The sequence below is a fragment of the Platalea leucorodia genome (assembly GCF_965183815.1).
Source record: "Platalea leucorodia genome assembly, chromosome: 3".
NCBI classification, from domain to species: domain Eukaryota; kingdom Metazoa; phylum Chordata; class Aves; order Pelecaniformes; family Threskiornithidae; genus Platalea; species Platalea leucorodia.
The window spans coordinates 41,052,580-41,113,527 of record NC_138825.1 but is presented as its reverse complement, the minus strand read 5'-3'; the positions used below and the strand labels follow the sequence as shown (position 1 = coordinate 41,113,527).

At 45.6% G+C, this 60,948-nt stretch overlaps 1 protein-coding gene across 1 annotated transcript; it reads left to right on the top strand.

Moving 5' to 3' along the window:
* The first annotated feature begins 22,671 nt into the window (after positions 1–22,671).
* On the top strand, positions 22,672–30,202 carry ZBTB18 (zinc finger and BTB domain containing 18). Its single transcript, XM_082305795.1, has 2 exons — positions 22,672–22,758; positions 26,396–30,202. The coding sequence occupies exon 2, from the start codon at positions 26,410–26,412 to the stop codon at positions 27,976–27,978; it is 1,569 nt and encodes a 522-aa protein (XP_082161921.1). The 5' UTR covers positions 22,672–22,758; positions 26,396–26,409; the 3' UTR covers positions 27,979–30,202.
* Positions 30,203–60,948: the final 30,746 nt, after the last annotated feature.

Sequence of the window (60,948 nt, the reverse complement as noted above, 5' to 3'; positions counted from 1 at the left end):
GATTGTTCAAGTCGCCTTACATTCTGCATCTGCTTTGCGACGATGATAACATAGGTGCATGCAGTACAAATGCCAGCTTTTTACATTTAGTAGGACAATTTATTTAAAAGATAGCATTGAACAGATAATGCTGCAGTTTAAATTTCTCAGGGCTGCTTTTAGGTAATATTGTAAAGTAAAATAAATACTAATGCTAATAAGTTGCGTAAACTAATTGCCATTTCATTAGTCAAGAGTGATCTTCTCTGAGGCACATCCACGTTCCATTTGGCAACAAGTACCCACTGGGTATAGCTAAATGAAAGCAGCGCTTTGCAAAGATTGCATTCTCGCTTGAATGGGGGAAGGAGGAGAGCAAACATCTCAAATCTATTGCTTCAAACCATGGAAATGAAATCATCGACTCGCTTATTCAACTTCAGTTCCAGATAACACATGGCGGTGGAAGGTCACTAGGAATGTAATCTATTTTTAAGAAAACACTAGTATTTCAGTATCTTGGTCCCCACTCCATCTGTAATGCCCCCAAGTGTGATAAGAAAGCATTAAGCTTTAAAGCCACTTTAAAGACAAAATTTTAAATTCAGTCATTGTGCTGCTCTCCTTATTAATTTTAGTTGAATTTTAGTGAGTTGAAAAAGCGGTACAAGAGGATGGGGTCCGAGATGTCATGACGATATTCATATATGCAATGAAAGATAGGGTCAGCCCAAATTAACTTTCAGGAGAAGTCATCCATAAAGATTTTCTTGCCTCCCAACCAGCTACACCTTCACTCAGGATACTAACCAAGCACACAGACATCCCGGCATCGTCCCAGTATGCGTGTCTCCCCCCAGCCTTCCTCATGGGTGGAAGCAGTGCCGTGAGCCCAGTGTATGTGCGTGAACACAAGGGCACCATACTCACGCTCACCCTCTTAATCATCATTTTCAGGGAAAGCAACCGTTCTTCCCTGATCAATTGAAGCCTTTGGGAGGGTGAGCGTCATCTGCAAGAAATTTTCCAGTCTAGCTCCCTTACAGAAGAAGCCAGGAGGCTTCTTCCATCATGTTTTGGGGGAAGAAAGGGTTTCCCGGCACAGCTCATAGACCATGTCTCTTCCCATCAGGCTTTCTACAGCTGTGATGGGAAAATAGGGCAAATGCAAAACATGAGGTTTTGCTTTTTCTAGTAAATATTGGAGGAATGTCATCAGCCCAAGAGAACCACCTGCAGGGATTGAGACAGGTATTCCAACCACCTTTCCCTGGGAGAGCCACAGGCTAGAAGTACCACATCTACTAAAGCCTAATCATTTTCCTGGTCCCCTGTTTACTTCTGCTTAAGCATTTCTATTCATCTATCTACTCTAGATCTTCTTGAATAAAACAATTTAATTTTCATCTAACTTGTAAATTCATGCACATTGTATCAGGAATGACAAAGTAGACCAGGACTCTTCTGCCTGGAAAAGAAGGGGAGATTACAAGAGTCTATAAAAAAATGAGCGGTGTAAAGAGGGTGAATAGGGATGGATTACTTATTGTATCTTCTGATACAAGAACTACACTGTCAGATGGCAGGTCCAAAATACGTGCAAGAAGATTTACCACCTTGATACACAGCATGTGGTTTAGCCAGAGATGGTCTGCCACAAGAGGCTGAAAGTTTATACAGGCTTAAGAAGCAACCAAACAAATTCATAGAAAAAGAAAATCCACCGAGGACAGTTAAACACCAAGATACCACCCCTGGCTCAGAAGGTCACGGAGCTGCAAATCGCTGGAGGCTGGGGGAGTGTTATGGGGGATGTTTCACTACATGCTTCTCTTGCTCTTATACTCTTCCCACAACATATTTTCGTCACTGCTCAGTGCAGAATATTTGACTAGATGGACACTTGATCTGACACAGCGTGGCTCTTCTCATGTCCTTCATACCCTCTGTCAACCATTGAACTTCCACTACTGAACTTCAGCTACTGAACTTCAAACATTTACTGCACATAGTGACTTCTGTCTCACCTCTAGGGAAAATGTTTTAGGCATAAAAAGCAGGCATTGTTTTGAACACACTTTGAAGAGGATTCACACTAGCCTATTCCAAATACTTCTATTAGATACATTGCTCAGCAGTTATTCTCTGCTACGTGTCCCTTATGGCAATGGAGAGAGGGGCGGTCCTGTGCTGGACCCCAAGTCGGGCAGGGCTCTGGAGCCCTCATGACGAGACCTCAGGGGAGCACCTCCCTCTTCACTGATTAGAAAGAGAGTCTTGGGAGACTTTTCTTATCAAATTACAGTTAATATTCATGTATAGCCCTCTGTCTTATATTCAGAACAGTTTTAAATGCCTAGATCTTGCAGACTTTCATGAGCAGGGCTATCAACATGCCTAATCTCTGTGGGTTTAGGCTCTGCAGTCACGCACATGCAAATCTTATATGTATGTTTGAAATAAAAAAGGAAGTCGGAATAATATTAAAAATAAAATTAAATATAGTAGTATGCTTAAACAGTAGACATTTTTCTGCTTATTTTGTAAAAGCACAGTAGGCTCCTAAATTTAATTAAGCCAGTCTGAGGACATGATGAAAGGGTTCTTTAGCATAAAAGTCTTTGAAGTTTCTAGAAAAGAGTGAGGTATATAACTCTGAATAAGGGAATCCCACAAGATTTATCTGTGCTGAAATTAAAGTGAAAGCTCTTACCTCAAGGATGCTATTTCCATCATCTCCAGAGTATTATCAGCTTTTGCAGCACGTGCCGCTATGGGTTACACTGCATTGCCCACACAGGCCAAAAGGACAGAGAAAGAGAGAGGATCCAAATAATCCGTAGGAATATATTGAAGTACAGGCTGGGGGTATGTGCATCATGGTCTCTGTCTACCCATGCACTGGAGGACATTTTTACTGTGCGCTCTCACCTCCTACCTTAAACACAAGCCAGCTATTCTTTCCTTCATTTCACAATTTACACCCGGTCAGCTCTAGCAGAGGCGGGAGTCGAATCCTGGTTTCTCACATGGCACATTTAGCTGCTTTTTCTAGCTCTGAGACTCCAGCAGCTGCTTTCCTTTAATCAAGAAGAGACTCAGGAGTCTGGTTCTCCAGTACGTTATTGATGCGTTGCCAAATACTTGCGGAATCTATCACTTAAATCTCTATCAGATCCTCTTCAGTAGCTGGCCTACCTAAAATACATTAGTTGCTTCCCTAAGTAGTATTTATCTGATAAGGTAACTGAAAGTTTGTAGTTTAAATCTGCATGATGACATGTGCTCTTGTCTTCTTTTCAGTTTTACTTTTTTTAAACCCTTCTGCTTACATAATAAAATAGCATCCTTCACACAATTTTTGCCACTAACCCCATGCGAATCTATGAGTTTGGCTAGTTGGGGAGGAGAACTGAAGCCGGTTGTGGTTTGGTCCCTTGTCGCATGTTTTGATTGCTGATGTCACACCTTGACAAACCTGAAAGGTGAGAAGCAGATTCCTTCCTGCTACACGGGGCACACTTATGCTCGGAGTCTCCTGTCATTGATCCTGACTCGCTTTATGTAAAACATACCAATTTCTGGAGGATTATCCTAGCTCAATAAATCTCCTTGAGACCTAATTATTGTAACGGCATTGGGGTGCTTTCACCGGCTCCCTGGAAAAATCCAGTTATTACCATCAAGCAGCGACAGCGCGCACATATTGCGAGGTGGCAGAACTCTTGTGTCATGAATGTAATACAGAAACATTTGCCTCCAGCTCAGACACATTCTGTCAGAGCATCCTCGATGCATCTCTCCCGAGGAGTCAGATCTGACACTTGGGATGGCTGGCTGTCTACTCATCCACCCACTTCTTCTCAGGGTTTCTCTTTGCCTAGCAGGAGTGGGTACAGGGTTCACCGAGAACCCTGAAAGTAGGCTATTAAGTGACCTAGATTATTGCAGGGTGGGTTTCTATTTCTGTCCTTCTCGGCCTATGTGCTTATGTTAGTCGCTTTGTCTCCGGGGCAGCCTCTACCCAGCAGGAAATCTGGTAGGGGGAGTGGAAGATGTATTAGGGAGAGCAGGCTGTCTAGAGAGAGGAGAGAAGATGATGGTGAATAAAAATAATGGACCTGAGGAATAACTGGAATACAAAAATGCAGTTGAAATCCAATCCTTTCTTATGTTTGTGGCTTAACATGTGTCAGTTGGCACATTAACAGTAGCATATGGGTTGCTCTGATGTGAGTTACTGCATACAGTATGTTATGTTCAGGCCTAAAATGTGTAATTCTTTTGGATTAGTGTTGGCAGATTTCAGTGTGCAGCGTACAGTAAATGTTCATAAATTTAATATATTTATAAGCTTTTCTGTGGAGCTCATTGCCGTCTGATCTGAGAACCTCCCAAGTAGCTCTGCAGAGCACAGCGCTGGTAACTCGAACCTCCTTTACCGAGGCAGGGGATGCCACAGGGAATCTGCTGCAGGGCTGAGGGCAGAGCCTGAACCATCTCCTGAGTCCTAACCCAATGACCTAAACCGATTGGTCTCTCTTCCTGAGGTTTCTACAGGGAAACTCCCATGTCACTGAAGAAAATACAGGTTTGCCAGTGAGCTGGTGGCAGGTAATGTAGCTTTAGTGCTTTCCACCATGCCCTTCCTCTGGGTACTACAGTTGAAGCCCAGTACCTTCCAGATGACTTCCTTGCAGCTCATCTCGCCATTCCTACACAAGCCAGTCTGAATATAGAGGATGCAGTATGTGAGTGTCGCTTTTTTGATGGAGCACATTGATAAGCACACTCCACACGAGCACCGTCCAGCTGGACAGGAGTCAGTGCTTCTCCAGAAACGAGGTGGCCAGGTCAGATCTTGCTTCCTGGCTCCCACCCCACTGAGGGGTGGCGGGTGGTAGGGCAAGGGTGCAACTACCTGCCCCAACCCACCCTGAAGCTGAGTAAGGTCTCAAGGAAAGAAACAGCGATGTTCCAGTATCTAATGTTTTTTAAATAAAGGAACAGAGGCAAATGATGTATTTCTTTAAAGCTGATTTCAGTGAAGTCTCTCTGTTCATTCCTTTCCCTGAAATTATTGCTAGCCCCATGCTCTCGGTAAAGTGGGAAAGCTCTGATTGTGGCCAGTTCCCAGACGTCTTTGTCCCATCAGTAGAAGGCTTAAGTATCATCGGGAGAACAAAATCCTTGGCAGAGAATATCTTGAAAGCACGACACTATTGCTCAGCCTTGCAAAATGTTTGTTCATTTGGCTGGGGCAAGGAATATTTTCTAGAGATGTGCATAATGTTTTTCAGCCTCTTGCTAAAACTGGTCAAATCAACTTTTGCGCTTGGAAAAAGCATGTGACTCCATGTCGAGCTGGCTACTAGTAGTGACTGATACACAACAAACTTTTGCATCGTGGTACTTCTAGCATTTTATGATGACTAGAGACAAAATAAGACCAACCAGTAGAAAAAAGACTGGAAATCATTTTTGTTAGCAAGAAAATGCAACCTAATGATGAAAAGCAACCACATAAATCAGCATGAAAAACTAAAACTAAGCCTTTTGTCCTGGCTCCGGGCCACAGTCCAATCTCTCCACTAAGAGCTGCCTCAATGGACGTGAGCCCCCTGTGTCAGATGGGAGACCTGGAAGGTTTCCCTGACCTGCCCTGGTGCCAGCCGCGTAAGACCAGAACAGTGCCAGAGACTGAGGAGTGTAAGCAGAGGGAGAAAACAGGACATCTCCAGAGGCATCTCCCACCTGGGCTGCTGGGGACCCCCGCACTCGGGGGCTGCAGCTGGCACCCACCCCTTGAGGATGGCCCAGGTTAGGCTGGGGGTTGATCGGGCATCTGGCCACTTCCAAGATCCCCAGGACTTAGAGCAGGCTGGCACGCAGCCACCCCTCTGCATCTTCAGCTGCACCTATGGAGCAAGTACAGCCCTGCGGCAGTGTGGTAAATACAGAGGCCAAAAGGAAAAAAAAAAAAAAACCAAACTAGTTTCTGAAAACTGGAGAGAAAATGTTGTATGTAATCAATGTTTTCAGTACCGATTTGAATCCTGTACATCAGGCATGAAGATGGCAGTGGACAAGGTTATGCAGCTTAACAGTCTGCTTGCTTTCCTCCAGTATTTTGATTTTCTGGCAGAGTTTGTTTATTTTTTTACAGTGATGAAACGCATACTTTTTTTTTCCTGAAGTCTACTTGTACCTGTTCATCCTCAAAGCCTTACTGTGACTGTCTTAACAGCTCTGAAGACAGATTTCTCAGTTTTGGTTGTTATTATTTTTTTTTTTAAAAAGGTACTGGCAATGAGTTTTTAACAATGAAAATTTGGGCTTTCTTGGGAATTTTTTAAGAAGGAAAAAGAAGGCCCTTTTTATTGGTATTACTAGTGGGAAACTAAAAACTACTTATCCATATCAAGACAGACAAATATGCAGCTAATGAGTGACATAAATAGTGTTGACAAGGATCAGTTTTTAAACCCATGTTTAAAATCAGGTTTTAGCCCATCAGCGAGCTCCCACTCCCCTTTAAACAGGAACCAAACTACAGTATCTCCAAAAAAGTGGGTGCTAGGGGGGTTAGATGGGAGGGGAGAAGAAATATTACCCCAAAACAGCCAAGTGCTGCTGAAAGAATAAGGTGTCCCTGCAGAGCATGTGCTGCGTAACATGGCATAAGATGGCTTTATTAAGCAGGGAGTGAACTCCAGCTTTCCTCCTTCCTTGAAGGAAGGGAGAGGCAGGGCACAGTAAAGGCAACGGGGGAGACAGGGGAAGCATGTCTGTGGGGCAGCTCGGCTCCTTGCCTGGACTCAAGAACAACGTTGACCCCCCCTGGGCTGAGGAAGCTTTTGTTTGTTTTTCTTTTTTGCTCACTTTACCTAGTTTGATTTGCAAAGGGTCTCCCCAGGCAAACATACCTTCCTGCCTGCTGATGCAGTTTGTTCCTGCTTGGTTATCTCCTCATCCGACACCCGCCGTATCCCCAGGAGTGGGTGGAAGCTTCTGGGCATGGAGGAAGCAGCTCCAGCACCCCCCTGGGAGCCAGGACGCACACAGCTACCTGGAAATGGGCAGCCCTTGCTTTCTGATAAGTCTTGCTACTGCTCATTGCTGTGTGGACTTAAATAATGCTAGCTAGCTCCCAACAGTCACCCCGAGCAGCATGGTGTATTTGTAGTGGAAGTGCACGCGTAATGAGTTGGCGCCTGTTCTCCTTATCTAGTTTTCCTCCCACCTCCAATAAGAGGCTTCACTTGCCCCTCTCTGATGGCATTCACTAAGGTCACTTCTTCCACCGTTTCTCACTGGATTAGAAAATGAAACCTACTCAGTCACGGACTGAGCTCACTAGGCACAGGGCTATCACGTGTGGCCATATAAACCACACTGGGATGAATCTTACGTGCCTGGTCGGGGTCTCGTGACTACAGGGTTAGATACCCTCGCACTGCACCCCCTTAGCTCTGGGAAGGAGCTGTGAAGATGGCACCCAAAAGCCCCTGCACATCTACAAACCCCCCCTTCAAGTGGCATTACGTAAAAGGATGATGTGCAGTGCTAACAACTGCGGTCTACACTCGCATTCGCCCGAGTGCACTGGAAGTGCTCTCATTTCTCATAGTTGCATCACTTCCTCAGTCCTAGATATGAGTTCACAATGTGACATACGAGCAAAACATCCCCAGCGACACCAAGCCCAAGACAGACCAGATAAACTGCCGGTGGCTCTGGAGTACCCTCCAGTAATTGCAGGTATGGAACTGAGGCTAAACATCAAAGTGTTGATAAACCAGAGGAGAATCTACAACTGCTCACAGGTTTGGAAGGCCTAATTTTGAGGGAAATGGGAAAGTGGAAAACTGCTCTGTGTCAATTAAATTTAGGGCATAAACCTGCTAATGTTTGAAAAATATATGGGTAAGAGAAAAAGGAGAAGGGATTCTTAACTCAGTAGGCCCTAGACTAATGCCATGACACTAACAGAAAGCAGTGATTTCCCACAGAAACCAGTAAAAAACTTGTTATTTTTGCTTAAGAAACCGCCCAACAAAGACCCAGCAACCTAGCTGGGGCAAAACACTCAAAATGGAATAATCCTCCATCCGCAGCAGAATGGATGGACAGGGATGGGAGGATTTAATACATCTTTCTAGCTCTATTTTATTACTCAAACAGTAGAAAATCAAATTAAGTTATTGCTAAAGTAGTTATTTGAATTATAATATTCCATTTCCATTACTTTTGGCTTTTCGGAACTTTCCTCTCTGGATTGAAAGTTGTTGTGCTGAGCATTAAACCAAAACAATTTGTTTGTTTGAAAACCTGAGCAAATCCTCTTTTTTTCAGTCAAGAGAATGGAGTAAAATAGACACTTTTGCTGGTACGCATATACATGCACCTATACTGAAAGTGGCTGAAATGGCAAGTAAAAACATCTCCTGATGGGCAAACTTTTAACAGCATTTTCGTGTATGTCTATAGACAGAAGAAAGTCCTGCGTGCCTGTTTAAAGATCGCAGGTGTTGCAGCAGGTAAACTTGCAGGGCATTAAAACATAGCCAAGAGATGTCTGTGGATGTATTGTGGAAAAAAGGGTAACCATTTTTATGGGATGGCTTCCCATAGATAGGGGAGTGGGCAGCACTGACACAGAAGCCTGGAGGATCAGATGAAGCTCCTGAAGCGTGTGCGTGGTCACAGGCACAGGGGCACATTCACAACGCAGAATAAGCATTTATGTATGAGGTTGTAAAATGTACAGCTATTGCTTATGGTATCATGGCTTCAGAATTTTAGCCTCTAAGTAAGAACTTAGGTGGGTTTTTTCCCCACTTCCCTTAAAAGAAGGGAAGAAACTTGGGTCAATTTGTGATGAGGTAAGGGAACAGATTAAGTTTGCAGTGGGTTTTCTCTCCCCTCCTTTTCTCCTGAGTGGCATAAAAAGGAGCCTCCATATTCCTCTCCCACATGCTGTCCTGAATTTCTCTCCTTTCCTCAACACTTCACTTTTTCTTGGAATGCCTTTACGTGCCAGATGACAGCGAGTTACTGTGCTAATTGCTTTATTCTTCAATAAGGACATTTACTATACCAAACTCCTACAATACTTATGTGTAAATTAGAATTTGGCCTTGGAACAGCCCTCTTTCAACAATTAAAAAGCTTTCTTGAATGGATAGCTTCGTAGACTAGAAAGGCTTTGTCTTGGATAGATTTTTTTCCTTTTTCTTTCTTTTTTCCACATTAGTGGCTGTTTTCACCCTTGTGTACCCTTATCAGCCAAGAGAAGACTAATAAGTCTCCCCAAATTGCTCTTGTTTATTAATAAATCTGCAGTCAGATCTATTCCACAATACAGCATTATGGAGCCCCGCATACAAATTCCCTTCTTGAAATAACAATGGTCTTCAAATACCTAAGCCGAAGTTTTAGACAAATGTTTATCAACCTGTCAGCTACGCTGAACGGGGTTGCAGCTGCATGGCGAGCACAGAGAGCCACGGGGAGTAAAAGAGGAACTTACCACTTAGTTCTTTTTGCCCAGAGAAGGAATGATAATTTTAGTTATACTTTGCTCGCTTGCAACAATAAAAACAAAACGAAGCCACCGAAGAAAACTGTCATGTTACACCCCTTCCATCTGGCCTGTGCTACACACCCACATATCCCGTCATTCTACAAATTAATCTTTCACACATTTTTTAACAAAAAAAAAGTGTTAATGTTATAGAAGAGAAAATAAGGTAAACAGAGAGCTGTGTAAAAATACATTAACATTAAAATATGGTGGCAGTTATGGATTTTCTTAATTGAATAGGAGAGTAAATATTCACATCAAATCAATGCCAATGGCATGCAAATTAAAGCTACATTAGGGCAGCCTTGATATAGGCATTACCATTTTTGACACTTCTGTGATTTAAAATAATGTGCAGACTTTATTCGTTAATTTTTTTCCTCCCTTCTTTATGTTATTTTTGAGTGAGTAATTTGCCATTACAGAGCAAAATCCTTCTCCTGTGCCCTCTTATGTTACACTCTTATTTTCTTCTTCTGCCTGGAAGTCCCTGTGAGCACTGGCTCAGTTTAATTGAGGGTTAATATTGAAGCCTCCCCGTTGCAGGACAGACCTCTTTGAGCAGCTGCCTTCAGGTCATGCCTGGCCCCAGCACACAGCCAAATAACCTGTTGAAAGAGTCTGAGGAAAGGTGCCTTTGATTCACCATGCCAGGTCCTACAGGCATCCCCTCCTCCTAGTTCTGCACCTACATCTCCCCCTAGATCTTTCTTCCATCTTCCATTTAAAAATTGCTTAAAAAAAGAGAACAAAAGCGAGGCCCCTAGCACCTCAAGGAGGAGAAAGCTGGCAGGGGCTCTTAGAAGCTGTGTGGCTCCAGAGGTGAAAGTAGAAGGTATGAAACTCACTGCCTGGCATAAAAATCAACTCCACTGTGCAGGAAAGCAGGACCTATGGATCTATATGGGACAGAGATGAGGGAGTACACAGACAATATGATACTGGCAGCTGGTGAGTAGAAGTTGTACCACGGTGGGGATTAAGCAGATATTTCCTCCTGGATGACCAGAGGGGAGTTCAACCCGTACCCTGTGAGGCAGCAGCAGCGTCATACATGTGCAGCCTGCACTCCTACAGCACTTCATTTTCTTTGGAGGTTTCTGTGTTCCCTAGCACTTTTTCAGTCCTCATCAATCACTAATGCTTCCGCATGCTTTCTCCAGATTTTATGAAGATGGGTCCACCATCACACCACCGTGCCCCGAGAAGAAGCCACATGTTCAGGCGAGCTCACGCAGTGGGAGCCAGCAGGCACCTCAAAGTGCTCTCCTCGCAGGACCAAAGAGTGGTCAGATGGACTGGAGAAAACAAGTGCAGGAGGAAGACAAAGAGCAACACCATAAGCCCAACTTGACTCTTCACCCTCTGTTCATATAGACTCAGTCAGGAGGTGACTCTAGCTTCTTCTACAACATACATGCACAGCTAAAAGCTCTAAAGCTTAACAAAGACTTGATGGAAAGAAAAATTTGAATTCTTCTAAACACAAAGTCTCAATAAAGAGAGACTGTACTGGAACTCATGCATCTGAATCCTATACAAAGCTAAGGGCTAAGATACAGGTTTTCCTTCTGCTCTTCAATACGTCCCAGGAAAATCCGGTACAACCCAATCTCAGGGTCACACTACAAGTGTCAGCTGTATGTCCTGGAGGTTGCTCATCAGAGTTCAGACAAAAGGTAAGAAGGGCTCTTGGCCGCAACATGGACAGCAAAACTGACACGGCTTAGGAGATTTTAGCGCAAAAGAGTCTGTGAACCTTTGCTTCAGAGGGCACCGTGCTAAATTGGGTGACCAGCCAGATTAGGATGGAGGAGTCTGTGAGGAGCCTTTTCTGCTTTATTCTGGCAAGCCCTATCTCACTAAGGTTGATTTGACTGGGGAGAAGTGGGAAAGGGGCTGCAAAGGCCTATCTTTTTGGCTTCAGTGAGCACCTTTTACCAAAGCAGAGAGCTCACAAGATGCTGCTGAAGTTTCTCATAGGCACTGAAGACTATGTTTATAAACATAAACCAATTTCCTTCCCTTTACTGCTATTTTTATTTCCAACCTTAGCTTTATCTCTGACTCCCTTTCTCCTTTTCTTTCTTCTCAGCTCTTCTTTCACCTTCGCCCCTTATCTTTTTCTCCCTCTTTTATATTTTTGTCTTCTCCATACATTCCCCGGTGGGTGAGGGGTGTTGTTTTGGGGGTTTTCTTTCTTTGTTACAGGGAAATAAGGGGACTTCAGAGTTAGGAGGCCAGGGAGCTGAGTTCTTACAGCAGCCTGACACCTATTTACTGTGTGACAAAAATCCACCTCACGGTCCGCCTCTGCTTTTTAATCTGAAAAGCTGAGATGATAAATGCCAATTGCAAAGACAGTTGGCTGTAATAGTTAATGTTTGTGCAACACTTCACATATCTAACCATTGTATCCAATCTTCACCACCAGAAACATGCGGAGCTGCTGCCACTGCCACCCAGCCTGTCTCTGAGCGTGATGATTAATGAGCTCACAGCCCTATTTTGCTGTTGAAGTTAATGTTGCTTCCTGAGGGCAACACGCCTGATGAGAGAATTTGCAGCAGTACATACGCTATATTGATTCAAAATGCCACTGTATGTTTTAATTAGCTTTTAACCATTAAAAAGTGGGGCTGGAAATGAAAATGGCACATGTGCTTATGCAGCACGTCTGTACCAAAAAGGTGAGCATTAGGCCAAGTTATCGACCTGTATGCTGAACCGCCACTGGCAGTTAAAACCCATCTTTGTGGCAGTTAATACATTTCCATGGCTTTTCTTTTTGTTAGCTTTATGCCAAATATCCACTTACATCTATTTTCAAGCCTTGAGGAATGTATTTTTTCACCCACGCTATCTTTTGAGAGTTATAACATGCTAGAAAAGTTTAATTTTCCGGAGTTGTGGTTTAGGAGCTAACGTGAGGGACTGGGCTCCCTTTGAGGCCGGCGAGAAAGTGGTGTGCTGGGGTGAAAGGCTGCACCGTGACCCCTCCTTTGCACCGCCCAACAGTCGTTGATAAGGTGCTCATTATTTCGTAATCTGTATTGTACTTATCCTACAGCATTTGGATATCAAAGGGCTGCTTGAAGCAATTGCATGATCAGTAGCAGTTGTTTTTGAGAACTCATGGGGCACAAGTGGGTGCTTATCCTTAAAAGGGGATGAAAAGAGAATTATGGGACAGTTATCAAACTTCATTTCTCAGAAAAATACAGGAACAAATAATTAAACATTTTAAAATCACCTAGAAGACAAGAAGATGTGCAACGGTCCACACTGATTTATCATGAATGAAGCACGTTAAACAAAACCAGTTCCTTTTGAGACAGGTTAAGAGGCCTTGAGAGAAGGGGGAGGTGATTGACACCATGTCTTGCCTTCAGCCAGGCTGTTAACCTTGCCCTACCTGATGCTCTTGTGACTGAACCAGGGAACATGATTAAGCCAAAACTAACCAGTGGTTGCAGGACTGGCTGAAAAGCCATACACAAGGGATCATTACCAAAGATTCACTGCCAAACTGAAGGGCTGTATTGAGTTCAGTTCTCCAGGTAGCTGTCCTAGATTTGATACAACTCTATTTTTTCATTAACGATACAGATAAACAGATTAAAAGTACAACTCTTAAATTTGCAGATGACACCAGCTTGGAATGAGCTGCAAGCACACCAGAGGAAAGATTATAATTCAAAATGGTTCTGGCAGGTTGGAAAATGGCCCAAAAAAGCTGGGTGCATGGCAGATAGGATGAAAGCAAAATTCTCTGCTTCAGTAGGCATAATAAACTGTGTAAGTGCAGGATCCACAGCCAGGGCATGGCCAAGAAGGACGTGGACCAACTAGAAGATGAAAACTATGAAACAAAATGCGAGAAATGTGACCTACAAGGAACATGTAGGGCTGTTTAATCTAAAGAAGACAAGGCTGGACAAGGTATGATGGCTGACCTCCAGTACACGAGCTATTAGGGTACGGAAGAAATAAACTCTTCTGCATGGCCACTCTGGGTAGGACAAGAAGTAACAAGCTTCTTACAACAATACTTGCAAGAAGACACCAGGAAAACTTATCTCTGGAAAGGCTAAGGGAGCAGTGGGAAGGATTGCCTGGGTGACGGTGGGGTTTCCTTCACTGGAGATTTCCAAGACCTGGACAGACCAGTATTTGTGAGAAACAGCCCAGATACAGATGATCCTGACAGGGATCCAGGCAGGGAGATGAACTAATCGATCCCTTGAAATTCATTTGATCCTTTTTATTTATTTATTTATTTATTTCTATGTTACCCGTGGGAGGCACAGAACTACTTTGTGCCTCAACTCCACAGCAATGAAATAGAAGTATGAGGGGCCAAATTAAACAAATCAATGAAAATGACTCACATTGAGCTTGGCTGTCTCAAACTGGTAATCACATGGGGTTTGCAACTCATACAATTTATCATCCGTGCCTGCTTTATCACCAAAAGCAGATATTTGCCAATCATAGTGTGGAGAAAATCATTGAGATGAAATATTGTTGTCATGACTGAATGCTCTTAAATGCATTTAAAGCTTTACAGACTAGTTAGACGTAATGTATACTTAAAATACTTAAAACCAGCAAAAGATCAGATTGAGGAAGGAGAGAAAGATGGTAGAACAGTGACACTGTGCAAGTTAGTTTAAATAAAGAATCTTATCAAATCCACTGACTACTTGTTCACATCTGTCCAAATATAACTTATGCCATATGTCCTACTATATAAGTCAGCTTGGAGGCAGGACACTTCCCTAAGCAGCAATTCACTTCCTGAGTCTGCTCTATCTTCTGGAGAACAGAGAGAGGGGAAAAAAAATGATATAGCACAGAAAAATCTGAGAAACAAACAAAATAACCTTCTAAAAGCCTCTGGGAAATAAAAATCCTTTCTCTACCCTAACAGTATGCTTAGCTGAATCTTTTGTCTTCTTGTATATTAGGGAGAGTAATCACAGAGATGCTGTTCTTACCATAAGCTGCCTTTGAGGAAACCAGATGTCTCAGCTTTACTTCACCTTTTCAGTTTGCGAAAGCAGTAAATATTCTCTTGCCGGTCACCTCAGTGACCATCCTCCCATCACGGAAACACGGCTTACGGTTGCAGCCTCTCAGGTCAGACTCCCAGGCACAGCCAGCCAATCCCTCTACCATTTATGGGTCTCCATGGGCTTTGGAGCTACCTGGAGCGGCAGGCAGGGGAGGGGAGACCCAGCCCTGCCCAGCCGTGGTGCTTCCCAGCAAAACGCTTCCCCGCTTCCCTCCCAGCGCCACGGGCAGGAGCTTTCAGCTGGTAGGGTCGGATAAAAATATCGGTATCAAAATCCTGTTTCAGATACCAGAAGCCTCCTTATGGCTCTAAGAGTTTAATTTTCATTTAAACATCAGTAAATAGAGGCATAAGGGTTTAAGATGAATTATGTAAGCCCTTTAGCCATAGCCATTACATTCTGCCACAAAAATGAGCTGCTGTTCTCACTTTGTTTTATGGGCTCACTGTAGCCTGTTGTTATTGTAGCTGCCAAATAAAAACCAGCAAACCATGCAAATGAAAATATAATCTTTCATGCTTTCATAGTCTTAGGATAAACCGGCATGTGCAGTTTTAGAGGTGGGGTTTTTTTGCAGTCTGTAGTGTTATGCCCCTGTCCTGGAAGCCTCTGCAAGTGGGGAGCAGCAGTGGCTTCTCGGTGGAGACCCCTCGGTCAGCTGCTCTCCCATTTCCAACTGCAGCACTGTCACAAGCTCACAGGCAAGAAAACACACAATAGCTTCCTGAAGGTATGAAGAAAAGGTGGATTACGGGTCCTTTTGTAAAACTGGAAAGTCCCTTTGCTTTAAAAATAATAGATTTTCCACCTCTAACTTCCCTCAAGCCTCCTCGTTCCCTGATGGGAGCACACACCCCACGATTTGCTCCAAGCCATGTGTTTCCCGAGGGTCTGTCACCCAGCAAACGTGCCAAGAGAGAAAACCACGCGAAGTAATCGTGACAGGGAACAGCAGCTGAAGCCGAGTGGTAAAAGCATATGACTCCGCACAGAAATACCTGGGACAAAATGTGCATCAGAACATGGAGAGACAGAAAAAGAAGAGCCAAGAGGGAACCAAGTCAGGGACAGGGTCTTACTCGTGCGATGTAAAAAACAGGACTGTAAGCATGAGTTAATGCGCTTTCAAGCTAATTACAGCAGAGCACAGCAACTCTATTAACGGCAGAATATTGAGAATACAAGAATGTGGACTAACAAGTAACATTTAGTCCGTAACTTTTCCACCCAGAATTGAGATTCGAAGGCTGTCTCCTTCACCTTTGCAATGCCTTGTCTCTTTCTTTTGTCTGTCTCGGTTTATTTTCATAGTCACATTCACTGGTGATAACATTTTATATTTTGTGCTTCCTAGTGGGAGCTATGCTGGATGCTGACACCCACTCTCGTGCAGAGATTTTTGCATTTATTTTTTTTCTCTTCCACCCGTTTTACACAAGATGGTAACATATGGCCTTGGGTGATTAAATGATTTAGTGAATGAACTGAGCAGAAAGAGCAGGCTGATTGGAAGAAGACAGCTTCTGTTTAGGCATAAATGTCTTTGTAATCTGTAATGATAGGAAAGAAATTACAGAAAAAGCATAAGACAATTTAATTGGGTTTTGGTAAATACTGTATTTTTCGGGTCTGCTTTAAATATAGTGAAATCATAGTATAGCGGCTATTACTTATTTTGTTTCCTTGTAGAAGGGGCACCCCTCAAATGTACACGGATGCGTACACCCACACACAGCATATAAAGAGAGAAAAATTAAGCAAATGGTTTTGTAAAACTAAGTTGGCATTTTATTTATTAACTTCTGAACAAGGCAATCCTACAGAGCTTGGTGTTGGCCACCGCACTAGTTGAAAAGGCTTCACACCTTCAAGCTTTCTCAGAATTACTCCGACAACAATACCCAGTCACACCTATGCGACCTCAGCAGGAACCGCAGAAGGTTTTGTGGAAGGAAGTTATCTAGATACCTTCTAAGCAGTCCCACCCAGTACCTCTTCGCCACTGCAGGGGCCCAGGGCACAAAGTAACAACCACTCCCGCTCTCTTCCTTTCGGTGCATCATGAGCTCTGTCTCTTGTCTATTTGAACTCTAGGTTTTGCATTTGCTATATATGTTTGGGGAAATACTTGTGTGTTCTCATGAGCATGTGGTGGCACATGGCGTAAGTCTGTCCTGGACTAAGCATCTGTTCGCGGTTGGCCAGTGTTGTGGGAGACTGGACTCCAGGTGTTCCTAGGCTAGAAATGTGAAGCCAATTCCTTTGTATCCAAAACAAGCCGTCTTTTGAGAGAAAATATTTCTATTCTGGTTCCAGTGATGGTGCATGTCATTCATACTCAACAAACAAATCCAACTGAATTCCAGTTCACATCCCCACCCATAAGGCCAATTCCATTATTTATGATCAAATTTTTATGCAGAGCCTTGAAATTGTTTTGGGATGTAACAAAGAAGTCACTGATGTCGGTAATTTTCCCTGTGTGAAGCAGAAGCTGTAGCTTAAAGCTAGACAAGTCTATGCTCCCGAAAAGGACAGCTGGACCTAGAGAAAGTGTATAGTGGTGCCTGTCCTCAGCTTGCAGCGTGAATGCTAGCAGCCACCTCGGTGATAAACCTCGGCGCATGGTGCTCCTTCTCCTTTACGTGATAGTATTTGAGAGGAGAGAGACATTTTTGGCCAACGTGCTAAGAAAAGCTCTTAGCTGAGCACAGCCTGGTGGCTTACCCAGCATAGCTAGGGCCGATAAGAATTACTGATCCAGTCAGACTCTGGCACAATGAGATGCACATTTAGCCAATTCATGCAAAGGCTGTATTATATTATCTTGGCACTTCCCCAACACTGGCTCCCCAGGGAGAAAACTCAGTTCCATGGTGACATCAGCTGAACCTCAAGTGTGATGGCAGCTCCAGAAACTATTTAACTTTTAATTTTTCTGAAAACCAGACTGCCATTAATTAAGTTTCACTACAATTAAAAAAAAATATATTAAAAAAAAAAAATCAAGAGTGCCATGATCACAAGTCCTAATTTTCACTTCTCTGGGATACATAACCCTGGAGATATTTGCTGCTGTACCTGCAGTCCTATTAGTCAAAGCATTCTGGGAGAGATTTAATTTACCAATGGGGTACCCACTTTCTGTTGTCCTATCAATTCAAACAGTAGGGGTGATGGTATCTGGTCCAAAATAACCTGTAGAGCATAAACGTGGCATATTTGACTACAGATGAGCAGTTCTCATTGTCAATTTCTTTTTCTCCGTGGAGAACAAAATGGGTGGTATGTATGGTAATTAGCACAGTGCTGCTCTACAATTTGAAGAAAATGTAGAAAATTGTGTTAGAGCAGGTATAAGAAAGAAGTATTAAGGGTCAAATTTGCAGCTGGTTCCACTGTATGGCTGTGTCAACACCTAAATCTATGGCTCTGGACCTGAATATCATGCAGGCACCTTTGACATTTGTCAGCTCAGGCTCTTCTGCTGGACTGTCCTCAAGAAGAGTTTCCAAGAGCACATAGCACCACCCAAGCTCCAGAAACAAATGTGACGAAGACATTTTGAGGCTTGCAGGCAAACTGGCATCTGCAAAGCAGCTCACTACGTATTAATCAATCTTGAGCAGCAACAAACAATACTGGGAGATTCACCACACTAACCGTTTTGGAAAAGACGCCAGGAAACCTTGACATTCCCAGATCAGAGGCGAGCGGGGAGGCTTTACCAGAGCTGCAGGCGCTCCTGTAGCACCATGTTGCAACGTCAGCATTGGTTATGAGCCAAAGGCCTTCAGGCTTGCTTGTTGCCTGGAGGATATAAATGAAAGTCAGCAGGTGCAAAGGTGCAAGAAGTGCAAAATTGCATCATGTCTTTCCAAACTGTGTTTGTGCTGTAAATGAGACTCATTTCTCTCCATGTTAAATCAAGATCATTTTTATTTTCTTTGGCTTATGAATGTTCTTGGTTTAATTTTCGTGTGTGTTCTCTACGGTACCTTGGGATGCCTGATGTGATTTATAAATACGTGTAGAGACCAGGTGTATTGCCAGATGTTTACGTCCCTTTACAACAAGGCTTCACCATCCCTTCCAATGGAACGCCCGTCTCCTATTATTTTTTCTAATAGAGGATCAACTGGACTACAGGGTATTTGTGAGTTTTCCCTGTGCAGGATTTTTTCTTAATTCACTTTTCTATCATCTTGTTTCGATATTTAAAATAATGCTAAGTCTTTAAACCTCTCTAAGTACTATTTAAAAAAATTAGAGTTCCTTTCACATTAAAAAAAAATCACAGGCAAATGTCAACGGTTCCAGTTTTAAATCAATGAAGTTTGACTCACTGCCAAAAAGATTTTTAATCTTAAAGTGTTACCTACACTCACTTTTTTTCTGTTTCACTCCATCTCCTATTTAGGAATACTAAAAAAAAATGGTTTTATTATAATAGCCGTATAAACGGTAATTGCAGATCATTCTCTTAAATATAACTGTAGTAACAAATAACCTGTAGCCCCGATGGTGAACCAGCCTGAGGAGGCAAAGAGGACAAAGTGATTTGCCCAATGTCATAGAGCCAAATGATAGAATGGAAAAGAAAATACAACCTGATTTAATCAGGAGTCAGCACTGTAAATAAGAGGTAAGGGGCAGTAAGATTTTTCTCAGTACACCTTAAAACATAAGGAGGTAAGTTCATGTGTATGAGGAGGAAAGAATAAGTGAACAGAATGTATAAACAGTAATGCCCCATGAAATTTTATTTTAAAATTATTTTTAAATTCCAGGTCCTGTAAAAGTCTGTAAGGACCTGAGAAAGTCCATTTGCTAAATGTCCTCTTTAGCAAATAAATTCTTTGCATTTCTTCACATTAAGCAGCCTTCTTTTTTCCCAGAGTTTTGTATCATGAGAACGACTAAACTGCCTCCCTCAGTAAAGCTGCACTTGTAAAAGTAAGTGTTCATAAACCAAGGTCTTCCTAACCGACCCTGAGCAGTTGGTGAGATGGCTTATACTAGGAAGCAGGAGGCAGGATGCAGTTTACAGATCTAGGACAACATAGTTAATGGAATCGTTTCGGGCACATTCACTGACAGTTCAAATATATATAACTGCATAAGTTATTTGTATGTTTCAGATTAAAAAAAAAACTTTAGAACTATTTTCAACAGTATTTCCTGTTAAAATACTTCCAACATTTATTTTTGCAATTGAATGAAAAAGCAGCTTAGTAGTTATAGGAAAGATGTTCAAGAAATGACAGGCAGCAGGGAATAGAGTACTGATTTTTCTCAGATGAAGTGATTATTAGCACTGAGGAGACAATCAGGAAACATGAAGAGTCAGCATCTTAGCTGCTGTGTCTTGAAGACAAGGACAAAACCCCATCGAGTTCCAGGTATAATGGAATATGGAACATGATGCCAAGGGGAAAAAAAAAAAACCAACCCAAAACTTAGATACGGAATTGTAACAGCATCTAAGATGGACTGAGACACTATGAGGTTAATAAATAAAAAATCCCACACCAGGTCTGCATGAGCAATCAGTTCACCAAAGGATAGAGAGAAAAGTGTCTTCTTTTGTACATATATGTATTTTATATTTTTTCATATATATGTATGTAATGCCCGAAGCATAGGGACACCTAGATGCTAGCTGCTGTGTGATATACATAGCAGTGCTGTCAAATAAATTAGGCACAGCCAGAATTCAGTATGTGTCTTTATAACGGTTTTGTATTACTGAAGGAGACTAAGGACGTGCCTTCAGCTTTTGTATCTACTCAATCAATTTTGGTTATTAATACATAACTGAGTTCCTTTTCTTTAAACTCTGGGTCTCTGTTGGTGAGCCTTGTTTTCTTTAAAACACCTCCTTGTGTTAACTGTTTACCTGAAACCGAAGGGGAGATGGGGAAACGCCCAACTCCTTGGATTAGTCTTTTCCTAAGGAAGACCTTAGCTCTTCAAACCTGGCCTCCACTGCCCTATCCTAACCCACCATTAAGCTGTGGTATTCTCCAAAGCCGCCGACCTCAATCTGCCTGCGAACCACCGCCAGGTCTGGAGAGCTCCTTTTCCCCTCGGCCACCGTCCTTCCCACCGCTGCCCAGGAGCGGGCAGGCCTGGGCACGTGCACATCCCAAACGATGCCGACCTGCTGGCGCTGCTCCTCGTAACCTCCCCTACCGCGGCGGGAAGCACAAAGGTTACGCACCAACACACAGCGCTGGAGGTGGAAACTCTAGCCCATGGCAGGGCAATCCGCTCAAAGAGAGAGGAGCCAAAGCATACTCCCATGGCACTCTGGTTACAAAATTCGCAGCTGGGCTGGGCCGACCAAGGAGAGAGGCTAGGACACAAACTATGGAATTACAAAGGTAAATATTTATTCTCGCATGTGAGGCGCCCCAGCCAAACTGGGCATGCCCCAGGGATTTTTCCTTAGGGGTTTTATACAAGGGCATGATATCAATCACCTAATTACCTACTATTTCTAATATTCTAGTGCATATTTCTAACTATCCAATCATAAATGTGGTACAGCAAAGCAACTACATTTTTGTAGGTCTTGCAGCAGCAGCATCCACCAGCATCCTCATGGCCTATCTGTTAATCCAGATGTTTCTGTCATCAACTTCTGCAAAGTTATCAGGAATCAGCAACTTGTGTTTCTCTTAGATATGGATCCCTCACTAAATTTTGCAAAAAGTTTCCTTATCTTAGTGGATCTCTTGGTCTTCTTAGGCGGGGCAGGCGACAGGTCTTGGGTCTCAAGATAATAAGGCAGCAATTATATGCTAATAGCGTTCTTGGCTCCTAATGGCTGCGTGGTCTCAGTGATTTACACTGCACTCCCATCCCGACCGGCCCTGAGGTAGCAGGGCGAGCCAGGCGGCCCAGGCGGCGGGCTGCCGGCACCTGGCCGGTGGCGACTGTGGGCAAACACCTTGCGAAGCGAGGGAGGACGGGGCCGGGCCGTTTCCTCAGGGCGGGCACGCCGGCCTGGCTAGCGCCGGCGGCCGCCGAGGCCTCCCCGGCCAGGCCGCGCACCCTTACACACAAACCCACCGCGTCCGGCCTAGCGCGGCACAGGTGGCCCCGCCACCTGCGCGGCCAGGCGGGAGCGCAGGGCCGGCAGCGCAGAGTGCCGTGCCCCCGGGCCCGGCCCGGCCCGGTCCCCGAGGCACGGCCCGGTCCCCGGGGCACGGCCAAGGCCGACCCCGACCCCGACCCCGACCCCGACCCCGACCCCGGCCCCGGCCCCGGCCCCGGCCCCGGCCGCACCGGCCGCCCCGGCCCCCCTCCGCCGTCCCGCCATGCACCGCGCCGCCCCCCCACCCCGCCCCGGCAACCGGCGCGAGGCCGCGGCCCTCGCGCGCCCTCAGGAGCAAAGCCCCGCCCCCTGCCCCGCCCCCTCCGCCATCGCCCCACCCGCGGCCCCGCCCCCTGCCCGGGTTCGGTGGGGCCCCGCCCCCTTCCGCCTCGGCGCCTCGCCGGGTCACGCCCCCTGCCTCGCCGCGCGCCGCGATTGGCGGCGCCGCCGGCCTTCCCGGGCCGCCCTCCTCCACTCAGCGCCCGCCGCGGCCTGTCACTCACCGGCGGGGCGCCGCGCCGGTTGGCGGCGGCGGCGGCGCGGGCGGGCCGGGCTGTCAGTCAGGGAGCGGAGTCCGAAGTGGGGAGCGGGGGGGGAACATCTGTCTGCCGCAGCCCGGGCCCGGCTGTGCCGCCGCCGCCGCCGCCGCCGTGCCTGCGCCCGCCCGCGCTGCCTGCGCCCGGCGCCCCCCCCCGCCCGCCCGCCTCCCCCCCGGCCCCCGCCCCGCCCCTCCCCCGCGCCCGGCCGCCCGGCCCCGGGCTCCGCGCCGTCTCCGGCCGTCGGTGCCATGGGGAGCCGCTGAGCGCGGGGCCCGCTTCGCTCCGCCGGCTGCCCCGCTCGCTCCTCAGCTGCCGGCAGGGGGGAGGCCGGGGGGGCGGCGGCCAGCGGGCGCGGGGGGCGGGCGGGGGGAGGGCGGGAGGGGGGCGAGAGGCGATCCCGGAGCGGCAAGTGAGCGAAGAGGAGCCGGCGGGCGGCGGCGGCGGGAGCGCGGGGACTTCGGGCCGTCGCGGAGTGTGAGTCCCGCTGCCCCCATCCCCACACAGCCGCCGGGCCGGGGCCGGGGCCGGTGCGGCCCCGCGGGGCGGGCGGAGTTGGCGGCGGGTCCGGCGGGGGGTGGGCGCAGCCGGGCGGAGAGGCGGGGGGCGGGGGCAGCCCTCCCCGGGCGGCGGGACCGGCCGCCCCGGCGCCGCTCCCGGTTACTTTTCTTTTGTTGCCGCCGTGACCCGGGGGCGGCTTTTCCTGCGCGCCGGGCAGCTGCTTCCTTCCCCGCGGGGCGGCCGCCGGCGCGCCCGGCCCCGGCCCTGGCCCCGGGCGGGGGTGGGGGCGGCGCTGCCCGGCGGGAGCAGGCCCCCGCGCCGCGGGGGGCGGCCGGCCCCGGCCCGGGGTGGCGGCCCCGGCGAAAAGTTGCCGCCGCCCGGCGGGGATGGGGGGGCCGGGCCCGCCGGGAACTTGCTGCGCGCCGCCGCCTCCCCGCCGGCCCGCGGCGCCGCGCCTCCCCTCCCGGCCCGGCCCGGCCCCGGGGGCGGCGGGCTCGCCCCCCGCCCGGCCGCGGGCAGGTGAAGAGCCTGCTGCGTGGGGCGAGCGGGGCGGGAGCGTCCGCGGAGGGGCCGGGGGGAGGCCGGCGGGGCCCATCCCGCCGGCGGTGCCCAGAGGGGCCGGGCGCCCGGCCGCGCCGGCTGCCGCTCCCCTGCCCGCCGGGCGGCTGGCGGGGGGCCGGGGGCTGCGGGAGCCCGCGGGGCGGGGGCCGGCCGGCGTCCCGGTGCCCCGGCAGTCAAAGAGGTGCCAGCCCCAGCCCCCGCAGGGGGGGAGCGATTTGTGGGTAAGGCGGCCGCAGCAGTGCCCCGGCCGGGGCGGCCGCTCCGCCGTTTTAAATGAGCTCGAGTCGGAGCGCTCGGTGTCGCTTACGCTGCCTGAGCGTTGAAACTGAAAGGAGCGGCGGCGAGGCGGGGAGCTGTGAGTTGAGTAAATAGGTTGGGTCAATTTCTCCTTTTCACGGCACCTCTGGGCGCCGTGAAGCCGGATCGGTGTGGGTTTCTCGGGCAGCCCCGCGGCCGGGGTGTGCTGTCAGTGCGTAGAGCGGTCCTCCAACTTGAGGCAGAAGTGTTGCTATGCTGCACATACAGTAGAGCCCCATATGTTTAGGATTTTCTTTTTTTTTTTTTTTTTTCCTCCCTGTTAGAAAGTTTGAAAAAAAGAGACTTTGAAGTATTTTGTTTATACTAACAGAAGAGAAAAGTTCTCCTAAGAAAAAGCTGGTGGCAGGAGTGTAGAGGAGTAGCATATGGCATTAAAAGGAGCACAGCTGGAGGTAGCATTTCCATCTGAACATGATGTCAGAGCAGCTGACAGCCTGCCATCCCTCAGCCTTTTATTCTAACACACAGACAGGGAGTTAGTGTGTGCAGATCTGTGTGTGGAGAAGGTATCTCATTCCTCTCTAACATCATCTCCACTTTGCATCTGTCTCTCCTAGTCTGCTTTTTTTCCACCGATCTAACAGACCTGGAGCCAGCAAGACTCAGAGGAAAGGACTTAATCAGGTTTATGTGTACTAAAGGTAGGAGTAGCAATAGATTAGATACAGCATATTTCTGTTTTGGTGTGGTGTTATTGAATTTCAGAAAAAAAATCACATTACTTTTCTAACCAAGTTTAGAGGTAATATATGAAATTGAGTATTAAATAGATAAGTGGACTTACTCAAAAGGCTTGGGCTACAGTTGGAGAGTATCAGTTCTTGGGCACGTTGTTAGCATTAACTTCAATGCATATTGTGAGAATGTCTTGGTTTGGAAGAAGGAGAGAGCAAGTTCATTCTTCGTTTCTGAGACCAAACCTGCAGTGGATTTAGTGGCAAGCCTAAAGAGAGTTCTGCTTTATGTTCTTGTATTGCATCTTTTAAATGACTTTACGGGGGTTTTAGTGAAATATACAAAAGTGTGCTTTTTTAAAAAAGGACTGTTCTGGCGAAAATGTGTTTGTGGGGAAGTCTTTCATTAAACTTCACGGTTAAATATCCAGCAGCTCAGAACCGTAGTAGCATACAGCTGTAGTGCTTCTGAAAGATAGAAATCAGTTATGTGTTTAAAAACTTTTGTACCCGGGAGAATGGCTTGACTGGTTTCCTCTTTTCTTTCTCGCATGTAGCATTTGAAATCTTTTATTTCAGCATAACAATAATTATTTGAAGGAGTTTTTGTATTTGCGACTAATTTAGAACTTGTAGATTTGAGCTGCCTGAATTGGCCAGACAGCTGTAATCGCACTCCTCTATTCTTAATCTCTTTATCTGGGCAGCAGCTGCCATATGGCCACAGTCAGCTGGATCAGATGTTTATAAGCTTCCTTCTTCGTCCCTCTCTGTCCTTTCAGCCTCCTAATTTGATCACAGCTACCTTGTGAGCTGCCCTCCAATCTTTATTTTTAGCCCTCTTAAGGATTAGGATTGATGTTGGCTGTGGGGCACTTAAAGTGATTGTATTGTAAATCTTCGTGCTTTACTCTAGCAGTGGTATTTTACAGAATATAGTAGGGGTTGTGTTGTAAGTTTTAGTACATCTTGGTTTGCGAGGGTTGAGGATTTTTCAATAATATCTGCCAGCCTAGAGAGCCACGATCTGCTTTGATGGTTTGGGAGAATATTGCTATCAATCACAGAAGAATAGATTAAGACAGGTTTTTAAGAGACTTTACTTTCTATTAGAGTTTTGACTTCTCTACTTCTTTGAAGTTTATTTTTTATTTATCATCAAGGAAGGTGAATAGAAAAATACTTGGGTAAGAACAGTACCCGGGATACTGATTTTAAATATGCACACATGCACACACGCTCATGTTGAATGAGGAGGTTTTTTTTTTTTTTTTTTTAAGTTTGGTACTGCAAACTCTGGCTGGTGTGGGAGGGGAGGGAAATTTCTGTCCTTCTGCACAGGGGAAGCGGTGCTCGTTGGCGTTTTGGGTGTTAGTTTTCTTTTGTAAATTCTGCATGTTGGCAAAAAAATGTCCATGTTCTATTATACAGTATGGAGAAGGTTTGAAAGCTGAAACTGTACTTACTACAAGAAGAAAACCACACGAACTAAATTTCTAAAAACCTTGATTTTGCTGTTGATATAAATTGACGCCTGTAAATAATTTTTATACTTTATGAATCTTAGACCTTCAGATTTGGGTATATTAGCATTTCTTCATGCGCAAACCTCTCCTCTTACTACAATTTGACTTTAAAAAGAAGGCTGGTGATCTGACTTTTTTTTTCTTGCCCTTCTGTGATCTCTCAAACTTAGTGTTAAAAAAAAAAAAAAATTTTTTTTTGGGTCTGCCCTCCTAGGGATGCAATCTGGAGGAAGTTCCCTAAAAAAAAGAACTGTTGAACAGATTTTATGAACAGCAGTGATACTTTAAAAAAAATTACAGATGTACCTATGCGCTTATTAGAATGGCTTATTTACCGCTGAAAGGAAATCATAACTTCAGTGGCTGATCGGGAAAAGAGTTGCCATCGTACATGCGTGTTAAATAATCTTTGCATGGTGTCAGTACCAGAATTCTGGCAATATAAATACGAGGTTTTTAGAGTGGAATAACTTGGATTCGTAAGTTCTGCGATGCCGACCTACGTTTAATTTTTAAAAATCTCGTTGCTTGTAGGTTATGAAGACAGTATGGAGTTTCCTGACCACAGTAGACATTTGCTACAGTGTCTGAGTGAGCAGAGACATCAGGGTTTTCTTTGTGATTGCACTGTTCTGGTAGGAGATGCCCAGTTCCGAGCGCACAGAGCTGTACTGGCTTCATGCAGCATGTATTTCCACCTCTTTTACAAGGACCAGCTGGACAAAAGGGACATTGTTCATCTGAACAGCGACATTGTTACAGCCCCAGCTTTCGCTCTCCTGCTTGAATTCATGTACGAAGGAAAGCTCCAGTTCAAAGACTTGCCCATTGAAGACGTGCTAGCAGCTGCCAGTTATCTCCACATGTATGACATTGTCAAAGTCTGCAAAAAGAAGCTGAAAGAGAAAGCAACCACGGAGGCAGACAGTACAAAAAAGGAGGAAGACGCCTCAAGTTGTTCAGACAAAGTGGAGAGCCTCTCCGACGGCAGCAGCCACATGCCAGGAGACTTGCCCAGCGATGAAGACGACGGAGAAGATGAAAAATTGAACATCCTGCCTAGCAAAAGGGACTTGGCGGCTGAGCCTGGGAACATGTGGATGAGATTGCCCTCAGACTCAGCAGGCATTCCCCAGCCTGGCGGAGAGGCAGAGACGCACGCAGCAGCAGCTGGAAAAACAGTAGCCAGCCCCTGCAGCTCAACAGAGTCTTTGTCCCAGAGGTCTGTCACCTCCGTGAGGGATTCAGCAGATGTTGACTGCGTGCTGGACCTGTCTGTCAAGTCCAGCCTTTCAGGAGTTGAAAATTTGAACAGTTCTTATTTCTCTTCGCAGGACATGCTTAGAAGCAGCCTGGTTCAGGTGAAGGTGGAGAAAGAGGCTTCCTGTGATGAGAGTGATGTTGGCACTAATGACTATGATATGGAACATAGCACTGTGAAAGAAAGTGTGAGCACTAATAACAGGGTACAGTACGAGCCGGCCCACCTGGCTCCGATGAGGGAAGATTCGGTCTTGAGGGAGCTAGATAGAGAGGACAAGGCAAGCGATGATGAAATGATAACTCCAGAGAACGAGAGAGTCCAGGTGGAAGGAAACATGGACAGCAGCTTGCTCCCTTACGTGTCAAACATACTTAGCCCCGCTGGCCAAATTTTCATGTGTCCTCTCTGCAACAAGGTCTTTCCTAGCCCCCACATCCTGCAGATCCATTTAAGCACGCACTTTCGAGAGCAGGACGGGATCCGCAGCAAGCCTGCTACCGATGTCAATGTCCCGACCTGCTCGTTGTGTGGTAAGACTTTTTCTTGCATGTACACCTTGAAACGTCATGAGAGGACTCATTCAGGTGAAAAGCCCTACACTTGCACCCAGTGTGGGAAGAGCTTCCAGTACTCCCACAACCTGAGCCGCCACGCAGTGGTTCACACGCGGGAGAAGCCTCATGCTTGTAAGTGGTGTGAACGCAGGTTCACGCAGTCCGGAGACCTTTACAGACACATTCGGAAGTTTCACTGTGAGTTGGTGAACTCATTGTCTGTCAAAAGCGAAGCACTGAGCTTACCTACTGTCAGAGACTGGACCTTAGAAGATAGCTCACAAGAACTTTGGAAATAAAATTTTTATATATATAAATAATATATATATAAATCTATATAGTTGTGGTACAGTCTAAAAGCAATCTTGTTTCCTTGAACTGAAAGTTTGGCTATTAGCTTGTTTTTGCACTTTAAGGCAGCATGAATATTTCACTAATTTAGCACTCCGATAAAAATGAACTGTAGAGGTAATCCGACAAAGTAACAAATTACGGAGCGTATTTTTCCCCCTTTTCGGAATAGAAGCCAGCGGATACTTTACTTCTAAGGAATCTCCAATTCAAAAAATTTGGATGTGGCTTTATTCTCCCCAAAACACTGCGTTCTTTTAAGCTCTCGATCTTTTTCCTCTTAAAGTCTGAATGTAGAAATCCTCTCCCGATTTTGTCAGTTCCTTTACATTTCTAATAATTGCATGAGTCCTTTCTAGCTGTTGGAAACCTGAATGCTTTTAGACCCAAATGGAAAATTTCTGAAATGCTGGATTATCTATTTTTAAACAAGCGGTTGACTTAAAACTTATTATGGCAACTTCTGGATTTCTGACAGTTCCCACTGGAAAAAAACAAAAAAACAAAAAACAACAGAAAAACATAAAACAAAAACCCTGAGAGTACACTGGGATCACTGGGACTCTGTCTTACGTGAAGGTTTGCTTGGGATGAAAAAGGATATTGCAGCTTCAGCAGTGATGAACTGTGTGTTTAAAAAATGTGAATTACTGTTATTGTATACTGTAATTGATTACATGGGCCGGGGGGAGGTATCAAAGAACTTGGCAGGTTGTGTTGATGCTCTTAGTTGAGTCTTGAAAAGTAAATATTAACGCTACAGAAATGCATGATTTTCAGTATATTTTTGTCTTTGTTTGCATTGTATAACTTTAACGAGTGAGTTGAAAATTATTTAATTTCCTTAGGAAAAAAACCCGACACCGTTGAAAATGCCGGTGTTACGAAGAAGAGAAATGCACTGTTTTTATTTTATCTAATTTAAATTTACTTTCCCACTGTCTTTAAGTTGAGAAGAACTTAAGCTACGAGTCGCCGATTTAGCTACGTTAACAAGGAAAAAAAAAAAAAATGAATGTTTACAACCAGGCTTCGAGATTTGCATGTGCGGTGTGCATTTACTAACCCCAGACCCCTTCTAATTGCACAGACCCCACGCCAGCTCCAACTGAGGTGCGTCCATTTCCCCAGATGAGCATTTGTAGGATTCCTGCTGCACCACTCCACCACAATAGGTCGTTCTTTTTTTTCCCCCCCGTTGAAAAGAGGCTGTGGACTGAAGAAAAAAAAAAAAAAAAAAGAAAGAAAGAAAAAAAAAAAAAGAAAAAGCCCGGGGCTGAAAGGCCTGGGAAGGCCTGAGTGACAGGGGGGCCGGGGGAGGGCAGGGGAAGGACTATGTGTATCCAAGCAGCAGAGACTGCAGCCTGACGTGTGGTTTTAATGACCAACACGCAGGTCAAAAGCATTTTGCACAGTGTTTGTTTTCCTGTCTTGCACTTACAAATAAGGTCTATGGGAGTAGCATGGAAAACGTTTGCTGTTTTTTCCTTTTTTTTTTTCCTTTTTTTTTTTTTTCCTCTGCTTTTGTTTAAAATTTGATCGCCTTAACTACTGTAAACATAGCCTATTTTTGTGCTTAAGATACTGAATGGAAAACTCCATTGTGTATTGCTGGACTGTTTTGGAAATATTTGGTCAAATGTGTGTTAATTTGGCTGTAATGGCATTTAAAACAAAAAAAAAAAGCTGTGAAAATGGCCTTGGAGCGTTATCTTTAGTTACTTGAATAGTTTCTAGGTTTTAAAACTACATTCTTTTCTTAAGTTAGAGAAGACAATCAGTGTCTGAGGAAAATGGACTTTCTCTTGGATTTTTTTGTGGTCCTCGTGAGTGATTTGCTTTTTTCCTTTCCTTAGTTTCACATTCTTCTTTTGTTCTAAAACTTAGACTGACATCTAGCTTTGACAATCATAGTATGTTTTATTTTCCTGAGGGGGGAATAACTTATAATGCTGTTTAGTTTTGTACTATTGGTGTGTTGGTGAATTTTTAAACTGTGTGCTAACTGCAATAAATTATATGAACTGAGAAATCAATTCCCTTGTCTTTTTTCCCTCTTTTAAATTATAGTTACGGAGTATTTTTTATAATGTGTAACTTTATTACTTTTGTACAGACTTCTATTGCTAACTGTGTATGGAATATGTTTTCAGTATGCTTTTGAGCACTTTGTTGCTAACGTACATATTTACATCTCACTTAACATTTAAAAAAATTAAATGCTTGTGTTTTGAAAGCATTTCTGTGTGTGTAGCTCTCGATCATTCTGTAGAGGGATTTTTTTATTATTATTTTTTTCTTCCCCAAAGACTTTTGCAGAAGCAATCTATTACATTCCAGAAATTTTGCTACCGTGCAAGTATCTGTGCAGACACACAATTCCTTTTCTGGGCTTAATTTCACCCCAAGGAGCTCTCTCGGGCTCACTCTTTTGTATTCAGTCTCTATCAGAACATTAGAGCAGAAGGCAACAACTTAATCTGAAGCGCTGGCCGGGTGCTGACTGGCCGTTAACGTTACAGAAGGCAGTCGAAATGTCCGAAATACCGGTAATAGATCAAAACTGTCTGGACTACAGAGGAAAATTAAAATAATCCTAAGTCTGTTTGGGGATTTCTCTTGCGGACTAAAAGTTTCTTTAAAAAAAATAAAATGAAGCTTAGCGGAACCTTTGAAAAAGACCTGGTTTAGGTGCTTGTTGCAGGGTAGACCCAGAATTCCTGAGGCTGCTCCATCCTAGGAACGAGACCAGCACTGCGGAGCCCAATGGGAATATGAAAGTAGAGCTAAATTAGAAGTCTGGAACAGAGACAGCAGGACCAATCTGAAGGGGAAAAAAATTACCTTCATTTAAACATTTCATTACATTTGTCATCTGCCTAGGTACAACTGAAGTTGTGCCTTGACCAAGTGAATCTCGGTGCCTAACGCTCTTCTGCTTACCTTCCTACATCTACGGTAATTTGTACTTAGCCAAAATGATCTTTTTCACTGTTTTATTCTTTATAACAATTTTCAATCATCATTTGCTGTGTTTGGGGTTTGGGTTGGGGTTTTTTTTGAGTTATTACAGATATTTTGAAAACATTTCCTTTTGTCAATGTAAGCATCTTCAGCTGCGTAGACTTCTCTTTTTCTAGCAGCAGACCTTTTCTCTGGGCTTTCTTATGATAGAATATTATGTGTAGTTAAGACAGTTTAAAGTATCGTCAAGACTGAAAACAGCTAATATTGCAGTTCTGAAATCCGTGCAGCTGATGAGCTTTGGATGTGGCTCTAGGCAGATTCACCATTTGTTCTCCAACATTAAGATTTTCAAGGACTGTAGATTCCCAAATAAAACTAGACTTAGAAGGCGCCCTTCTTCAGAAGGGTAACAGAAAACATAACTTAGCCATTAACGACAAAATAATTCAAAATCTCCTTTATACTTTTGGGTTTTATCTAGATGGTCGATACATGTGCAGCACACACTTGCTTGTGGCTATCAAAGTGTTTCTTCAATGAAAAGATGAAACACACTCCTGTGTGTTGCATCTCTCCATAAGGTTTAAGGTACTGACGTAGCTAAACAGCTGTAACTTTTTTTTCTTTTTTTGTTTTGTTTTTTTTTTTTTAATACAGTCCCTAGATAATGAAGCATGAGAGAACATTTTATGTGGCTTGAGGATATGTGGTAACAAAATCCTCACCGTTCATGTTGCCATGATGGTCGAAGGCAAATTGCGGGAATGGAAACTGCATGCTCTTCGTAGGTTCAGAAGACTTTCTCTGACCGGTGATAGTCGCCACTTTTTAACTGTGAGTACTTCTAGCCCAAGACTCACAGGGAACGTGCTAAATATATCATTCAACTATTTTTTTAACTACTGCCTGTGATAGCTTAGTATTCTTTAATTATGAATGATTTCTCTAAACTCAAGCTTCGGGATTTGGTGTAACAGAGAGTTTTGAATCAGGTATAGCATTCTACAGACCATCGACTTACTGAGACCTTTACGTGTTTTAGGTGCAATTTGAAGAAGAACTTGGTAGGAGTTTAAAATGAAACTTTCTGGCCACGGAAGGGAGGGGATCCTCACTGCTTTTCCTGCTCTCCTGCGTTAGGGTAAAAGCGAATACCAAACAGTCCCGTATACTTCTGCTGAGCCCGCGTGAAACCAGTATATCCCTTCAAAACTTGCATGGCCTTGTTGGAAGCCTAAATAAAATTTTAAAGTTAATTTGCAAAGGGACAGGTTCCCTTTTCGCCCTGTGCTACCTCACCCCAGCAGCCGCGGTGGCTCACCTGCTCGGGAAGGACACCACCATTTTCTCTCCCTGCCGCGGCGTACCCGCTGCTTTCCTTCTACAGAGAGCGGATCAAGGGATTTGTCAGTGGTGGACTGACTCCCCCCCCCAATTAATTCTACAACAATCAGATGTTCTCACTTTTTAATGGACTCCTAATACATAACTTTTAAAACGCATCTTTCCAGCCTACTTTCAGAAATGAAACCCTGAGCCCCCCTTTTTATGATCGACGATGCTGCAGCAATTTGTAGCTGAGGAGAACTTGGAAGGGAAGTAAATTTCTACCTGCTCCCTCCCCTCACTTTGAAGCAATGCAAATTCCTTCAGAATGGAGGTGAAATATGTTTCGAGTCTGCAAAAATACCCTAAAATTAGAAAACTGATTCTAAAATATTGTCCTGTAGTCCTCTGTAGTAGGGTTCTCAAACTTATACATTATTAACACTATTCCTCCATGTGATTTCCAAACCGAAATATTTCCAGAGAGTATGGTCTTTTACTAAAGAAATCTAACCAAAGCATGAAGGTTTTTTTACTGGGATGGTAAATGTGAATTTTAACAGAACTGTCTGATATTTTTGAAGGGAGGAAAAAGTGACGCACAAATCTTCTGGGCTCTTTCAAAATATTCTAGTTCAGGAGTCCTTGTTTAATTTTTGTTGCGCTTCACTCATATTTTAATCATGTCATTAAATATAGTGAGTTTGGTAATAAAAAATATTTTCTAGGTGGTAAGAGAGCAGTTCTTTCTTTATTTGTATGAATGCTTTTGGTCAGAAGGTGGAAATGTTCCCTTTTGCCGGCAAATGAAGATAGTCACAGGAAGAAGAGCCCTGCTTATTAAAACCTACAGCCAGCAGCTCCTGCTAGTGTGATAAAATTCAGCTAAACCCGTTAATGGGTCTTACCGATGAGAGATTACATCCTTTTCGAAAAGATTATCCATTTTAGTCTTGTAGGCTAAAAAAGAGGCATTACTTTTAACCGATTGTTAAACCGAAATGCTCTCAGTGCAAACAAGACGCAGCTTACCCAGCTCTGCCAGAGCAAGAGAGGGGTGAGTCTTCTGCGCAGCCAGGCAGCAGGAAAGCCAAAGGTGGTACAGGCTTAACTGTGACAGTGACGGCAAACACTGCAGAGGTTTTGAGTGATAGAGATGTTTGCCAAAATAAAAGTTCTTTTTTTTTTTCCCCCCCAAAATAATCCATGTTTGACCTGGAGTATTTCTCTTACATTGGAATTTCTTGGGTTAGTTCGTTTTTCAGACTAACAGAACTTGCCTAGGTTGTCTGCTTATAATCTTCAGGTTCATTTTGCTTTAATTCAGTTTCTTACTTTCAGGTTTTTTTCCTTAGAAGACAGTCACTCCACTAATACACCGTCATCTTCATGCGGAACATACACGGTTTTCATTCTTGAGAACCCCTTAACGTTAACCATTTGTAGCAGGGGGCCACAAGTGCTCACCCCTCTGTGGGAACGCTCCCCTCGCTGGGACAGACTTTGTGCCTCTCCTGTACCACGGCTGTTATCGTGGGGCCAAATTTTCTTTTCTTTTTGAGATTTTACAGCCTGGCTCTAACAAGCTTTTGCTTGGGGCTACCAGGGAGAACGTATGCAGTCTAGCCTTGGAGCTGAAATTTCCATGTGATTGATTGGGGATTTTTGGGATTGCAGGAAACAAATAAATGATTAATTGCAAAATACAGCTGGTGATTATTTTTTAGGATTTTTTAATGTGCAGAGTTTTGTTATTTCTCAGCCTCAGCATTGCACTTTAAAATGCGTATTGTGTACGAACATATGTGTGTGCATGTGAAGAAGGAGTTTAAAATAACTTGGTAATTTTTATTTAGGTGTACGTCAAAATCACGGCCTCCATTATTCCTTAAAGATCTTTAGAAGATGTGCTTAGTGTTCGTATGTAGCAGCCAACATGACGTGGTCTTGTGCAACCTATTGCTTGTGATTCCTGCAGTTATCAGCGCTAATCTGAGCACCAAGAAGGATTTTTTTATGCCACGTCCGGCACATGCCAGATAGGGATTTACACAGCACATCCCCAGCCATTACAACCCGGAGCATGAAACCCAGCTTTAAATTAGTAAAATATTTAGAGAGCAAGTTGCATGTACATCATGACTTCCGAAAGGATTTAACTGGTAAAGCAATATGTTACTGCCTCAGTACTACAGGAGGTATATTAAAAGGCTTAACTGTCTCAAAACAGCTCTATGGCATGGTATATGCTGTATCTGGATGTAAATCTAGATAGGGATTTAAATATTTCTTTCACAACCTTCCTGAAATACATTTTGGTTAAGTCTTATTTACAGCTATTAAGAAAATAAAAACTACCCTCGATGCTACATTTTAGGCTTTTGTCAAATTGTCTTCAATTTTAGCATTAAAGCTACTTTTTATAAACTTTTGGATGTGTTCCCAATATACATTTTACAATTTTAAAAATGTACTTTATCTATAAATAAAACCCCTTGAAACTGATAGAGGTTTATCATACAAGATATGATTTATTTTCAACTGCATTTGCCACGTATTCGCACTTAGTGAGGATTCATCTTGAGATAATTTTGGAAATTCATACCGAGATAAAATATAGTTAAAATCTTAATGAAACATATACTCTCTTCATAGGCTATAGCTACCAGGTCTTCATTTTCTGAAGCTTGTTCTCTCTTTTTAAAGTAGCTTGACTGGCACCGTCTATCCAGGATCTGATTTCTGTTCATAGATGATTTTCAGGCTTATATATATGACAGCTTGAAAACACTATAAATACCAATATTTCATTATTTTCAAATGACTGAGTGACTTTTAAGAAATATCTGTGTCTTAATGAGCTGAGACTAACTAGGCAATTCTTAATTTTTGGAGAAATGAAGAGTCATATATCTCTATTAATTATGAGGATGTAATTTAATGAACACATGAACGCTGGGCTCTCTGTTGACAGACAGACCAACGTACCTCTGCAAATGTTGGATAACTCATTGCGACTTACTTCCAAGGATTTCTTAAGACTGGTACCCTATGCTTAAAAGAAAAGGCTTCCAAGACACAAGGTGAACACAAAGTTGTGTTTTGCCCAGTTCAGTGTGATAAACATAAATGTATTTATTTTTCATTAACAATTGGAAAAGTCTCACAGAGAGAAAACTTCCAAAAAACTGAGGGCAAAAAATGGCAGAAAGCAGTACTTCACTTAGGAAGTTTGTTATTCTTAGCCTAAATTTGCATCAAGAAACCCATGCGTTTTAAAATCTCAGCAAGGAGACCTTTTAAAGCCTGTAACCAGTAGTTAAAAATGAGAGTAGACCAAGCTTTTTTCTTTTTCTTTTTTTTTTTTTTTTTTAAACAGAGTGCTAGTTCTAATGTCCTCTTTTATTCTCTGTAATATGCAACATGAAGTTTGCAGCTTGGAGGAAAAGGTGGGATTCCTACTGAGCAGAGAACATACAGCAGAGCCATATTCACCTTCCAGCCTGAGGGTGTTGTGTCGGGGTGGGGGTACGAGGCAAACACTGGGGCCGTCTGTAGGGCCAAGCTGGATGGTTCCCCACCCTCGCCAGCAAGCCTGCTGGAGGTGAGCATCTTGTGGCAAAAAGCACTTTCAGCCCCAAATGACAGCAGGTTTGTAGGCACGCTTCTGCTGGAGGGATTGAAAATGACTGAAGCGCTGCTTCTGGAAAGACGTTGGATAACACGGAGGGATTCAAACAAGGTATTAAAACAACCGCGCTCGCCCTTTCTCAGCAGAGAATGGAGATGGGAGCGCTCGCTGCCCGCCCCGGGCCGAAGGGTGTACAAGTCACAGAAGTACCTGGTGGTATAAGCTGGTTTTAAAGTGTTGTGCTCTGAACTAACAGTGCCACTGGATGGTCTGGAGCTGGATATCTGGGTGCTGTATTGCAGTGCTATTTTTAAAAAATATAATAAATGTAAGGGTCTGATCTCTCAGCCCTTCTTCGTGGAATATGAGCACGAGGGTGAGCGGAGATGTTCAGATTTCAGGACCTACCTGAGGTGAACTACATGTGAGTCACTCTCAAGACAGCGAGTAGATGACTAGCACTCGTCCTAATGTTAGCCTTCTATTTTAGGTTGATGCTCTTCACATTCAGGGCTCCCCCACATGAAAGCACGACCATTTAATGCATGGGTTTTTTTTTAACAAGAGCCTTTGATAGGTCCTACAGTCGTTCATGGCTGAGCCAGATTCCTTTGGTCCAAAACTGCCTGTATTAACGGCAGGCAAAATTTTGCTTTTGGGAATACCCAGCTCCTTTGGGTAGCTGTTGTTACTTCCAGAACAGGGTAGGAATATGTCTGGAGCAGAAAAAAATTATTTACAAAGACATGGGCTTAGCATGTATTGCTAAAATTTAATATCGGTGCTCACCTTTTGAAACGATCTTATCTCCGATCTTATCTACTTTTATTTAAAAGACAGAGGAGGGGCCTGCGCTTTGGACTCGAATGTGGTGAAAAGAGAGGGAACATCTGTAAATAATGGCTTTTTTTTTAGGAGAGGGATAAGCACATTGTTAAAAGAATGAAGGAAATTACAGAAAAATGAGGTTTAAGGGAAAGCACATGTTGAAGACAGAGCACATTAATCAGGCTATGGGAATGGGAGGTATAAAGCCTCTTTTCTACACCACTTTGATTCTTGTTAAGGACAAAAAGCATTATGAGTTTTTTTTCCTTTTTTTTGCTGGCTCGTAGGAAGGAAGCAATATACCACAGCAAGGTTGTGAGACTCGCTCCTGGTGCAGTCCTGGAGGATGAAGCATTTTTAGTTCATCTCAAAGGCTTCTTTTTTTTTTTTTTTTTTCTTTTTAACAAAGAAAGGAAAGTCTCTTCCTCATGACTTTACAGATGGCAGAATCCCAGTTGAAGTCTTATTGTTGGGTCAGTGAGAGACCCCATCCATGGAGCAGAGGTCCCTGGCTTTCTCCTGCCCTCCTACTGAATGAGGCATTGGGGATGGGGAGCCTGTGGCCAATGCTGCTTGGTAAAATGATATGGCTCATTCGAAGACGCTGAACTTATTGAAAAAGGATGGGGGGAAGAAAAAGGGGGGGGGGGGGCGGGGAGTGAAAGTCACGGATGCAGGGTTTGATATTTCGGAGTGTTTTCACCACATCTGTGCTACCTTGTCCAGCCTGTTTGTGCACCATGTTTGATGCCTGATGTTAGGCTTGGCTCTGCACCTTTCTGCTGTTGGCTGATCCGAGCTGAACACGTTCTCCCAGAGTTGTTTGTTGGTGAGAGAAAATAATTTTCAAGTCCTCTGGAGAACACCAGAGGTGTGTGCTTAAATAAAAGTTCATCCCAGGGTTCTGGGCAGAAATTAAGCTGATTATGGAAGTGCTCGTTCCATCACAAATCCTCCTGAGATACTTGGTGGTCTTCAGTGGGCACTTACTGGAACCCCTGGTTTGTGTCCACGTTATTTATTTAGAAAAATAAGAAGGGGGCTAATGACCTCAGCCATAGCATTTTTCCAGGTTACATGGATACTCCTGCAACTACCCCATTTCGCTCCCACCTCCCCAGCCCCATTTATCCCTAGAAGGCCATTTTGCCATCCGGGGCACACGCCACGAACGAGGCTTTTGCCCGTCGCACTGCTCAGAAACGGGCTGTGAATTTCAGCAGTCGGTGGCGTGGCTGCGAGCGCGCAGCCTGGTGCCTGTCAAGCATCTTGTTAGCACAGCATCCACAAGAAAACTACTCTGAGAAGTACAGCCATGGGGCTGGAAGTCACTGCAAACCCCCCCCCCACATTTTTAAACACGGCTTTTCTGCGTGGCTGGTGGGGGGGTGAGGAGAAGGACGGAACAGAGAGGGGAGCGGAGCCTCCTAGGAGTGGGGTTTGCTTTCTGTTGCAGCCCTGTGGAAAGCCCTGCTGCTGCCCGCAGGGGCCATGCAGGGCAGGGGCCGGCGTGGGCAGGCGGGACAGAGGCTGGTGGCATCTTCATGGCCCCGTCGCTCTCCCCACGGGCAGGGAGAGGGGAGCACTCCCGACCCTGCGGGGTGGCAGCGGCTTGGGGAGGTCCCTTCGCCGCCCCTTTTCCCAGCCCTTTGGGGAGGGACGGGGACGCTGCAGCACTGGCACTTGGCGGTTTGGCCCCCGGTGCCACTGGGCTTTGCCGTACCGCAACCGCGTGGTGTACTTCTCCAGCCCACGTGCTGCTCCTGGGCGAAGGCTCCCCCTCCACAGCCAGCTCCAAACACCAGGTACTAATATATGTGCTGGGTCAGAGAGAGGGCCACGGTGGCCTTCATCTTGTCGTTTTCTTTTTTTGGGGGCGTACTCTAATATTTTGGAAGCTCTTGCCTGATGATGGTCTCTGAGCAATTTTGGGCTCCAGCCGTCCATCCTACTGGGGCCTCGGCTTAGGCACATTTGCGAGGCAACCAACGCCACAAAAACATCCGAGTGCAATCTATTTTTTCCTTCTCCTTTGTTGCTTAATGGATGACTCAACTTTCTTTTGTGACTGGATAGCTTTAATTTATAGTTTTTAGGCGAGCGATCGTTCCTCTCATTATTTTGGGTTAAATATTCTTATTTGTTGATTATTTAATAGTTTGTTTGGATAAAGATGGAAAAAAAAAAACCAGCTTGGTGCCATAGACCGAGTCCAAAAGAAATTAACTGCTCTGCTGCACATATTGGAGCAGGGAGTTTGCGGAGAATGCAGCCCCGCTAATGGACTGGCAAACTGATAAAGGCTTTAAAGATTCCATATAACCCCACGCTGCCTCGTTTTATTAATTAACTCTCCTTGCTTTGTAGCAAGGTTGTCCCAGCTATGGAATAAATGAGTTAAAGGGCTGGCCAGTATACATTAAACATCATTTTATGCTTAGTCTTGTGGAGGATTAGGGCTTGCGGGGCTTTTGGGGTGGGTTTTTTTTTCCACGCATCCTTCCTCTGCCGGTGTTTTTGTCCGTGTTCCTCGGGGTTAGAGCGGGGAAGGAGGTGAGGGATTGCATCCGTGGCCCTTCGGTGCCGCCCCACAAATGGTGGCCAAATGGCACTGGGACGTTAGGTCTCCCGCGCCCGGGGGTGGGCACATAACCCACCGGCCCAGGGGAAACGGAGGCCGGGGTACCGCAGAGACAGTGCCAGCTATTATAGCGAGGGGAGGGGAAGGAGCCGCAAAGACAAGGCACCACTCAGCAGCGGTAAACGATCGTTCGGTGACGACGATTGACTTCTCAGTTCTGCGTCCTGGAGAACAGGCGCTGTTTTGATGGACTGCTTTATTTAATCACTGTTTAGCTGGAGAATGGTTCCGCTAAGGCATTAAATATTTCCATGAAATAAAGGTCATTGTGATTTAAGTTTTTACATGATTCACTAAATATTAAAGCTGATTTTTCAGTTTGCTGCATTAATTTTCTAATATTCCCTCTGTATGTTTTCCTTTATAGGACATACAGATTATTGTAAAGCCTGTCAACGAAAAAGGGGCAATAGTTGAGATAAAAATGATTTATTTACTTATTTTTTTAAATCTCTGTGATTCGTAGGACAAAGTTCAGCGATGCATCACGCCATCCACTCTCTGTCTGGACCGATGCAGGGTTTTTTTGCGGGTTTTTTTTCTGATGGTGTTTTTTTTGTTTTTTTTTTTTTTTTTTTCTAAAACATTACTTCTTGGCAAACTAGATATGCAAATGCCAGAATACACTAAAACCACATTTAATTGGACCCACTTGCCAACTTCTTGAACACAGCTTGGATTATTTCACTGGAGGCTGCTTCTGTTAAAAGATGGGGGAGGAGGAAGTGGCATATTGACAAGGCTTCAGATAATTTTTTTTCCACTAGAAGTACAATGATGCCATGAGCCAAGTTTGGAAGTATTTTACTATGTTTAATAATAATTATTATTAAAGGATATCGTAAACATATGCATTTAAGTGGAATGTAATGGGAATACAATCATGTCACTGATTTAGCTTTGGATTAATTTTCAACTTTTTTTTTTTTTTTGAGGGGTAACCAACTCCCGCAGTAGCTGGAACCTGCGCGGCGCTGTGAAATGCTGGTTTAGAGAGAGGACGCGTATCCTGTTCCCTAGCTAAATGAGCTGATTAAAAATATTCATTCTTTTAGAAGATCTGTGAAATTTTCATCTCTGACTAGCAATCAATTAAATATAAACCGTATAATAGGATTAAAATTACAAGGTTTACGGAGTTCCCAGAAATTTCAAGCGTACGTATGGATACATATCTTATACTTCAGTATTTCAGAGAGAAATAGGAAACCCCAATAAATTATTGCCCTAATAACGCTGATGCTGTGAAAAGCTAATAGAAGGGGCTTACAATCTCTTTCCAGAGCCCCTTTTGTACGCTGACGGCCACCTGCAAATGTGGGTGAGCTGTGGGTCCCCGACAGCCGCGTTGCTGATGCTGGTGGGAGCCGGGAGCCTGGATAAGGGCAGGAGACACAAGCGCTTTCGGGGTGCTCGGTGCAAACTTTACCTTCTCTGCGTATTGCCCCAAGGTGACAGGAGTGGCCCCGGGGTGCTGTGGCCACCCGACTCACAGCAATTTGATGGGTGCCCTTTTGGCCCCCGGGACTAATTACACCTGATGCACCCGGGCAAGGAAGATGCTTCGTTTGCACCTGTATCCCTACAGGAAGGAAAGCCTCCGGCGCAGGCAGGCTGCTCCCCTGCCTGCCCTGCCCGCTGCGGTGGCCGGGCAGGGATGCTTTCAGCCTCAGTTGTGCCGAACTTCTCGCGGCGACGGCAAACCTCCGTTTTTCCCCAGCCGGCGAGCTATTGTGTCGGCCGGCTGCCGGCGAGCGGGGGCTGCTGGCGCTCCCCCTCCGGCTCGGTGCCCTGTCCCGCCGGGACGTGTGGCTGGGCCCTGGCACGGCACCAGGGCTGAATGAACGGGAGGGAGCGGGAGGCGAAGCAAACAAACAAACATTTCTTCGTGCGTGCAAGTTCTCGGAGATGTCGGTCCAGGCTGTCGTGGTTTTCAGTGTCAGCCTCAGCTTTTTCTGTAACCGCCTCCCAGTCGAGGATTTTGTGCTCCTTTTTATTGCCGTTTGCGATTTGGGGCAGCAGATTGGATGTGGCGGGGTGATGCGAGGACAGGAGCAGAGCGGTCCTTGCAGCACGGCACGGGCGGCCGTCGGGGGGGACCCACACCTGCCCCCATCTCCGTTAGCAAATGCTACCTCTGCGAGTGGGGCTTGCTCCTCAGTCTAAAATGTTGTTTTACCATCTATGAGGGTTTGGGGAAAAAAAATTAATCTCGCATAATAGTGGCACTGCAATTAGGGAAGAGGCGTCACTTTAGATAATGAGCATCTTTTTAAGGTACTTACGCGATCTGAAAAATCATAGCTGGGCTGGATGTTCTTTAATCTTGCCATCCACCCAAAGCAAATTTGCAAAAGAGGGGGCTTTATTGTCATTAGAGGAATTCTTTCAGCTATCAGAAGAGAGAACAATTTCTTTGTCATTAGCAAAATCCCTGGCTTTCCTTCAGCACATAAACAGTTTACATGATGCGGTTTTAAAATGTGCTTGTCTGTAAGCCTTCGCGGGAGTCTGAATTGTGAACATTTCAGCGTTTGGATGTAAAATCTGGGATCTCGATTTAGCCTTCTGTAAATGCAAGGATGAAGGGCAAAGCACAGATCTGGGCATGAATTTTTAAATTAAGGGTATTCAGTTTCACAGTTTTAGGATGGCACCTATATGCAGTCGACAACCAAGATGTCTGAGCAGCTCACAGTCTGGAGTTTATTCTTAAATAGTCTGTGAGGCCTGGATTGCCTATTGTCCCTTGTACATAAGGTTCGGAGATGCATTGGCCCGGGCTACGCCAGCAAAACTTCTCTATGCAAACCTGGCAAGTAGCAGCGGTAAAAAAGGATTGACACCGTTCGCGTCCCTCGTCACCATACCTGTGCTAATTGCAGCCTAACAGGGGCTGCATTTAGAGGGGTAAAATGTTCTTCTCCTGGGTTAGATCATTATGCTCGGGGAGCAGGTTTTCTTAAGGATGTCCGAGGAAGAGCTGTTGCCTGCTGCAATGGGCTGTAATTGCATTTGGGTGGTGGAGCTGTGCTGGCAAGCCCTTTCTGGGGCACTCAGAGCCCAAGAGACCAAGTGACCATTCCAAGCCTTGCGGGAAGCTGGTGCCAGAAAAGAAATTGCAGCATGGTCCCTTGTGTTGCCACTCAGTGTCCCAAGCACTGAACCCTCCCCTCTCTAGTCCTAACTCTGTTTAAAAACAGCAAAGGGATGGCGTTCAACCAGAGCTTTGTATTAGAGCTCAAGGATCACCCCCCTAGAAAAGAGATCGAAACCTTTCAATACAATACAAATCAGTTGCCTGAAGATAAAGATGAACCTAAGCCAGTGACTGTGGTAATCTGTGGCCAGTAAAAGTGAACACAATTTATTTTAATTAACAGAGAAGTCTTTTTTCTAAAAGAGCAAATGGGTTTCTAAGACGGGGCTGGAGGACTGGTGTCAGAGGAAGGTGGAGATGCTCAGTGTGAGTAGGGTGTGGGGCTAAGACAAGCGGGAAATAAATCCACTGCTCTGTGAAATGTAAAAAGAGCCAACAGGTAGAGGGTCTCAAGGGGATTGAATGATACCAGGGATATTTTACATCGAAGCTTCATGAAAGGCAGGGTGGGTTACACTGCAGAGCAGCTGGGGGACTGGCACATAGGAAACCTCCTGGGTTTGGATCGATTTGGTTGGATGCCGATCTGAACATTGGGGTCACAAGGAACAACCAGAGGGTGATGAACATGCATCCTAAGTGCAGGCGGGGCACAGCCCCTCGCAATTAACGTTAGAAGTAAAGGGGGCGAGATGTGAAATTTTTCAGGGAATTGCAGCGTGGAAAAGACAGGAGGGGCCTCTGGGCCAGGGCCCTCCACATTTCCAACATCCAGACTGAGCTGGGAGGCTCAATACCATGAGCAGGGATGGGTCTGTGAAACGCTTCTGCGGACCCAGCACGATCGACGTCTGACCACGGTGCCGCGGTGTGTGTGGACCCAGGCAAAGCCACGCTCACGCCAGCTCTACTTTTCTACCTGTGCGTAATGCTGAAATGCATCATTTAGGTTCAGCAATAGCTGTTTTTCAGCTGAGGATGTGACAGATGAGTTGCTTCTTTCTGCCCAGGCGTGCTGACCTGCAGTAAATCCTGCAGGGCAGGAGGTGCCCTCCCCGGCCCCAGGGGGGACCTGCTGTCCCAGCAGCCCCGCAGGGGTGCAACTAGAGCAGAGCCTGGCACTGCGGCAGGACCCAGGCCACAGCTCTCCTCCCTGCAGTGAACCTGAGCTGCAGACCCATGACGGCTCTGCAGCGCGCACGGCCCTACAGCGTTGGGCGTTAATTGACCTGCTGTGACCGGCCGAGTCACAGAGGCAGATGTGTTATCACAGAGTCACAGATTACAGTAGGGTTGAGGCTGGAAGGCACCTCTGGAGGTCATGTGGTCCAACCCCATGCTCAAGCAGGGCCACCTAGAGCAGGCTGCCCAGGACCATGTCCAGGCAGCTTTTGAGTATCTCCAGTTGCAAACATTAAGCAAGACAGATGCCATTTTGCTTGGCCAGTTTTCTACAGAGAGTTGAGTTTTTGCATGGGACCTGAAATGACTTACCTCTACCTGCACTGAACACCGAGTCAGCGAAGTCCAGGACCAGCGGGGACGCCCTGGCTACCCGCCTCCACACCACGGCATTGCCCGTGCTACCAAACGAGCGGCTGTCAATGGCTCTTCTAACACCACAAGGCAATGGCTTTGCGCTGCAGAAGCGTGACGTCTGCAGGGCTGAAGTGGTTTCAGAAACACCTGAAGGCTTTGCAGCTCTCGGATATGAAGGTGGCATTTCAGAAGGGGCAGCGGCCAGTTTACTTGCTTTTAAATGAGCCATGATCTAGGGTAACGGCAAGACGTTTCCAAGTTGCAAACACGGCAGGGGAATGTTTATCTGCCTTTTAAGGAGCTGAATAAAATTGCTGTTTTCAATAAACTTGAGTTTGAACCAAGCATGAATGCTTGAGGTCAAATCCGACTTGAAAGGAGTACTAGCAACCCCTGATTAAGAGAGGTGGTCAGATAACATTTGATAAGTCAAAATCTGAGACAGATTTTTAAAAATGCAGGCAGATTTCAAAGGCTGGGTCATTACAGAACGTGAGATTTCTGTGAATCAGCATGTTACATGGTCTGATGTATTGAGACTCAAACAAATGTTAGACATATGGAAAGACCTCTATATAATGAGAGATGTGAAAAACAGGATGACTGTTTAATTTAGAAATAGGATAAGGAAGAGGGGCACATTAGAAATATATAAGGCAGTGAATAGCACAGCAGAGATAAGCCTGTGCTCCTGTTCACTCTGTACGAGACTGTAATTTCTATTTACTTATACATGATCAGCACTAGAAAAATATTCTTTAAGCATGGGTAAGATACCACTGGAACTCTGTGCCACAAGGTACCAGTTCTTGGAAGAGCATAAAAAGGTTACAGAAAGAAAAACATGTATTTATATGGATAATGAGCTATAAATCATGCTTTAGGAAGTAAGCCAACCAAAGGTTGGCAAGAAATGTCCCCCGTGGCCACATGTTTCCTAAACTGCCCAATGTAGGAGTCTTGTACCTTGCTCTCAAGGACCTGTGGCTGTTGGCAAGAGTAGCAGGTGAGATAGGTTATTGATCTGCCCTGTGGTCTGAAAAATTATTTTGTTTTTTTTCAGTAGTAACTGCATCCCAGACGTCCTTCTGCACTTGGAAAGAGCCGCTCAGAGCATGACCCAAGGGGACTGGACACGCAGCTCCCAGGGCCCCAGCAAACACAGAGCAACCAGCAGCTGGAACAACCCTCCTGCCCTGTTGGTTGCATTTGATGTGGCTGGAAAAGGCACTAGGGAGAGCCCATGCCAAGTGCATGCTGGCACTTAAATCGGTGGCCACCTGACTGCGCTTCCCATCACTGGTTTGGCTGGGCGAGCAGAGTGGGTCTCACCCACAAGCTGCGCGTTTCGGTGGGTTTTGGTCAATGCTGCTCTAATTCTTAGCATCCTTCACAAGGCTGGTAAGGACCAGCGCTCTCACTCACAAGTGGGAACACAATCGGCCTCCTCCTAGCTGGATGGGAGCTGCATTAGGAGCTGGGCTGGCTCCATGAGACTCGTTTTCTGGGAGAAAAAGCAATGTGGCAAGAAATGTACATGCCTGGACCAAATGGCAGCAAACTTATGGTAAAGCTCCCGCATATAATCTATATTCTAATTAATACTCTGCATCGTCTAATCAACAGAAATCTTCTGGCACGCACAGTCCGGTTTGCAAACTATTCAGCAGAGAGGCTTTTCTAGCCTCTCCACAGATCAGGATAATTAAGCAAAGCTGCTGGAGGGGCTTCCCTCTGCAGCTTCTTGAACACTGGGAAGGGGGAACGGCGCTTGAACAAACCAGGCAACCTCTGGCAACCCCCCTTAGCCCTGGAAGGCTCTCTGGAACAGAAAGGGGAAAAAAATTGCCTTCCTTTGCTGCTGCTGTTGAGCTGGTCTCGCTCCCGTTGTCTTGCTGCCAGCGCTGAAAGCCTATCCCACTACCCTCCGTCGAGCGTACTGTCCGTCCTAGAGCAGATGCAAAGGCGGCAGCGGGACCGCTCAACTTCAGAGCCTCTCCAGCAGCCTCCGAAGTAAAATAGCACAGCTCTCCTCACAATATGCTGTGGGGGAGGAGGAAGGAAGGACTTTGGCCCTGTTTGCTTGTGCTAATTGATGGCTTCTGTTGCAGCTATTCACACTTTTAAAAAATGGTAACAAGTCTACTGATTTAGAAGCAAAGAATAAAAACCCAACAGCCTCACCAGCGTGGCAGGCGCAGATGAAGCTCCGTTGAAGAGCGCTCCGCAGAGGCGCAGCGTGCGGCTGGGCAGAAGAAACGACCCACCTGCAAACGCTGAGCTCTGCACAGATGCGCAAAAACCTTAAAGTATGCTGTTTTGCTGGGATACGTGGGGACAGCCTCCTCTGCAGCAGTGGGCTCGCCAGCAGGGCTCAGCCCCATCGGTCGCCTGCTCTGTGGCTCCACCTCCCTGCCTCACCTTGCCCAGCTGTGGTGGTTTCTGCCTCCTTTATAAAACGCATTTAGTGCCTCTGACTTCAGTGCTCTCCAGGTGAGCAACGTCTTTCTTGATGCAGCCCTCTCTCCGTGTGCCGGGTCTCCTGTGCCGGCATGGACAGGTGCCCGGGAGCCGTTTGGAGAAGGGCTCCGCATCCCCGCTCTCCCACCCCGAGCCTCTTTTCCTTGCAGGCAGACATTGTCTTCTCCTGCTGGGAGAGCACTGTACCTTGCTTAGCAGTTTACATGGTAAGTCTATATTGCAAGTCAGAGGTGTGATCACAACATGCCTGGGTGAAACCCTGCTTGCTTTAATTTAGCTAGCTGAGATATTAATTTCGGAGGAAGAGGCAGCAGTATGCACTTTGGAGCCTATGGTCTGGGTGGGCTTGCAGAGCCTGCGGTGTTTCAGCTTCCCTGGCAGCGGTACCCAGGCAGCTAGACGGAGCGAGCTGGGATGTGTGAATAAGCAGCACAGCAAGAGACGACTGCGCCGAGCGGAGGGAGCTGGGCTCCAGCCACGCGCCAGGGACGCCACGGGCTGAGCAGGGCAAAGCCTGGGTGTTTAGCAAAGCACTGCCGCCCTCAGCTCCCCTGCATCCTGGGGACCCACTAAATGCACCTCTCTCCCCAGCAAGTCCCTGGTTGCCAAGGTCAATAATTCTGCTTTAAGGAAAGCAAGCCCAGTTCTCATGAGGAATTTATCTCTGTCAGAGAGACCCCTGGCACCCCGGTGCTGCTGCCGCCAAAGTGCATCAGGCGCTGCCGGCTGCTCAGTGGGTGCCTCTGCAGCGGCCAGGGAGGGGGACAGGCAGCCTCCTCCTGCCCTGCTTCCCCTGCTGCAGCCCTAGCAGCATCTGCACAGGGGCCTTCACCTCTTTTCACAGCCCTCCACATTCTCCTTATGATTCACATCTGGGTGTACTCAGCCTGGTAATTTCTTTTTCTGAGAAGGTCACCCGAAATATGTGTTTAACAGAAGCGTTCTCTATTTTTAACATAGAGAAACCTCATAAAAAGTCAGAAGACTAATGCAAAATAATAAATGAGATATTTAGTCATAGGTCTCCATCACATTCACATTATAAACAGCTCAGAAATGATTTCCACTTCTGAGATAAGATTTAATTGTAAATCACAGGAAATGGTGAGATATATATCGCCTGGAGCAGGGTGGTAAACACATTTCTGGGTCTGGAGGGAGAAAATAAAGCAAAGTGTGTGTCATAACCAAGGGTGGGCCCTGAGCACATTTAAACCAAACTGCATTTCAGCCCAGGCAGTGACTGCCATTCTCTAGAGGAGGACCACCAGCTTTCTGCTGAAGTCTCTTTCTTCTTAGCAATATTGAGGGGCACTTTTCTGCTGCTGTTTTGTGGTACCCAAGGCTTTGTTACTGATTTCCTCCCCTGAAACTGCTTTTATTCCAACTTAAGCTGTTCCTTAAGCAGCATGAGACCAGCTCACAACTTAAATGGCAAATGTACGGCAGTAACTTTCCTAGCTGCAGAAGGTGATATAGACAAATCTGTTGCTGATACCAGCAAGTACTGAGCCGAGCCCCTGTTTCTCATTTGGAGTGCATTGCTGTGTCTCCTCTGACATGTTTCTTCATAGCACCGAAAAAGAGGCACTTGGAGAAACAGCTTTTCTGCTCGGAGAAAGCTTTGACTCCAGGGCTGTAAATCGAGTGCTGTAGTAGGTAATCGGCAGAAATCAAAGAGCTTACATGTTTTTCCAATGCAGAAAGAGGAAAGATCAATTTATTTAAAGTAGCGGAAACTGATTTTTCAGTTGGCTAACCTGTTAGCCTGCTCCTATAGGATGAAACCTAGATAGAGCGAACACTTGGATTTCTTGTGCATTTATTTTGTGGGTTTCAACCATCCAGTCGAGTCAGGACTGCTGGCGGAGTGGCCAGTGGTCCTCTTGCTCGTGCTTCTCCTGCCGGCCGTCCACCCCAAGACTTAGCCACCGTCCAGCAAAGGTTGCTGCGGCTATGGCTCCTCTCCTGTGGAATTGCCAGGGTAAGGAAATGCTCCCCTTCGGTCGGTGCCCTGCTTACCCACTGATTAAAACAGGGAGGAAACAGCAACGGCTTGGAAAGGGGGGCAGCCCCAACCTGGGAGCAAGCAGCTCTGCCAGTGCTGAAAACAAGTAGGATGATGCAAGGAGAGTGAAGCTGTTGGGTTGTGCCTAGCCACGGAGAGGCTCGAGAGTCTGCCTGATTGAAAGCTTTAAAGGAGTTAAGAAACAGACACTTCTCAGACCTTTTACCCTACTTTTCCAGGGTAATCTGCTGTTCTTCACATGCTGCTTTATGCTGCAGTTTTCTGCGGGTTCACATATATGATATTTCACAACTGAAATATTATATCGTAACTTAGGGCAAGTTTAAAGCTCAGTGTTTACGACACAATACATCTGCCTTCCAACATTTGGGGAATTTTAACACTGGAGTGGCTCTAAGCTAACCACGTCCACCCGGACACCTAAGCGGTGCTGCAGAACCGCATCCCCCCTTGCCGCCCTCCTGCCTGCCCTCTCCCGGGCTTGCCCGGCTCCAGACAACGTTGCCTTGTGATGCACACAACTTTTTCACTAACTGGAAATAGGAATCTTGCTCTATCCATTAGTTACTGTATATGCAGTTTGTATATATAATATTTATATTTTTCCCCCAAAGTTGTGAAATATATAAAATATAATTCCTCTAGCTGAGAGCTCATCATTCCCATGACAAGGTGCAATCAATAAATTATGCACCACTTGTGGTTATTCTGCATGTCAACTCATATTTCCATGTCGCTGTCCTGACTGTTACTGAGTGTTTGTGTTGTTGTACCTTTCCACCTCCTCAGTGTTGATTTAGGAGTTATTATTCTGGGCTCATAGTAACTGCAAGAAAATCAAGTTCCAAGTGTTTCTGCCAAAAGAAGGAAATGAAATGAGCAAGTCAACAGAAAATTCCACTTGTCAAACACCATTTGCTTACGACTACGGCTTTGTTAAGGAAACTTGCGTTCGGACAAGTTGCCCAAAGGAGACAATTCACCTTTGCGGCGGGGTAACCCCCGTGCCCAGCAAGGACTCTTGGTCGCGACAGCTGTGGTCCTCAAACGAGCGAACAGGAAAAAAAACCAAAGCCACTTCTGACACTTACAAATTATATCTCCTGAATAATGCATGACGCATCCAGATTGGCTACGGGAGGGGGGGCGGGGGGGTGCTTTTCAATGGACAACCAGACGGATAAGGATTGTATTATAAGAAGAGTTTGACATACCAAGAAGGGAAAAAAAAAAGCCAAAAAAAAAGCCCAAGTACTCACACACACTTTGAGATTGACTGTCAAATCATTTCACATCTGTACCTAAAGCAAACAGACATAATGCTAACAGCTTGCTGGAGCTCAGAAATGCCACCCACTAATCAGTCCACCTGTGGAATTCTCAGTCCATCTTGCAAGTCGTGTACCCGATTGCCAAGACGCCTGACAAGAAAATGTATATTAAAACGTTGAGTAAGACTGGAAATACAATGTGGTGTAGTATAAACAGAATGCACTTGCTGGGCGGGAAAGCGGAGATGCCTTTTAATTCCTCTTGCCATGACCCAGTGCCGCTCGCTCCTGCTTTCGCCGGCGCCGGATGGTGGGGACAGCTCGGCGACCGAAAGGCACGTTCGCCTCCCGCGCGCGATTGTCGCTCCCTCTGCTTTTGCACCTAAATAAATAAATAAATAAATAACTACCCCCTCCCCAAAGCCTCTGTCCCTCTTAATTACTTTTTTTTTTTTTGCACATGGGTATAATTAACAATTGCTTAAATATAGGCGTTGGCACGATAAGCCTCAGCAAAAAAAATTAGCAAGAAATAATCTCCCCTGCGTAATGAATGCGCCCTTCGGGGTAAGACAAAGAGGTAATTCAAAGGAATGGTTTGTTGAGATGGTGCGTTGCGGGAGCACAATTCTTCCAGGCTAAATTACATCGAGGATTACAGCACGGGATTGCCAGTCGCTATTTAACGTGCTGGCAAAATGATCATTTTGCTCTTTTCATCTCCAAAAGGGATATAAAGGAATGAAAGGAGAAAGTTTACTGGGATTGTAAGAGGAGGCAAGAAGGGCTGGGGAATGCCCCGGGGAGGATAATTATTCTGTACAAGGCACCATCAGAAGGTTACGGGGTCTGTGGTGTGGCGGGAGGCGGCGTGGCACAATTAGATGCTTTAGATACTCTTTTCTATACGTCCCAAGCTTTTACATTTGCACAGTAGCCGTTTTCTCTCTCTGTGAGTACAAAATGCTATTTTAACATCTGTTCTTTTAAGGCTATTTGCTCTGGGAAGGCAGTGTGTTTTGCCATAAATTTAGGTCATTAATTTGTATCTGTTCTTTGTTTATTTAAGAAACAGGACAAAAGGGCAGCTGCTGAAACATTTGGCTGTGCCGAGGGGTAGTGGGCTCGGCGTGCTGGGGTTGTGCGCACGAACCAGCTTGAGTTTGCATCCGCAGCTAGAGGACAGAACTTTATGGGAAGCCTTTGCCAAGGCGCGTGGCGCTCCCCGCTCCGCCGCAGCCCTGCCCTCCTCGTTCCCCGCTTTCGGAGGGGTGGCCGTGCCCAGGGACGGGGCCGGAGCGGGGGACACATGCTGATGGCAAAGCAGAAACCTAGAGAGCTGTATGGGAACGCCAGTGTTGCTGCTGTTTTTAGGAGAGGTTTATAAAGCAATTGGTTTTTACTGCGTTGAGTCAGAGGACTGCAGTTGGCTACCAAACGTTAGCACGCTACAAGCAAATCTGACCTATATAATTAGACATTTGTAAACAGAAGCACAATAATACCTAGTAAATTGATTGTTAACAGCATTTAATGCTCTTAAATTGGCCATTAAGTGCAGAATAATTTCTGGGGTATTATTGATATTATGAAGCATTAAGAGAGGTTTTATTTATTCTCGTAAGCCTAATGGACTCAAACAAATTGAATGTGTTTGAAAAGGTCATTTTTTGCTTGTTGATTCTGTGACATCTTCTAATCAGTTTAATCAGATCAAACAGAAAAAATCACACAAGTATCTTGAAGCATCTTCTGTTTCCAACTTCCCATTAGAAACAAATGTGTGTATCTCAGAGAGCCCGGCATTACCAGCTAGGCAGGAAAAGCCCAAGCTCACAGTTAAAGTCAAAGGCTGAAGAAGGCACACACACACACACACTTGCACACAGTCCCTGCAGGCTAGCTGGGATCCAGCACTCTGCTTCTCAGTGGGCACGGCATCTTACCTCTCCTCTGAGCCCATGGAAACCAGGGAAAATATGTGTCAAATAAGGTCCAGTTCAACAGGAGAAATGTCACTGAAATGTGCCACTAAGTCAGTCATTTAGATCTGGTCTGGCTTCTGCTGGAGACAATAGTCCATGGCTGCTGCCATGAGACCAAATTTGCAGAACTGGTCCCCAAACCCAGGCTCAGTGTGTTCTTCATTGACACTGATCTTTAGAAAAGAAAATTAAAGGCAGTACTTCTGACGGTTCAAAGTATGTCTCATTGCCATTTGTGTTTGGCAAAGAATCTCTCTGATCTTCACTGGGTCTTTAGATGCAGTAAATCTTCAAGTGCTTCGGGTGCCCAGACACGCATGGCAGCTCCCAAGGGCAGATTTTTAAACCAATTTGGGCTTTTACTTCCTTAATCAGTGGGAAGGAGCACCTGAATGTCTTTATAAATCTGGCTCTGAATCATGCACCACTAAGGATCATACTATTTAGCAAAATCCCAGTGTAACTATTATAAAGGGGATGAAACCAAAAGTGTCTTACGGAAGTGTTTGGAGTTAATCCAGCAGTTTGCAACAGATCCACCATTTTACATCATGAGACTGAGCAACACTTTTTAGTTTGCTCATATTAAAACCTTAATCTTACCACGGTTTGACTCATGACCTCTAGTACCAAGGCGCTTCTGATTGCCGCGAGACTCGAGGTGAGGGTCATGCCTCTTTTCTGCTCTTCCTGATCACGCTACCACCCAGGCTTTGGAAGATCTTTCTTCCTGTACGCCCATAGGGCAGGTCTCGCTGGCCCTTTTAGCTGCTCCATCTTTCCAAGGCTCCAGCCATGTTCATCCCAGATGCGGAGGTGACTCGGGAAAGGTGGGCTGGGAGCCAGGAGGAAGCAGAGCTGACTGGGAGAAGGAGCCTGGAAAGCAAGGGTTGGGTAGCAGTGAAGAAAAAGTGGTGGAGGACTGGGGTTACCAGGAGAGGTTGGGACTACAGGGGTGAGCAGCCCGGGTGGAAGCCCCTAGAAGCAAACAGCAGAGAGAGGGACAGGCTGGAGGGCTGAGGGTGCTGGGCTCGGGGGAGCCGGGGCAGGAGTCTGTGGTGGACCTTGGCGTGCGCCCCTGCCCTGCCCCAGCCACCCCACCGGGAGGGAAGCGAAGCTCAGCGCGGGCCTGGAGCCCAAGGCAACGACTTCTCAGCTCCAGGAGCTGGGCTGCTGCTGGCACTGGCTGTGAGCAGCAGCTCTTCCAGCACAGAAATCTGCAGCAGCACAGGCTTTACAATGTGATGAAGAAACAGTTAAAATTAAATTTCTCCAAGAGCATTTTTGGTGTGAAAGAGGGGGGAAGGAAGAGGGAGACGGGGGGGGTCTGCCAGGGTTTTACACTCTACAGCAAAGGCAGACCATATGGGTAGTGGAAAGATTTTCCTTTACCGCTGTTCCCAGGCCATTGGTGGCAGAGAATGTGCAAACTCCTGTCTTAAAATTGGACCCCTCAGTGGACCACGGGGCCTATCAGTCATATGAAAATGTATGGATTTCAATGTATAAAATCTTGGGGCGGGAGATGCCAGCTCTGCAGTCTTGGGATTTTAGAGGGCTTCTTGCTGTATACACACTCCAGAACAGACCATCTATGTGGGACAGGTCATTTTTATCTGTCCGGGTAATTTGATAAAACAGAGTAAGAGGCAAAACAGATCAGAGAGAGAAGAGTAAATGAACAGTCCAGGGAATGAAACTAAAATTGTCCAACCTTTGTGAAATCAGGGCCCTCAGGAACATGCAAGTGTTTTGTGAAAGATGTGGACAATCGTAGTCGTATGTTTTAAATTTAATTTTCACAAAGAAAAATTATTTCCCTGTTTCAAACAATACAACATATTGTGAGCGCAAGCTATTCCGTCTCTGTAACTCAAAGGCTAAAGCCTACAGCTCTTGCTCATTCCTTACTCAAATAACACTCCTTCCTACTTGTGGATATAGAAGAGTTTTAGAAAGCGAATTAAATGCTGCATGGGTGAGAAGCAGGACTTTGGTCCAGATCTGGGAAAATGAATGGCGCGTACCACGTGAGGTTGGGCTTGTTTTTTTAAAGAACGGGCTGGTCTGTTTGAAACATGTCAAAACTTCTTTGTGGCTTTCCATACTTTGTTGAGGTAGAGGGAAAACTAGCAGCTGGAATGGGAGGATGAAATGCCTGGACCAAAATGGCTAATTCTTCATTCAAAAGCAACAGGTGGTTTGCTGAAGGTGGCAGAGGCAGCTCTTCTGCTAGCTGGGAACTCATTTACTGGTTATTACATTCAAGAAAGCAATGTGCTTTGCACATGTAACCTCTCTGCACTTTAACTTCCCCATCTGTAAAATAAGAACAGCAAAATGCAATACTCAGCTTTCTGAAGCGTTTTGGGGTCTTCACATGAAAATGCTGTATAGCTACATCAGTGTGTGTGCATCAAAATACACACATGTATAGGTGCAAATACATACATGAGATTTTTTTCCTGACTGAGAACGTGCATTACATACTTGTCTTTACCTTGCTAGAAAAAATACAATTGTATTTATATTCCAGTTACAGTTTCACTCATGTCATCTCCGTACAAATACTCCTTTCTACCTGTACTTCACCATCTTTTCTAGATCATTTTAAAGGACTGAAATGTCTGAGTAGATTATGCATTACCTTCAAAAGTCATTGTTTCTTTGATTACAAAACTTAAAAATACCTAGTTGGAAAATGCTTAAAGGAAGAAGGATTATAGCATAGCAATAAAGACCAATTTTACTAAATTCTGTGTCATTCTGATTACAAAATCACTGTTACAGAAGAGATATACTTGCAGAAAGTATCCTGCCCTTTTTCTTTTCTGCTAACACTTTGAACATTCTCGCAAGAGCATCAGGAGATTATTCTGTAGGAGCTTTTTCATGTTTTCTTACTATTTTAAATCGAAACAATTGTATTTGAAGAGGGGTCCTCTATTTACATACCCAGGTCCCTCTGAAACAAGAGTGAATTTGGCTAGCTGCTTTGGGAATAGGTCATGCTCCTATGTAATTATTTTTTTTTCTTCAATCTAGTATATTTTTCATCAACGACACTTCACAACAGGGAAGAACGGGTGTCAGGTTTCAGTCTCATATGTTCTGTAATTTTACATTCTGTGGCAATGCCCACGGTGCTGGAATAATTTGAAACAGAACTACAATCTTTCCAAGTTTTGTAGAATAAATGTTTAGAATTGGTAAGAGTTTTGAAATGCAAATGTCAAATTTTTTTTCGAACAGTATGTGATTAATTCTTAAAGTACTAACAATGCTTGCCTGTGCATGGAATTAGCGATGGGGACGGAGATAAGATACCTGTAGGTAAAAGAAATGTGGGTGCAATTTTGGACAGTGAACCTGCAATGCTCATTATTTAAAAGCAGCAACCCAGCCCTCTGAGAAAGGGATGTTGAGTCTTGCCAGTTAAGGAAGGTCCTCACACCCCTGAGCTCTCCAGAAAAATGCTCCCCAGGACCATCACCATAAACCCAGCTCTGCCTGACCTCCATGGGGTGATTCCTGCAGGTGGGGAGCCTACAGAAACCAGCCTGGCATGGGTCTGCCCAGGGACAACCAGGGACCACCATACTGCTAAACTGCAAGTCAAATGGGGTTGTTGCTACCAGAATTGCCATGGTCTCAGCTTCAGCCAGGGCTGTGGGAGGAGGGGGAGGCACAGGCAAGGTGAGGTCCCACCTTGTAAAGAGCTTTGAGTCACCGCATTGCAGACAATCCTTGTGATGGGTGAATTGCCACTTAGGGTCTTGATTCACATGAAGAGTAGAGAGTCCCGGCCTCCCAGGCCCTCCACCATGTCCAGCCACAGGACTGGGAAGCCCACGTTCTAACATGGGCAATGCCCAGGAAGTTCAGAGCTGGAAGCCTGAGGAGCAACCAAAACTGGTGCCAGGGATCGCAATTGGCTTCAAACTCTTTTTTAGCCAGACTGCCGCCATCAGTCTTTGTAGGGCACAAGGAGTCATGGACATGGCAATCATGCCTGGGCTCCATTTAACTTTCCCTCCTTCTCTTCCTTCCTTCTACTGCAACAGAAGAAAGTCTCTCCCACTGTTGTTTAAATACTCCCACTATGGTTTTGGTAGCAGCTGCCACTCCAAAGTGTACCCTGTTATATCTTCTTGAAAAGAGTGTTCAGCCTCCAAAAGCTGTTTGCTAGCAACATCCAAGGAGCCTGAGCGGTGGTGCTCTCTGAAGACACTGCTGGGGCAACTTGCTCTCCTGAGTGACCGCAGCAGGCTGTTAGAAGGAAAGAGTGGGGAACGCTCCAGTTCTTCTGCCGTGCCAAATCTCCTTCCCATTCCTGCCTGCTCTCCCACCACTCACACTTGGAGATCATGCTTCAAATAGGGAAGGGCCTGAGTTTGAAAATTTGCACCTGGCCCTCCCATTTAGGTTTGTCAGTTTGCAGAAACAGAGGGCTGACTGCAAAAATCTCATGCGAATTTTCTCCAAGTGTAGTGGGATTTCGATTTTGGAATTTGTTTTAATCCTAATTCTATTTTAGCCTGACAGCTTCTTCATTTAATACTTACTACTGCTGTAAAAAAAAAAGGTCTATGTGGCAGGCAGAAATGTGACCTTTCACGCTTTCTTCCACAATGTTTAAATAAAAATATGCGATCATGGCAAAGCAGACTGCAAGCTAGTGATGGGTCTTGCTGTGGCTAATCCACCCAGTTGTACTGGCTGCTTGGAATATTGACTCCAGAGGTCAGGGCTGGGGTCCCTTCTTTGTAATCGACCTGCTACATAACACTAAGCTTGGCCATGCCTAAACGTCTCTGCTTGAAGATGATGCCAGTTAATGCAACTTTCAAATACAGAGATCATCATCTGTAAATGTAACATTTGTCAGCTCAAGACTTCAAAAAACCTTTTTATTTCTTGTAAAGAGTGTTCAATGTAAGAATAAAAAGAGCTACATTAAAGCTAAGTTGGTACTATTATCTACAAACACTAGCTTAAATAAATAATCTTGTAAGCTGCTAGCAGTTTACTTTATTGAAATCCACTGCAAATGTGGTCCAACCCATGATATCTCTATGCAAAAGATTATAAATTGTTTTTTCCATGTTTAAGTTGGAAACTGTAAATTCCATATTTTTAAGTCATTCAATTTGTTATATGGGGATTTTTCTTGATTACTCTCTTGATATTTGCAAGGGCTTTTCAGAGGTAAAGAATCTGTCTCTCTGATTATAAAGAGAAAACAGTTCATGTGACATGAAGCTTTGTCAAATGCATAAAAACCTGCCTGGATTAATTACCCTACTTTTGCTAACATTGAAAGCAAAATCAGTGATTTCCACTGTTTCTTTAAAGTACAAAGGGGGGAAAAAAAGGGTTCGAATATAATACTGCTGTAATTCTATATCTGCATGGCTACAGTGTCATAGAACAGGATTTAACCAAAACAAGGAGGTGTTCTAACTATAACTATAGATATTACTTCAATGAAGACATTTTCAGCAGTACAGGTTATTTCCATCCATAATATAAGTGCAGGATAATTTAAATTAATATAAAAGATCCTTTGGGGGGCCATATTTTTTAATTGCAATTACACAATGAATATTTGATACCTATATTTGGCATATAATGAGGATTAAAATTATATTCCCCAAACAGAGGTTTAATAACAATGTAAACTACCGAGAACTTCATTAAAGGGGCTAAGGGATTAGAAATGAGATTTAAAGGTGGCCAAGGGGAAAATCAGAAACTTCAAACACCTCTCCTAATATAAATTGCAATATTTAATATAAAACATGAAGAATTGATGCAGGCTTCAATCAAAGTGCTAAAAAGCTGCCTTTGAAACCCAGCCATCCCCGAATGAAAACCCTGTAGCTAAAAACCCTGCCCTCACCCAGAGGATTAGCGTGCTAAAGCCCAGCTCCCGGTTGGGAGCCGTGCTCAGCCCTGCACGGGGATGTGCCGCCGGCTCCCTGGCCGGGCTCCTGCCTGCAGCTGGGGCACACACAGGGCGGCTTGGGGTGGCATCGGTGCTGCCAGGCATCCTTGCCAAGGCCAGGGATCGCACCGCGGACCTTCACAGCATAAGCCTCTACAGCTTTTGCTAAAGAGCACGTCTCTTGGGTTGAGAAGGAGAGCAGACTCCGACTTTGCGGCGCAGCCGTAGAGCAGGATGCGCAATGCTCACTGACCTGTGGGTATATCATGTATTATGCAGTGCATTTGCATTTGCTCCTTCTCCCCGAGCCAGCTGTGAGCCAGGTGCCTGCTCTGACCCAACGGCAATGCTACCTGCCCCGGGTAGAAAGCCCAGCCACGACCTCTCTGTTTCTGGGAGGGTCCTATGTCCATCGGACTGTGCAAAGGTGCCAACCAGTCTCCATGGTGGGAAAGCACAAGATGTCTTCTGCCTCACCCCGTTTTACAGAAGCGGTTGTAATGCCTATGGCACTGGTGCCGCGGTTGGGGCAGGGACATGGGAGGTCCTAATGTTTTATTCTAGGTTTTCAGTCATTCAAAATGAAAAGCCAAGATTTTCAAAAACGGATCCTCACACAAGGCTCCTAGGTCAGTCTTTGGGTATCTAGATGGGTACCACAAAGCACAAAATAATTGGCAACTCCTTTAAGGTTCAGTGGCCTTTCCAAACTCAGGCTACATATTTTCATAAATATATGGGCATGCCAGAGCTCAGTGTCAGGCACCTTCTTCTGCCCATCTCAGGTAAACCAGACAGGGCAGCTCACCTCCTTCCACCCAAAAAGTCTTCACCAACACACGCTGGGGACTCCTGCGCAGCACGGTGAGGCCGTGGGGCATACGTTCCCACCTGCCCGAAACCCTTCCTGCAGCAGGAGGTCCCCCTCCGGGTATTGCATGTCAGCATCAGTCTTACAGTAAATAATTGCTCCCAGACCCAAATGCAGCCAAGGTGTCTCGCAGGTTGCTCCCCTCTCCTCTGACAAAGGCTTTGAGGCAGCTCACATCCCTTGAACACATTTTCTACCACATAAATAAGTCTAAGTACACGCCTGTCTTTTCATGAGCAGACAGTGTTATTTCCAGCTGCAGCAGTTTGCGTCACTTGACTAAGAAGCTATATATACATATCTATACATCTATATGTATAGATGTGTGTGTGTGTGTGTATGTGACTACATACATATGCTATATATGGATGCATATAGATTTATATGTATGTATTTGTGTCTATTTATGTATATATGTATCTGTGTGCATTCACCTGTGTGTTCGGAGGGCAGGCGGTTCAGAGCATGCATCCTTGCATGCACCTTGGCAAATGTCATCATCTGAGTGCTGCCTGTAATGTTTCACGCCTAGAAACGAATGATATACCTGCAAAGTAGTGCCTCCTCTCAGCTCTGATTGCTTTTGTTTTTACTTCTCTATTAATCATCTCCCGCTGATATGTGGGAGGAGATGCTGATGATGAATATGTGTTAAATAATTTGCAAGCATTCATTTTTTTGTCCTCGTTTTCCAACGTACCAAACTGGCATAAATATTGGCAGAATTTCCTTCAGTCCTCCAAGGAATCTATGCCTCGCTCTCCATCCCGAGCCCTAATCTCGCTAATATGTTGTTGGGTCAGTTATCCAAGATGGAGTGCTTACATCCTTTCCTGACTCATTTCTTTCTCTTTCCCTTTTGCTAACATTGGCTTTGACGGGAGAATTGCCCCCTCCCTCTCTGTTCATCGGATAAACCTGCGTCCCACCCTACGCAGAGGGGAGAAATGGATGGAGTAGCTAGATTTTTTGGACACAAAGTGGTACCTTTGCAGGTCCCTAATTCACCCTTCCAAGTCTCATAATTGCCAACAGAGGTCTTTTTTCCTTCTCATAATGTACAAAATGATCTGCCCTTTTATGATTGCCTTGAGAATATCCCACAAAGCTGACGGTGAGGGAGCAGATGCCTCATTCAATTCCAAATAGAAGGAAATCTGTTGTCTCAAATAATCCCTAAATTCAGACACTTTCAGCCAGCTATTATCAAGAGACCACATTTTAAGAGCAGATGTGTTATTAAGGCTGAGAAATGTTATGAGTACTTCGTGATCTGAGAAATGAATTCAGGCTATCCAGCATTCCAACATTTGATCTTTTAATAATTCAAAAAATGAAATGGAAACCGCTGGGAGGGGAGGCAGGGGGGGTCCCTTCCACAAGACACTGACCTGGAATTTTAGGGCTCACTTACATTTTCTGGAGGATATTGCCAGTGGAGATTTGGGACACATACTGCCTACACTGATATTATCATTTCTTCCCTGTGATGGCTAGACCTCTGCCTTAACGAGTTAATCTGGCGTTTTTGCCACCCAGACTTGTGCTGTACACCCATCTAATGAAAAGGCTCATTTGGATAGAGCAGCATTTAAAGGCTACCAAAAAGGCGAGTCTGGTTCTCATCTCGCTTAGGCGTGTGTGACTGCGCTGCCTGCCACGAAGCACTTCTGCTTTGCACATGTGTGAGGGAGGTTAGACATGGGGCCGGGGTCGTGCCCAAAGGGCGTGAACAGTCCATAAAAGTTTGCCTTGCCAATGTAACAGCTAACTTGCGTTTCACATGGCAGCGCATAAAAATTGCTGTAACTGTCTTGAAGCGGGGGTCTGGAGAAACTGCTCATTTTCTCTCCTGCCGTCAAGTTCCTCCCTCCGGCTAAGGCTTGAGCTGGCGTCCTCAGGGGCAAACGCAGCCTGGCTGCCTACGTGGGCAGCAGGCGAGGAGCGAGCGGTGCCGCAGCCCCGCACAATGGGGAAGTCGGCGAGCGAATGCGTGCAAGAAGGGCAGGAAGGCACAGCGGTAGAGGTGGTGGGGCACTGCTGTCTAGACGGCAACCAAATGAGCAGTCTGGGCGCGCGGAGGAGCATACATGGCCGTTTACCTGGCTGCAGTAAATTAGCTCGGTTGCTGCTGGCACTGCCCACAGGACAGCTTGCTGTGGGTTACTTGGCTCCAGGCTGGCACTAGGAGTGCTTTGTCCTACTCACAGACACAAAAGTGAGGAAGCCTCTCCCTAACCGCTAAAGTGCTGGTGTTTGGTAGCATTGACTTCACAGGTTCCCCCTTCCCCTCCTGAGTCAT

Bases quoted from the DNA above. Each gene is read 5' to 3' on its own strand.
- ZBTB18 (XM_082305795.1), top strand. From the start codon at position 26,410: ATGGAGTTTCCTGACCACAGTAGACATTTGCTACAGTGTCTGAGTGAG.